Source organism: Poecilia formosa, unplaced genomic scaffold (assembly GCF_000485575.1).
Source record: "Poecilia formosa unplaced genomic scaffold, Poecilia_formosa-5.1.2 Scaffold16, whole genome shotgun sequence".
NCBI lineage: Eukaryota > Metazoa > Chordata > Actinopteri > Cyprinodontiformes > Poeciliidae > Poecilia > Poecilia formosa.
The window spans coordinates 1-63,805 of record NW_006799955.1 but is presented as its reverse complement, the minus strand read 5'-3'; the positions used below and the strand labels follow the sequence as shown (position 1 = coordinate 63,805).

General features: G+C 38.2%; 3 protein-coding genes and 4 long non-coding RNA genes across 11 annotated transcripts in view; 4 read left to right on the top strand and 3 right to left on the bottom strand.

The window, feature by feature from the left end:
* acp6 (acid phosphatase 6, lysophosphatidic) overlaps positions 1-2,369 on the bottom strand; it is an 11,936-nt gene extending 9,567 nt beyond the window's left edge. The window contains exons 1-4 of one of the 2 annotated variants that reach the window (XM_016668558.1): positions 2,248-2,369; positions 1,843-1,881; positions 547-778; positions 334-462 (exon numbers count right to left, since the gene is read on the bottom strand). In XM_016668558.1, coding sequence (XP_016524044.1) covers positions 334-462; positions 547-771 — 354 coding nt within the window. In that variant the 5' untranslated portion in view covers positions 772-778; positions 1,843-1,881; positions 2,248-2,369. The remainder of the gene's footprint in view (positions 1-333; positions 463-546; positions 779-1,842; positions 1,882-2,247) is intronic. The other variant, XM_007546345.2, reaches the window with a different exon arrangement.
* Positions 2,370-5,336: 2,967 nt separating this feature from the next.
* On the bottom strand, positions 5,337-33,910 carry gja5a (gap junction protein, alpha 5a). Of its 2 annotated transcripts, none has more exons than XM_016668557.1 (2): positions 33,827-33,910; positions 5,337-6,634 (listed from the first exon to the last, which is right to left on the bottom strand). In XM_016668557.1, the coding sequence occupies exon 2, from the start codon at positions 6,607-6,609 to the stop codon at positions 5,470-5,472; it is 1,140 nt and encodes a 379-aa protein (XP_016524043.1). In that variant the 5' UTR covers positions 6,610-6,634; positions 33,827-33,910; the 3' UTR covers positions 5,337-5,469. The 2 variants fall into 2 exon arrangements, with proteins under 2 accessions (XP_016524043.1, XP_007546406.1); XM_007546344.2 differs by lacking the exon at positions 33,827-33,910 and adding an exon at positions 15,810-16,051.
* Positions 31,896-36,227, top strand: gja8a (gap junction protein alpha 8 paralog a). The gene has a single exon (XM_007546340.2). It carries the CDS (start codon positions 32,945-32,947, stop codon positions 34,214-34,216), a length of 1,272 nt encoding a protein of 423 aa, XP_007546402.1. The 5' UTR covers positions 31,896-32,944; the 3' UTR covers positions 34,217-36,227.
* An 8,396-nt stretch (positions 36,228-44,623) lies between these two features.
* LOC103134196 (uncharacterized) lies at positions 44,624-53,923 on the top strand. Of its 3 annotated transcripts, none has more exons than XR_001661419.1 (5): positions 44,624-46,319; positions 46,589-46,673; positions 49,322-50,146; positions 50,226-50,250; positions 51,681-53,923. It is a non-coding gene; the product is annotated as an uncharacterized LOC103134196 (long non-coding RNA). The 3 variants fall into 3 exon arrangements; XR_001661420.1 differs by having other exon boundaries at positions 44,624-46,673; positions 49,322-49,624; positions 50,038-50,146; XR_001661418.1 differs by having other exon boundaries at positions 44,624-46,673.
* Positions 53,924-55,355: 1,432 nt separating this feature from the next.
* On the top strand, positions 55,356-56,807 carry LOC107835616 (uncharacterized). Its single transcript, XR_001661417.1, has 2 exons — positions 55,356-55,929; positions 56,032-56,807. It is a non-coding gene; the product is annotated as an uncharacterized LOC107835616 (long non-coding RNA).
* Positions 56,808-57,371: 564 nt separating this feature from the next.
* LOC107835615 (uncharacterized) lies at positions 57,372-59,434 on the top strand. The gene is made up of 2 exons (XR_001661416.1): positions 57,372-59,066; positions 59,279-59,434. It is a non-coding gene; the product is annotated as an uncharacterized LOC107835615 (long non-coding RNA).
* Positions 59,435-59,526: 92 nt separating this feature from the next.
* On the bottom strand, positions 59,527-63,575 carry LOC103134195 (uncharacterized). Its single transcript, XR_475809.2, has 4 exons — positions 63,394-63,575; positions 60,067-60,175; positions 59,846-59,979; positions 59,527-59,605 (listed from the first exon to the last, which is right to left on the bottom strand). It is a non-coding gene; the product is annotated as an uncharacterized LOC103134195 (long non-coding RNA).
* Between the last annotated feature and the right edge of the window lie 230 nt (positions 63,576-63,805).

Genomic DNA, 63,805 nt, shown 5'->3' with positions numbered 1-63,805 from the left:
TCCAGCTAACAAATGATTTCGTCAAACATCTAGATAACTATTCTTAGTTACTTGGTAAACTGAGGAACCCGCAGTGCAGACTGTTAGCATACCAGCACAAAGAGTGAGCATGTAGCAATCTTTCTGCTTTGTTAGGGCAGTTTCTTTATCACCAGCTGATGGTTTAATCCTCAGCCCAAACGTGAATATGTGTCCTTAGAGAAAACACTGAGTTTACATGTTGTGACTAGGGTGAGATGAGCCTGTAGTCTGGATCAACCACAACTACTGTTTCTGTGTGAGTTAACACACCGAAACAAGCTTTGTAGCAAAATGTAAAGAGCGCTTACTCACACTCAGTATGTTTTTCCGATAGTTGTCCTCTAAAGGAGACCGAGGCTGTGGCCCTCCCTTAAGATCCGTCACCACGTAGTTGATGTGTGTGTATGGTGGGGCCTCTAGGAGCGATGGGGTCCACTGAGCCTTTTAAAACCAGACATGAAAACACAAATAACAAGTTGTAACTTTATGACCAGAAGGAATCCAGAGAAACCTGCAGAGTGTTACCTCCATCACATCCGGTATAGACTTGAGCGGCGTCCGAGCGCCATGACGGAACAAGACCTGGACCTGCTGGAGTTCATACAGAGAAGCAGGGCACGCGTCATTTGGGTTTGGGGCTGCGCTTGAAGTGACCGGGTTAGATTCGGTTTTCTGCTGCGACCACCAAATCGAGCCGAAGGCCGCTGATACCGAGCCAAACAGGCCTGCTTTGGTCAAAAGGTTCCTCATGGCTGAGCTGCAAACAAAGAACAAAAAACAGCAAATAGTCATGAACTCCAAAAATCCTTATGTAGCCTTGATGGAAAGTGGAAGCCATTGAAAGAAAGCCACGTCAAAGAAGCTGCTCTGGTCAGACGAGACCAAAGCTGAACTTTGTGGCCTACATGAAAGCGAATATTGCACATCACCATGGAAAGACGGACAGAGCTAAACTAGGGTCAAAACTAGAGACAAAAAACAACAAATTAAAATAACCAATACTAACTACTTTGCTTTGTTTTCCTATATTATCAGAAATTAAACACAAAATTCCCTAAAACACTGGCGGACATTATGGAAAAAAGTACGTCTTCTGAATACTTATTTATACTATAAATAATTCAAAACAAGTTTAAATTTCATCTTGTGGAATGCTTAAGAAACTGTGGCCCCGTATACTGCCTAGTAGGCAACAAGCATTGTCTGACATTGAATTTTAAAACCTACATTTGTTATCCTTTGATTTTCATCAAAAAATATTTCTATTGTTTTATTGCCTGGCACTAACTTGAACTTGGTAAGAAATCTGTTAAAGTTTCCAACTGCATCACTTTTCAGCAGGATGACAAACCTTAATGCACAGCCAGAACAATCCATGTGTTACAATGGCATAGTCAAAGTCCAGATGTAAATTCTGATCAGAATCTGTGAACTTGAACATTTATATTTTCAAGTTATAAATTGAAAATATTTATATATTTTACAAATATATAAATATTCTAAAAATATTCATACCTTGAAAACACCTTGAAAAAAGTTCAAGGTGTATGAATACCAAGACAACAGATTGACCCATAATCGTAAAAATCAATGTTTAATCCTGAAGTGACATTTCCTCTGGAGCACTGTGGTGGCTCATGTCTTAAAAAAAAAGATCTCTACATTGCAGTAACTAATCATAAGACACTTCTAAATATATAATTTATAATTCAAAGCATACACCGTTACCAGTTTTACTTATTTGCAAATAAACATTCATTTTTACACAATATACAAAACTATTATATGTTAATTTTCTTAAATTGATTAAGAGTAACCTACCTTGTTTTTAATTTCCTGTCAAATTCAATGAAGGCGAGTCTGAAGTAACAATACTTCAGTGAATTTCCAAAGCTGTGTTACTTTTATGGTGTTGGAAAGTTTTATGCATGAAACGTGTAATAAGTCAACGGTAGGGGGCGTAACTTTCTCTCATCAAATATTTATACCCTGTCTGGGTGAATACAGTAAGATTATAACTATTTACACAGCAGTTAGCCAACACACACTATTTCAACACAAAGTCACACCAAAATTAATCCTGTAGTTACGAAAACTGAGCTCAAACACACAATAAGCATTTCAAACCATTGCATCACATAATGACAGAGGAAGTTTAGCACTAGTAGAGTAAAGCATAGTGGTAGTACGAGGCATCCCACAGCTGGCTCTTCTCATATTACTTACTTTTTGAAAGCTGGGGTGAACTGATGGGCTGCCTTCGATACAAAATCCGGCTTTACTTCACATTCGCTCAGGAACTCTGGAGAGGATACCGGCGGACACAGGTAGACATGTCGCCGGGAAATGTAGGCAAGTATGCGGCAGTCTACAGTGACCGTAATCGTAACTCAAAGGCTCTATAAACTACATTTCCCGAGGTGGACCAGCATGCGTCATCTTTTTCTTTAAAGATGTCAAGAGCGCGTACAGATGCAAGAAGGTGCGCCGGCGCCCTCTACAGGATATAACTATGTGTACATGTAAATGAAATAATTTGGTGGGATTTTTGTGTTACTTTTCTTTGCTTTTTTAATCTTCCTATAGGATTTTTTCTGTGTTTTTGTTCACATAAAAGTAAAAATTGTAATTGTTCATTCTCAAACTTACTTAAGTAAGTTTATACCGAAACGTATTAGGTATAAGGGTTATTCAAGTACTGATAACTTATAACATCTGATTTATTTTGTAAAAAAAAAAAGTAGTCAGACACACTAAAATATAAGCTTGAAATAAAAAAAAATAATAATAATAAAATGAAAAATGAGTAAAACATAACTTTTGTTTAAAAAAAAACAAACAAATCCACACAGAATAAACACATTTTCAAATCCTTTTTTTTTCTTTTTACAAATTATTTTATACAAAACTTTTGAATCTAACACTTACAGCAGTTTGTGTACATATGTTAAAACAGTGTGAAGTATTTCCCATGAGCTGTGGGCGTGTCTGATGCTTTGTCTACAGCAAGAACAGAAATTTTAGATTGAAAAATGCTGGCAGGAGCATCTTCTTAATATGCTTACAATCACTCTGACATAAATTTGAACACTTAGATTTCTTTCTTTGTTTCAAAGCAACAGCACAGAGAGAGAAAAGGAAACAGTTAATTTGCTACACAAATTATATAAATATCACAAGTAAAATAGCCTTTTTATGTTCAGCTTTTAAGCTTAATTTGAAGTTGTAGACTCTTGCTCCAAGCAGATAGAGAGAAAGAGAGAATGAGAGATTCTTTCTATGTAAATATCACTGATGATCCTCCGTCTGGCACCTTCAAGCCCTGAGCTGTGACAGCAGAACATCTACAGCTGGTGTTTGCATCTCCTGGTTCTTATTTCCTGCTGACTTCACTATGTTTGTGAATTTACCACATAGCTGCTGCAACTCAGGAATCTAAGAATTATTTTTTTTTTTACTCAAAGAACCAGACAACAAAAATTGGACACACTGTATGGACGATGGTTTATTAGTTTGTTGTGGACTACAGAATATGTGAAAGAACAAAAGAAAATGTACTGAATTCTTTTGCATCATCTTCAAATGTCTGATTGTAAATATATATATTTGCACAATTATTCTCTATATGGTACAAAACTAGACTGTGAAGAACAAAAAAAATTGAACACATATTGCATTGGAATGACTATTTACAACAATAAATCCAGGACACCATCTGAAAGAAACAAGTGCATTGTCGCCACCTAGTGGCTAAACCTGCTCATTACGCTTCACATCAGCAGGAAGACATCTTTCAAAATTAAATCTGAATAACTTTAAATAGACAAAACAAGAAGCTACATTCTTACATCAAATTCGCTAATATAGAAGAAATATGTCACGGTTTTATTCACACATTAAAAGTTAGTATTTTTTGTGACTTTTTTTAAATCTCAAAGTGTAGTGCAATTGATTTAGTAGAGGACACATAAAAAAATCTATTTGCAGTGAAGACATACAGATTCTCCTTAGCTTTTCAAGGCACTTTTAATTTTGTTTTGCAAATATAAAAAAAAAAAATGTTCACAGTTAATGCCATAACTCTTTCTCAATTTATTAATTACATTACCCAATTCAGGAGTTGTTAAAATGATGTACTTAAGTCAAAGGTATAAATGTAATTCAGAAAATAACTGAGATGCATTTGATTATTGAATTAGAAAAAAACTGAAAAAACACACCCCACATCCTTCACAAACATAAAATTTTGCATCCTGCCCCCCTTCCACTAGTTTTAAATAAAGGAAAGCATGTGCAATGGTCAGGTACCACACCTGTTACCCTGGTCGTGTTAATCTCTTTTTGCAGTTTAATTACCATTTTCATATTCAAGCACAGAAACACGCCTGCTTATCCGTTCAGACAGCATTCGTATATAATGTTTATGTAGTCATTTCACAGATTTCAGTGTATCTTCAAATGAGGATTCCTTTAATCAGCTGTCCTCTGTTAAAGTTCCCAATCAGGACCAGATTGTCTTTTAGAAATAACTGCCAGGCTTTCACTGTGTTCTGCCAAGGTATTATTACTCCTGGATGTTTTTCACACGTTGCTACATAACAGTCACAAACTTCAACAGGTTTTATAGGGACTTCATGAGCTTAACCAACACAAAGAAGCACAGAGTCGTGTCGTCGTAGGAAAATGATTCATAATCTTTTACAATTAAAAATCTGTTTTATTTTTCACCAGCATTTTACTCCTGCACTCCCAAACAAAATCCTGGAAATTCACATAATTAGTACCCAGAGATCATATGTAGAATATATCATCAGGTACATGAGAGAATGCCGCAGACTCCCAGCTCACAGTCTGATGAGAGGACGATTATTAATGAAGTGCTGCACTGAACTGCCCTTTATGAAAAAAATCAGGATGATGCTGCCGTTAAATATCTAAATGATGGAGGTACCTGAAACCTGTTAGAGGCAGAAAAACAAACTTGAAACTGAGTTAGAAGTTCATCTTCCAGCAGGGCAAAAACCTTAAACCTACAGCCTGTTCAGGTGTTAGAATTGCATACATCTTAATATGATTAAGATATTTAGAAAAATATTTGAATTTGAAGATTACAGACACCGTCGGTCTAATGCAATTGATGTTTTGCAAAGGTGAATGAACAATATGTTAGTCTATATGGAAAGCTGGTAGATGCCAGATGCATGCAGCTGGCGTGGAGATGTACACCAACACGTAAGATTTCATGAATCATTTTCCTTTCCCTCACACTCACACATCACTTTGTGTTGGTTCACCACAAAAAAATAAAAGAAAAAAGGCAAAAAGTTACGGGTCGAAAGGAACAAAAAGGAAAAAAATGATGTCTAATTTGTGTTAATACTTTTGCAAATTGTTAGAGTTGTGTTTGTAAGTGATAGTTCTATCCTCACTCTTTGGCCCATAGTGGACCTACACTGCCAGGTCGTCTTGCCGCGCCCGGCTGCTGGTGCCGCTGGTCCTGCTCAGGCGCCGTTTGTCCTTCAGGAAGCCTGAATGCAGCAGCGGCAGTGGCGAGCAGCCGTTGGGAAGCTCTGCAGGCAGCTGTTCGTATCGGATCCTCAGGAAGTCCTCCTCGTCCTCCAGGTTGTCACAGCTGTGGTGCTGCTCGGTCGCCAGGTTGGCCGAGTTCTGCTGCAGTGCCATCCTGGTGTTGAACGGGTGGGAGGCGATGGAGGTCATGGGGTTCATGGATCTCGGCGCGGTCAGGCATTGATCGAAATCCGGGGGTGGGGTGCAGGAGGCGGAAGGTTGTTGGTGTTTGCTGGATTCCAGCCCCGTGGACACGGCCACTGTCACGGCTTTGTGGTTGTTCTTCTGCAGCGTCTTGTTGCGTACGCACTTCTTGATGCTCTTCCAGCCGAGGTGGTAGAGTTCCAACACGGACAGCAGAAGAGACACGCCGGACACCACCAGCATGAAGACGATGAAGATGTTCTTCTCTGTGGGCCGGGACATGTAGCAGTTCACGGCGTTGGGACAAGGCCAGGTCGTGCAGAGGTACATCGCCTTGAGGAATATCCCGTATATGAGATACTGCACCACTATGAAGGTGACCTCCATCACTGTTCGGATCAAGATGCTCAGGATGTAAGTGTGGAGCAGGGCTCCCTTTAGGCGGACACGACCTATCCCCTCAGCTGCAGTCTTCTTCTGCTGGAAGAACTCCTTCTCCTTCTGCAGGTCTTCTCCATCGTCCCCTCTAGCCTCCCTCTCCTCCTGCTCGATCCTCTTCCTCTTCTCCTCCCTGCGCACCGTGTGCATGGCGTGGCCCATGTAGATGAGTGAGGGCGTGGAGACAAACACAATCTGCAACACCCAGTAGCGGATGTGGGCAATTGGGAAGGCGCTGTCGTAGCAGACGTTGGTGCAACCGGGCTGCTGGGTGTCGCACATGAAGTCGCTCTGCTCGTCGCCCCAGGAGGACTCCGCCGCCGTGCCCAGCACCAGGATGCGGAAGATGAACAGGATGGTGAGCCAAACCTTCCCGACCGAAGTGGAGTGCTCCTGGGCCTCTTCAAGGAAATTCCCAAGAAGACTCCAGTCTCCCATCTCTGCTCAAAGTCCAAGGACACACCTGGAATGAGGAAGTGGAAAAAAAAAAGAAAAAAGAAAAATAAAGTTTGCATTCCTGTTGAATGAAATGCCCTGTGTGTCAGATCAGGTGTTCAAAAATAGCTTCTCGGGCTGTGAAAAGCTTGAGTACTGGTCACGCTGGAATGAAAGCAACCAATTTCCCATGAGAGTGGCGTTGAGGAAGGCTAGGAGTCATTTAAAATAACACACGGTGGCTATTAAAAGCCTGCTCACCATTACTAAAGCAACAAGTTTTTATGACGTAAGAAATGAGAGCATGGTGAAACATTTTCCGTCTTTAATCAAGATCAAGATCACAAATGTCTTCAGAGGCTGGTTGTGGTAGAATGTGTTGATAAAACGACCTATTAGCAAACTGTTAAAATAGGAATAAATAGTTGTCTCTTGATTTGATGAGCAGTTCTTGAAATTAATATTTAACTATGTAATTTGGCAACATACTGCCAAATGCTTTGATTTGATTTATAAAATAATATTTAAACACAACTATTATCTTGAAAGTTATTTTTATGTTTCCTCCTAGAGTCTAGAGGGCCACATGACAACTTATGGTGGGCCATATTTGGCCCCAGCACCTTGAGTTTGACACATATGCATTAGACAGCATCATGATTTGGCTTTGTTTCTTCTCAGATTGAATTGTGTTTTTTTTTGTCAACATGGAGTTAATGCTCCGATGTGTTTACTTCCTGCTATGGAGACCAGACTCTTTTATGGGATGAGCACTTAAGCTAGCCGGTGACTTCTTCATTTGCTTTGGCTAAAGAGTCGTGAGCACTACTTTTAACCACATTAAATGTGAAATTCAAACAAATTAAATTTTTGTTTTTGTGGATATTTGCATCATGGGAACAGCTGTTTCTAATAGAGAAACAAGAACCACCACTGCTGAGGTGTGTAGACTTTTTTTTATATCCACTCTAATACTTTTAGTTTAAGAGGAATAATTCAATTTCATTTGTGCACAAGAGACAGGCAGGCAGAGAGAGAGAGAGAGAGGCAAAGTCAAGGCTAGAGCGAAGACTCTGTCCTTTGCAGTTGTGACCTGGCCTGAGCTGCAGGCAGGCAGATCACCATTAGTGCCAGCTTTTAATGTCCTCTGTGTGTCGCGCCTCCCGCAGATCCTCATCTCGACGCGTCAGTCGGTTTTCTACATCTAACCTCCTAAGCGGTATGTGAGAACATGCCGTCGCTGAAGCACGAGACCCAAACATGGCAGTGACGAGCTCTCAGCTGAGAATGACCCTATAAGGCAGCTCAACAGACGGCTTTATTGGTGCCACCGGTAACCTCCGGCCCCCCACATCATTAAAAGGTTGAGAGGTGACCCCTGACGCCTGCGTGCATGCTGCATGTACGTGTGGCCGCTTGTGGCTTTTACGGTGATGGATGAGCTGCAAGAAAGTAAAAGCTGAGAGGAAGAGTGAAAACACGACTCCCACTTTCAATCACTGCCTTACTTGGTGGGGTTATACAAAATGTGTACATTATTGAAAAGCTTTAATGGCGTCTGAAGTGGGAAAACGGTACACAATTTAACATGTAGCAGAGAGTTAATGTTCTCTTTTATTAACTCTTGGATGTGATCCATTAATGGTGATTTCTTTTGGAAGCAACACTTTGGTCCAGGGTTGTTCCTTGAACGAACACAATCGACTTCCCATCTCTCTTTCACCATCAGCAATTCCATCATCATAAATTCAGCTTTTATTGCAGCTGTATTATCTCCTAAAGATTCTTAACAGCAATCCGACATTTAAAACGAGGCTGATTTACTCGCCAGGAAAATAAAACCCATGGTTGCAGATTTTTGTTCCAAAATGAAAGCTACCACATTTACTCCATTGTTATTCCCATTTTGAAGAATGTGAAAGACAATATAAGGTATATTTATCAGCTGCGTAAGGACCTGTAACAGTTTGAGTCTAAGTGTACATTTAAATTTGTTTGGATCAGAGGACTGCTCTCTCACTGGCTTGAGGGTTTTTGGATGAAGGATTCTGGATATTGATTGGACTAATTGAAAATGCAAAGGGATATTTGGGTTTGGATTAGTGATTAGTGAGCTGGATCTTATCTCAAGGACTCCTCTTCCCTGGTTGCTGCTCTCTCCTAAACCTTGGGCGATCCGCATTTATGAGTAAGAAGAGTAACTGAGGAAAACAAAATCTCCTAATCTCACAGTGTGGCAAAGAGCAGCAGCATATAGTCACCAAACCATTAGATGCTCTCTACTTGGTAAATGGTTGGAGTGCCTGGTATTTTGAACAAATCTATTAAATACCAGATTATCTTATAGAAATCCTAGTGTGGCCGGTGTGGATAAAGTCTTTCAGCAAAGTTAAATGTTTAAATGTTTGGCCAAATCAACACAGAAACGGTTCATTTTGAGGATTTTCTCTCACATCAGCCAATAAAGGGTGTCAGTACATTTAGAGGTTGCTGTTTACAAAGTAACCTGAGAAAATCAGGAGGAAATAGATCACAGTTATGAAAACATTTGCATAGACTTCTAAACTTCAGGCCCGGCCAGGTTTGCCGAACCGGTGCGTAACGTAGGACAGTTTGTTTGGTCTGCTGCTTTGTTTCCTGAACACACCCACTACCTGCGACAAGCTGTGGGGAACTGGCTCCCAGCCTCGCTCGGATGAGGTTGATGATCTTTACTGGAAGTAAATCACAAACAGGCTCGGAGCTGAAGGAAGGGAATGAGATTCCAGCCAGCACAATGGCAGGAGGTTGCACATTAAAACAGCCAACGCTCTTATCAGCTGATACTGACAACAGGCTTCCCTCACCTGGGTGAAGCAACAAAAACAAAACATCGCAGCATAAATTCAGTTTTGAGATAAACTTCTTGTCCTCTGGGTCAGAAACAAAGGCGTTTGAGGAAAGTAACTTTGTTTTTAAAGAAAAATCTTGACCTACGTTGTAACAAAGTGAGACAAAAAGAAACAAGATACTGGTGGAAAAATTGGATTAGAAATGGTTGTTTCTTTCAAATAATTAATTCCTCTTCACCTTTGAAAGGTCTCTAGCTGTGGGTGTTTACTTGAGAAAACACAGAGTTACTACTGTATCTGTTGAGGATAAGACACAGTAGTAATTTAAATAATTACACAAAATAAAAGTTTTCCAGGCACAGAACTTTCTGGATGCATGGGGTAATAACATGCTTTGCTACTTTGGGGTAGCAGAGTAACAGTGGACTGCCACTCCCTCGCCTGCTGCTGCTGGTGGTCAGATGGTTGTAAGATAGTTATATGTCTTTTCCTTTACATACAAAACAGAAACATTTGAGTGTTTTGGGGAAAAAAAACACACCCAAAAATCAGCTCATCTGTTAAGCAAACTAACTGCTGGCTGGTTACCAGAGCAGACAGCCTGACTAATTAACCACCCAAACAATAACCTGTGTGATGTTTGTGCAGATCTGTAAAACAAATTCAGCTCTAGAAAATGTAAACATTTAGCATGCAAATACATTCTTTAAACATCATCATTATATAAGTAGCAGTCAATATGTCAGAATATTCTAGCAGTAGTGACAATAATAACTGCTTTGCTGTTAAATCCAGTTGTCAACTTATGTTTTACTTTTTTGTACGTAGCATACAACGGAAAATGCTTTTTTTTTCTTACACGAGAACATCTAACTTTATTTGCACTGTTCTAATATTAAATTTAGTCAACATAGTTATCGCATGACAGTCAAATACTAGAATGCACTAAGTACCCAATGCACAATGGTAAAAAAAAAATGTACCTGGAATAAGCAGACGATTTACTAGGGAGACCTGTCAGTGTCTTCCTGCCTTGACTGAGCTGTTCTCACTCTCAAAGGAAGCAATCTCAAACAATATGATTTCCGCCCAACAGAAGCGTCAGGGTTCAAAACTACAACTGACTGGACGTGAGAAGGGGCAGAGGTTACAGTCAGTCTCTTTCAGTAATTATTTTTGTAGTGCTAAAAGCGCTTTCTAATTGTCCGTCATACCTGTGCTGCTGGTAATAACCAGGGATTTACTGTGATCCGTCGTGCCCTTTGCCAAGCAGCCTGGTTGGCCTGCATATAATCATCCTTGTCAGGTTTGCTTAGAATCACAGTGAGGGTAATAGAGAAGCAATGAGCTATTTGGTGAGGGGGTGTGCAGAGTGGTACATTTCTCATATAAAATGGTATTATGCACCTGTGACGTATTTCTAAATTAAACTGAAAAATAAAGTCAAGGTTGACTGCGAGTTTAAAGAGCCAAATGAACAATAAAAATGAGAAAGCACATGGAATTTCACCTCTTAATTAGTTGGAGGTCAATTGAAACTCAACTGCGTGTGTCTGAAACTTGTCTGCACCGACACTGAGCTGCTCAGAGAGGTGACGAGAGAAAAAAACAGCTACTTCACTCGATCACTAAAGATGCTGCTCATGTAGCTCGATGCGATCATAACTGGAGAAACGCCACGTGCCTTTTCCTCCTCGCAAAACAATGATAAATCCTGCAGACTGCTGGACTCTCCTCGCTGTTGCCTTAGAGGGCAGTGGCTCGGATTCAGGAATCTGGTAAGCTAGGCAGCTAACAAGGCAGGAGAAACCCTGCAGACAATTTTGTACCACCTTCAAGTTATGTTTAGATGACTACCCAGCAAAGCTCTGAGCAATGGTTTAAAGTTCTTTCTGACAGGCCGTAACTCTTAATTGGTTTCCAGCACAACTAAGAATAAACTCACCCGATAACTTATAAGTTTGGGCACAAGTGCAAAACAGTAACGAGGCTGACTTTAATGTTTCTGCACCTTTCAGCGCTGACCCGCCATGTAGGATCCTGTTAGCGGACTGGGATACATTACTTGCTTTGTGCCATCCTTTTAAACACGCAGGCGTTTAGGTGGCATTGTTTACATTTCCTCGGGTTGTCTCAAATTGTCCGGGCTTGTTTAGACTGCAATCAGAGGAGGAAAAGGTGTTTACAATGGATGGTAAATTTAGGTTGTTTTGTTTCAAGCTAACCTCAGAAAATTGCTCTGATCGAGGCAAAATGCAAGACGACTCAAACTTGTAGACTGACAGTAACCGATAAATGAATGTTAGATTCAAATCTGATATAGTTTATATTCATTTTGACTTTATTTTAAGTCCTTTTCATGGAAGTAGTTTTCTGCCAAACAGATTAAACATGCTGCACACACAAAAAAGCACACTTTACAAGCTCTTGTTGATTACAGAAGAATCTCTTCTCACACATTCTCCTTATTACATTTAAATATAAATGTATAAACTCATCTCGCTTTAACTCCACACCACACCTCAAACCTGTTTATTTTTTTGTTACTGTTATTATTATTATTATTATTATTTATTAAAAATAAGTGTTTTTAATAATAATAACACATTTTCAACAAAACACTTTTGTGTAATTTTGTGGAAGTAGTGTGGCATTATGTGCTACGTAGCTTAAGGAGAATTAACTAATTTGTAAGGCATAATAATGCTAAAATCAACATTTTGTTTTATAAGAGGCTGCTGTTTGTGTCTGAATATGATGCTTTTTCTCCTAGCAGATTGTAAATACAGTGGATCAGCCTCCATTTGCTGTTCAGCATTCACCTGCCCACTGATTCTTTTTATGGAGCATATTTAGAATATTTGAAACAAGATGCAGTTTGGGAAAGTGAAGCATGAGCGCAGTGCTTCTTGACATGCATGATTTTAGCAGCTAACAGCAATCCAGGAAAATCCAGGAGCGTCATTTATATTCCTTCGCGCTGATTGGCTGTAGCTCAAAGAAATAAGAACAACCGTAGGTATCAGGTTCTGCTGTTGTGCTAAGGCAGTTTCCACTCTGCGTACTTACGCATATGAAGGTGGGTGCTTCAACTGTTAAAATAGGCCATTGTACGACTTTGAAGAGGTAGTTTAAAGTATTTTATCTATCTGTTAGGGTCTGTGCTCCCTAACCTCTGCAAATACTGGGCATCCACCATCGATCCTTTTATATTTCTTCTCTTAGCAGTACAAAGCTTAATTTGGAGCTTCAGTGTTGCATGGGATCCTGATTTTTTATTTATTTTTTTTATTTTTATCTCAGCCACAGCTCCCTGAACTTAAAAGGTTTCATTAATCTCACTTGAAACAGACATCAACAGCTCTGTAGAGGATGTGAAATATCCAGACTGTCATTTTCAGGCTAAGACGTTGGTTTTGTTTTATTTCTCAGTTTTGAGGGACTGACATCATCCTTTTTTAGCTTTGTTTGCAAGACGCGTCGAAGGATTGTTTTTCGGTCCAAGTTGCATGTAGCACATACGTTAAAGTCCCGCAGTTCTATATTTGAAGCGCGGCTTTAACACTTGCTCAGTTTTAAAAGTACAGCAGCTGTCTGGATGCTGGGCTGCAGGGTGGCGTGTATATCCTTCCCTGGAGGATTACAGTCAACAACGAGCGTGTTTAAGTTTAGCTTGTATTGACTCGGTGAAGCAGTGAGTTGGGGATTGTGTGACCTAGAAAGCTGATCTAACGCAGAATGAGAATGAGGGGGAGACCAAGGTTCCCTGTAATGTGAGTCACCTGTTGCTACCCTGCACACATCCAGGAAGCATCTAGGCTGCCATACATCAGTCAGGCCAGCAGAAGCTAGCGGGCCAACATGCTGCCTGCTACCTTACATGGCTCTACGGCTGTTCATCTGCCCACTGCTTTACACAAAGCCACGGCCTCGTTATGATCTATTGTTTGGCTGTTTATGGCAATACACTGGAACATTTAGAGCAGACAGCTGAGAGGTGTTTAATGTGCGGGACGTTTGGATGAACTCGCTCCCAAAAGAAATTTCTTTGTAGCTGCTATTTGTGGAGGGGGGACCAAATTAAATGTTTGGCACAATTTCATCCGTTTTTATCTGTTTCACCGTAGTCGGATGTAAAACATTCGTCCCTGGCAATGAACACAATTTGTGTTAGTCTACCAGCCATAAGGTACATTTACACAAATCTTTCCTTTTTGTTTATATTCTTCATCTCCGTACTGCACTGGCAGAGGAGGGGCGGGGGGCGGGGGAGGAGGGTTTACACTGGTGTTTTAGTCTTAGCGGTTCCAGTGTAAGTTTTTTAAAAAAAAGTACAGACATTTCTGAGTCTCATCAAGATTAAAATCGAGCACGGATCTGTTGCTCTCATGATTACTGAATGTGTTTTAACCAGAGTGATGATGCATAAACATCTTCTGCTGCACTGCAGGTAGACAGTCTGATACACATTCAGTATAAATGCGAATCACCAGGCCATTACATCGATAAAGTTAAAGTATCCAAGTCTGAGCCCTTATGCTTTATACGTTGCTTAAGTATTTAGCCTGTATTCATCTGTGAGGTTACATGTTAGGTTTATTGTAGCAAAATTATTCATTGTATACTTTTGTATTTCAATTTGATTTTTAAATTAAAATATTAAATACCTTTCCAGCTCAGTGACCCACACCTCTAAATGACTGTAATGCTGCAACTCTCTATGATGAAATTCAGTAATAATTATCATGACTTTTATTCTGTTAAATGTCTGCTTTTTAAGCTGATGCGTTTCATAGATACTCTTGGATTATTTCCAATCTTCACCGGGAAATGGCGCTACAAACAACGCAACATATAAACAAGTTCAAAATATTTAATGTAAAAAGGGGAAAAAATATTGACATGTGAACCACAGCAAAAAAAAAAACAACAAAAAAAAAACTGCTTGTGGTACATAAAATCTTAAAAAACACATTTTGTTCACAATACCTGAAAATTTCAAATGAAGCAAGTTGTTGTTTGAAGGTTTCCCTGAATAAAGTGATGCATTTTAGAGTAAAACATTTTATTTTGTCATGTTTATACTTTTGCTAAACTGCAGAATTTCCTTCACTTCCTTCATTAAAGTTCTTCTCTCTGTTTCACTACAGAAATTTGTGGAGGAAATAAAATAACAGATTTATAAAATATTGACTGAAGGTCATTTTGATAATTAATCCCTTTAATTTGTAGCTTGAACTCAATAAATCCTTTACGTTGATTTAATGAAGAATGTAAATAATTTTTAGTTTATCGTCTTCTATAAATCAACGCTTACGCTGATGATCTTATTATGTTTGTTCATGTAATAAGAATAAAATCAAAAGATTTTTTTTTATTGTCTAGAGATACAAAGATGTTTTTTTTTTATAAATCAATCAATTTATGTATATATGTTGATCACGTCATCACAAAGTGCAATAACAAAAAAAAAAACAAAAAAAAAAAAACAAACAGAAACAAGAAATCCCAAAAACAAAATGAAATAAATAAAACAAACCCAGGGGAACAATAAAATGTAAAGAAATGTGTAATTAATTGAGGTAACATTGGGAGGTTAATGATGATATGGAGACATTACAGGTAAATTTAACAACTTTAAAGAACAAGGAAATGTTCTATAATTGTGATAAAATTGTTAAAACTAATGTCACAAATAATAAAAATAGGAATAAAACAAATAAATGTTCATTAGTCACAACAATAAAACAAGACAAACAGAAGCAGCAAATAAACAATTTCAAGTCAAACAAAAAAAAGGCAAAAAAAACAAAAGTTGAAAAAATTCAAAAAAAAATAAAATAAAAACAAAAAAAAGCAAAAAATAAAAAGTTAAAAAAAACTGAGTTAGAATCCCAAAGCAAAAGTATTAAGTTAGAAATGTCAATTCACTCATATGTAGTAGAGATAATCTTTTACTGTTATTTGCCATGTCATGGATTAAAAGCGATGAGAAACGTGAAAGCACTAAATTACATTTTCAGCTGTCAGATCATGAGACAATCCTGACGAAATGTTTCCCCAAGTCTATCATTTGCTAAGTAAACGTCGCTGGTGGCGCTTGGTTTAAACGTCCCCATTGCTGCTTTTTGTTTGACTCTTTGAGTCTTTTGTTGAGAGTTATAAAGACAGAAGAGAGCGATCGGGTCGAAGACTGTACCTGCCAGGGAGGACAGCGACTCTAACAAACCCCAGGCCTCCATCAACAAATCATCCCCGACCTCACAAACTCCACCGCAATCTGGCAGCAACGTCTGAGAGTCCCCCCCCCCCTTCCCCGTTCTCTACAGGCTTCACAAAATGGAGATGCATCACGTTTATAAACAAACTTACCTTCGGTTCTGCTTGTCTTGACTTCTGCTCAGGTAGAAGGTCTTTATCCGTCTGCTGATATGAGAGGAGATCAAGTCCTTCTTAACTTCTCGGTGAAGATGAAGAGCGCAGAGCTGTGAGTGAGGTTACCTTCTTCTAAGGAACATCAGGAGGAACTGGTTTTAGCGGTGGCATCTGAGTGTTGACTTATTTGTCCACACCAGAAGAGTAGCTGGGGCATCACAAGGGAGAGTGTGTGTCTCCCCCCCATCCCGCCTCCGTACCCCCCCCACTCGGACCTCCCCTCTCCCTCTCTTCCTCCTCCTCCATCTCCTCCTCTTCCTCTCCCACCTACCCCTTTTTACATCTCACATCCCTGGTGCTCTATTTTTTGCTGGGAAGCATTCTCCAGCAGACGGGGAGGAAGTGGAATTGTTTTCGGAGATCAATGGCAATTCCGCCTCGGAGTAAATGTCCAGAGCGCTTCAAGTGACTGTGTGTTCTTTGAGTTTTACACTTCTGCTTTGTCTTCATCCACTTAGAAGTTGTCCTTGTACAAATGAGACGTGTTTCAGCACAGCAAAGCCATGTGATGCAACCGACATTTGTGTTACCACAAGCGGCAGAGAAAAGCCGTGTAGAGAAGCAGTCATGAGGTTTTGGTGGAAGCACTATACCTGCTTTGTTCGTCTGCTCGTCCCTGGAAAATCCTGATCTGAAACCACCGCTTCAAGTTGGGAAACCTTACGACTCTTTAAGTGAAAGCACTATTCCTCGTTATCTGTCCTGCTTTTTCCATAGTGATCCATTTGACATAACCACTGTGAATCTCAGCCTCGGATCAGTTTCCACGGTCTGCTGACACAGAGATGTTGCAATGAATATTCTGGGTATTTTTTTTTTAGCTTTAATTCCTCCTTGCTGAAGGCTGATGTTCATTCAAATGAATGTAATTTTGTTGTTAGGGCACACATGCAGTCTAGGTCAAAGTTCATGGCTTTGGCTCTGGATTTAGAGGGCCTTTGACAATTGTTACTTGGGCGAATTAATGCTTATCTTCTCCTCTTGTTTAGGTAATTTTGCAAAACCCCACAGTTGTCTCTGATGTATTGGACTGATCACAGAAAGAACTGATGCAAGGAATGAATCTGGTTTTCTACTTGCTTCACAGCTTCATATTTGAAAGCTGAGGAAAGGGCTAATTTAATAGCTTTCTGAGCCTCAAAAGACCAAACACAAGTGGTTTTGGTCACCAGCTTTCATGCAGTCACTATTAACATGCACATCATGTTATTTTGCGGCTTTTCATGAATCATGTGAATCATTCTTTTTGCATGGTAGATTGAAAGAACAATCCACCATCTTTTTCAGACTCAAACTGGGCACTGAAGTTTGAAATGGGTCCCTTCAAAAGGACACACACACACACACACACACATCTATTCTTCCCAGCTACGCAGATTAACCAAATGCCTTCAAGTCAAGAAGTTTTCTGGTCATAGGACCACAAGTACGTTTGGAGGAATGAACAAAAGCCAGGCTTTCAACACCATTCAAAGTGGTGGAGATGTCTTCCTGCTGAGCTCCTGCTTAGCTGCTGGTGGTATTGGTGCATTGCACTCAGGTAGTTTACTCTCCCTGCAATGCCGCTGTAGGAATCAGGACTAAATCAAACGAAAGCAGAAACCTACCATGGAAACATCAGTATTTGAGGTGGGGATAGTGCAAATAGTTCTCCATAAATGTGTAATTTTATTCTTGTGCAATTACTACAATAAATTAAAATACATTAAATATTTTTTTTTAAATGAATCATTAATAGCCAACAAGTAATTTGACATTAATCCTGGAGAAGAGCACGTATACTGCCTTGAACTGTACAGAGTGCGTTCTCCTACACTAGACGCAAATCATTTAAGACATACTTGTAAGAATTTAATTTTGCTTTATTACAATTGAATAAAAAAAACAAATTTATAGTTGGCTTTGATTTTGTAATCTTGATGAGATGAATTATAAAAAGGATAATTAGATTTAGGAAATTGGTTTACAATGATCCTAGACGCAATACAGTATTACAAACACAGTTTTGATTTGTAAACCTTGGATGCTTTTGTGGAAATGTAAGAAAGGTTGATCCTGTTGGGGATTCCTCCAGACTGAAAAGCACAAACTGGACCTGATTTAAGGAGATACGCGTGCCAAAAAAAGCAAATCACTCTTCCCCTTTGTAAGATTCACAGACATAATAAAGGTTTCACAAATAAAACTGAGTTTTAAACAACTTCTATATATAGTGTGGATGATCTTGTCGAGGGGTTTGCACTTTCTTTGCATGCTTGTGTTTTTTCTGGATTCTTTCACAATCCAAGACATTCATGAAAGGCTTAATTTATTTATACCTACAGCAGATACCAACTTAAGAATCACTATTAAAATCAGCTTAGAAACTTATAGCTAGATTATGTTGTCTTTTTCCATATGATCAGATTAGCAGACTGACCCTGTGTGACAAAGTAATCAAAGACTTGGAGCGTTGATTATCTTTCTGGGTGACTCATTTTGTTGCTTGCTGCCAGTGTCGTGGCCTAATCAGGGGTCTGAAAGTCCAAATTCACACACACAACAACTGCGCCTTTAAACATGAATCACAGAAATGTTTTGTGAGGTAAAAATAGCCGAGGAAAAGAGTGGTAAGGATCTCATGACAAAACCCTCTTAGTCTTCTGATCAAGAGCTTGGACTCTTAACTTCTGCCAGTTATTAAGCATGTGCTGTGTAGTGTTTATATGGATTTATAATGTATATAATTTGCATGTGAATCCACTTTCTTCTAGCATTTTGTCCTCTAAGATTGAGTTCTTCTGGATCAGGTTTTGTAAGGATGTAGCAGCTGCTGCTAGCTGCAGATAAATCTAATGTTTCTCAGTTTGAAGGCCATTTCTGTCGTGCTGATCATCAGAATTGAATTTGGAAGTAGATTGTCATTCAGTGATGTGTGACACAATCTGATGTTCCTTCACACATCGTTTCAGTGCATTGTTTATAGTTTTTCTGCAGCAGAAGAGTGAAGAGTGGTTTCTTAATGGTGGTTCATATATCAGTAGCTTAGTGCCAGCTCGGACTACAAGAGAAGCCAAATTAATAAAAAGCACCAAAGTTCTCACCATTATATCATATTACACTTCAAACTTATTTTCAAGTATCTAACTATAAGTGCATAACTGTCTAAATCTTGGGGGGAGTTTTAAATTACATTTAACCTGTGTATACAACTTTAGTGAAAAAGTTGCAGGCACTAATACTAGTAATCTGCAGTATTATTTGCTCAGTATGAGGTAAAAAAAAAAAAAAACTTTAATAGCAAGCAAATGATAACAAAGAGTCAACATAGCAGACACTGACAGTATTTCAGGCAAGTCATGATGTCCTCAGGGCCATGACAGCTTAGCAACAGAGCTCTGACTAGATTCGCTATTACAGATTGTGAGAAAACACAGCAAGTATTCATGTTTCGCTACGGCAGAGAATTCAACAAAAAGTGATACATCTGCTGTGTCACAGTCAGAATCCCTGCAACAGTAAACCAGTCAAAGTGTTTTAAATGAGAAAAAAGCACAAATAACATTACAAAAAAAAGGTACTGCCGAGTTGACACTGAAGAAAGTAAAACATAAAAGGGAAAATATTACTACTTCTACTTCTATGGTATTAGTATGGAAATTGAAACTTTCATTCCAAACGATCAATACAAAAAGTATCAACTTTCTTTGCCTTAACTTTATGGTTTGTAAAGGATTGAATGCCCAGTTTTATTTCTACTTCCCTAATTAGTAAAGATTGATGGAACTGTTTATGTTTTTATTATTTTGAAAGCAACGTTCCTATATTTTTGCTTCTTTATCATCAAAAACAAAACGGGAAGGTGGTTGTCTGGAAAATTTGTTCCTCTAAAGGGATCGGCCTGGAAATGGTGGGAAACAAAGTCGAAGGAATGTGGAATCATGAGTGTTGTAAAAGATTTAACCACTTCATTTAGCTTCAATATTCCCCAGTGCATATGGAGAAAAAAGTGAATTGCCTTAATAGTAAAATGAAAAATATGGATTCACCTTGTAATGTGCTATTTAAAAACACTTATTTTTTTACAAGTATAACTATTAACATAAGTGTGCAAAACAGTGCTTACTTTAATGTTGAAATAGGTAACGTTTATAAGTGAAACCTGTAAACTTTTAAGTTGAAATTTGTGGTTTAACTAATTCAAAAATATTATGGAGATAAAGTGACAAGCAACGACCAACAGCGAAAAAAGAAAAAACACAAAACACCAAGGACCCAGCATGGAACACCGAAGGCCCAAGACTCCTATAGATACTTTTATTTAGGTAACATTACAAAACATCATAAAATACATATTCATTATTATACAGATAATACTCAGCTATACATTCCTAATCCTGGAAAACTATTTGATGTTTAGGATTAACTTCAGGATAGGATCAAAAGACAAAAATACAAAACAAAGATAAAATACATTCAAAATTTTACATTTACAAAATTACTTCTCAGCAGTGTTTTTTTTTTTTTATTATTAAACCAAAGTAACTGGGAATGCAATGAGTGCAACATTTTACTCTCACACACTTATAAACAAGAATCTTTAGATAAGATTCGTCTGAATGCAGAGAACAGAGAAGGATTAAATAAACACACATGCACTGCAACATCATACATGGAAACCATCTGAAACCTATGATATCCATGGCAACATCAGCAGCTGAATTTAGTTTGTGTTTTTGACCTAAACTGTGACAGTGAAGACAAAAAACAGCTTTCCTTACAGGCGCCTTTCGGCTCCAGAGAGTGTCAGAGAGTCTTACATTTGTTTTATTCCAGAAGTTTTCATTAGATTATTGAAAGCTGAATGAAAGCAAACAAAATTCAAGTTGTGGACCTTGTCAGTTCCTCCTCCACCCTGCCCAGAACAAGGTTATCAAGATATGGAGAGAGTTAAGGGTAAGCATGTATTCTTAATGGCACCAACCAATGCCACGGAGCCACAAGCTGCTCAGTGTGCAGTCGTGGAGGTCAAGTAGTCTGACAAATGCAGGAAGACAGATATCTACCAGAGCCCTCATCCAGGGCAGCCTCGAACTGAGGACAGACGGACTGCGTGTGCACACCAGTGTGAACAGATTGACTTTGTTCTGACTATATGGTTTACATTTGCATGTATGGATGCATGCTCATAATATAGTTTTAAAAACAAGCTGTGAATGAAAGGACTGTGCAGCAGAAGTGATAAGGATGAAAGGCAGGTCAGACATACAGCAATGTTTGTTAGTCCTGCTGGGCTAAATTTATTTTTAGTTCAATAAATGGAATAAGCTGTTTTTCAACAAAATGTTTTTATATATAATCACATAACCCTTCTCGTGTGAATAAAGGATTTTCTTTTGCAGTAACACAATCTTTCTTTAATAAATTTTTTAGTAAAAATCAAGATTTGAAGAGGGGGAAAAACAACTAATATTTGATCACTGTGAAATGTGAATTTTTTAGCTTTTAGTGAAAAAAACAAATGAAATTTCAATGTAAAAATAAAAACAATGACTTTGTTTTAGCTTAAAAACATATTCTGAATATATTTTACCATTGAAAGAGTGAGTACAAACATGCAACATTAAAATTTAAGCGGCATTCTTTTATTCAAATCCTGGTTTTTATTCAAATCCTTTCTGTGGAAGTATAGTATAGTATAGGAATTACTTCCACAGGAAAAAAATGTTAAAACAGAACTGTTTTAATAAAAGCACCAGTCGCACAAATACAGACACCGGCATGACTCCTAAAAAGTGAACTGCATTTTATGTTTAAATTTTAATATGAATGTTAGTAAACTTTTTCTTTGTAATCGATGACTTCCTCTGTCCCTGAACCCTTCATATGATGGTTTTAGACACTTTTCACAATGGGACATTAAAAAGGCTCATAGTCAGAGAAAAATTAATACAGTTCTTAAAAGATTTTTTGCCTCTACTGACTTTTATCACAGCAATCAGACAGAAAAGGGACCAGAAAGACGAAGGGCTAGAGATTATTTAAACCCTGGATGGCACTGAGCAGAAATAACCTTTTTTATGTTCATGGTGTTTCACCTGATTCAGGCAAAACTGGGCTTGAAGCAAATATTTTATGTGATTTCTCATTCCTTTTCTAATGTCTCTATTCTGGTTGCTCCATAAAAGTTGAATTGTGAATTGAAAGTCTAATAGTTGTGCTATGAACAGATTCACTCACCTGAGCTGTGGATTTTTGCAGCTCCTTCAGAGTTCAGAGCTCTGATTACCATGTTCTTTTCTGTTGGTACACATGATAAAAAAAAAAAAAAGATCAGTTTTATTTCTAAAGCACCAAATAAAGATACGCTGCTTTAGCAACCTGGTTGTGAACCGATACTAGTGTTAATCATATTTGGATGTCTGATTATGGTTAAGAAAAGGCAACTTTTTAAAAAATTCACCATTAAAATATGTCTATCACTGAGTTAATGTTCAATCTCTGCCTCTTTTTCCACGTCTTGTGTTTACACTTTACTATATCAGTGTTTTATGACTTCCTAAATGCGCTGGTTATTGTCTGAGGACTCAGTGTTAAGTAACTAAGTGGATATATGTGAGAAACTTACGGGTGTTTTCTGGAGGATGCTTGGCCGTGTGCACCGGCCCTCCTATCCGTAGATTACATTGTATTCAACAGCAGGTTGACTGAACAGACCTGAGGGTATGAAATCATCCTTTGTCTAGCCGTGCTGCCCCTGATAAAGCCAGAGGGTGTTACCCTCCTTTGAAAATGGCCTCCAGGCCTTCAGGCAGTGCTTCCTGACCTCCGTGATACGCACACCCACAGTTTTCCTGATGCATTGCGCTTATCAGAAACCCAGTCACCCATCAAGTAATTTGATCCAAAATCTCCATTGTTTTTGTCCTCATTTGACTCCGTTTCTTAAAACTGAAATATGCAACTTCCCACTGAATCTTAGACAGAATATCGTAAATTCAGGGTTCAATGGTAAAGATTTCCTCAGTTTGACAGACATTTTCCTCTACAGCAGTTTTACCTTGTTGCAGGTTTAAGAAACTTAGATTTTAGTTGTTTTTTTTTAAATTCTCAGCTGTTTTACCTGGCCAGAACATTATTAACATGTGACATTAAACAAATAGATCAGCCCATCAGGAACTAATGGAAACATGAGAACAAGCTCCACAGTATTAGCTATTTCTGATTCAGTTTTTGTTCTGATCAGTCCTTGTTGATACGACCGTCAGTCTGTCTTTGGATCAATCGACACAATTTTATTGGATAAAGGATAAAATATATATTTTTTATCTTGAAGTTAAATAGGTATTAAAACAAAATGTTAAAAATGCAGTTAAGATGTGTTTTTAAAATCTTAATTGAAATTGATTGGTATTTGCGTAGCCTACTCAGAGTAAAAAAATCTAAGAACAGCGTAAGAAATAGGAGTTACTGACTGTTCTTGTATAGGTGGAGAGTTTTATTTGCTCAAAACCTTTTGATTGTTAAATTAAAGGCAAAAACTTTTCTTGTTTGGTGTCATCCACTAAACATCTGCTATTTTTCAGGACTGATGTTTTTCTTTTTACAGTCCTGCTGTTTGCCCAAACGTTTTGCTGTTGCTGTTTTTTAGAAAAGTGTTGTGTATTTTTGTTATGTTCTTCCCCTAGACATGTCTGAAAATTTGGAGATGCTTTGTATGTAAAAATGTGGAAATCTAAAAATTTTTTAGAAGAAATCAAGATCTTGAGGACATATTGCATTTTAAGTTGGTGTAATCTTTTCAAAGACAACGTTTTTATCATTAATTTCCTCAAATGAGAGGTGAAATAGAACATTCAAAAATATAAAAATATTTATTCCAATGAAAATTGCACATATTAAAATGGTGTAACAATATGTAAAGCATTTTCATAGCTTGTGATCTGACATATTTGTCATTAGACTGGGTCATTGTTTGGCTGTGAGGGTCATTTGAGGAATCTCACATCGCTGAGAGGTTGTGGGTCAGGCTGTGGGAAAGTTATGATCCTAATAAGACCTGCAGAAAAAAAACAAAAAACATCAAAATACAAAAACAAAGTTTAGCGTTTTAAGATTGTCCTGTGTCATGTGAACTCCAAAACACTCATCCTACACTACAATATCTGTCTTCCAGGTCTTTAAATCCAGTCACACATGGCACTTATATCCTTCCTCTGTTAATGCCTCCTGTCCACCCTCCTCCCACCGCTCCTCCATTGTGTGAGCATCGACTCTCCTTACCCTCCTCTCCCTCCCAGCGAACTGAGAGGAAGCTGCCTTTCCACTTCCTTTTTCACTGGTGAGAACAATTCCTGCCTCGTCTCTCACACCGTCTCTCTTTTTCTCATAGGGACGGACTTGCCAAAGTGCACAGAGCTGCTGGCTTTGTGACGCATATGACCCACTGATTTAAAAACTGGCTACTGGTTTGTCCAAAGCATGATCCTCTACAATGACTCAACGTGAAAGAAAATAATTCTGAGAAAGTGGAAGCGGTTAAAGAGAAAACTCCTTGGTGACACCTTAGCACATACAACGTGACTAATATTTTATCAGTAATGACAATAAACTCTGGCATAAATACTTTGGATATTAGAGCAACCTATGCAGCACTTTAGGACATAAACTTGGGTATAAAATTAATATTATTTTTCTCTTTTATGGTACCCTGGTATATTGTCCTAGTTCTATCTTCTTTGAGGCCTTTTTAAAAATAATTACTGTACATTGTGACCATAAATTAGATAATATTACCTTAATGCAGCTCAAAAGGCTAACCAATATTTTTAAAGAATTAGATCTCCCAAATTTCTATGTTACTGTTTGTAACCAGAGCTGTTCTGGTTGTTTTATTGGTAAATACTGATTTTCTGCAGGTATGCACAATAGAAATAATACATTTTGTGACTATTATTCAATGCATATATGTGTTCTTGTCTATTAATGTCTTAATTGTAGATTTTTTATGCTGCTCAGCAGGTTAAATGCACAAATCCAGCCTGAGAGATAAACTTTCAATAGATGGCAGCATAATTGTCAAAATTGATGCGTGAACATTTGATTAGGTGAAATAATGAACGTTGACGGATTCAAAACCACAGAAAATGGCAAATCACAAACAATTTAAATTATGTTTTTGTCTCTGTTCTTTGTCCATAATGTTGTAATTTTTGAGGGGAATTTTTTTCTTTTGCACTTGAAGCCAAAAACATCACAATAAATCAGACTGTTTGAACATCTGCGAGTTTTAAAAGGACATAAAAGTGGTTGTATGAGTTTTGCAAAAGGCAAAAAATGAATTAATTTATCTTAGCAGTTGCAGTATAGTTAAATACAGATCTTGAACTAAAATATACAACATAATTTCATTTAATTTCCAGTCTAATTTTGCTATAATAAAAAAAACCCAGTATAACCACAATTATTATTTTCGAATATAGATGTATCTTTAGAGGTGTAAGGGGATGCTTTAGTTTCCACATCACTGCTCATGTTCTTGTGACTAAATCTATTTTCCAAATATTCAGAATTGTCTTGTAAGAGTTTGATACAGGTGGATAAAACTTATGTCACTTTCTAACATCACTTTAAATCACTTTGATATACTGAGAAACTGTTGAGGAAATCTTTTGTTCACTTTAAAAACTGTGACTTTCAAAATGCTTGCTACACTTTGAAACAGATAATATACTCATATCTACTTTACACCACACTGTGTCTTTGAAGGCAAAGAAAAATCTAAAGGTATTGTGAATCTTAAAAAAATAAAAATTTCTCAGAATCTCTCAGTAAAAAAAAAAAAAAAGTCAGAGTATAAGACAGCAGCAAGTCCCCTTACAGACACAGGGGGGTGGTATGAGCTGGTGTTATAACCGGACATGGGAGGGGAAACCTTAAGCATAAATTCAGGTAGTGAGTCAAAGCAGCTCAACCTTCTCACCATTTAAATACACAACTCCCTCTTGTAATCTTGACAACAATCAATCTGTATTTTACTCTCCAGTAAACATTCAAACAATAACCGGCAAAAATATTTACCAGAGGAAAAACGTAGAATTTTTGAGCAGCACTTTTTCTTTCAAATGACGTATTTTATTGCTGCAGATACCCAATTTTTTTTTTTTCACAAGGAGTTGTGTTTCTGTTTGACAGTTCCTGTAGTAAAATATGTTCGAAAGGCCTGGTTATGCACTTGCAGGGTCTTAATGACCCTTTCCCAAGAGGCTGTTGTCTTTGTGTGCAGCTAAGCACATGAAGGACAGCGGCCTGGTCCAAATTCAACAAATCTGACCTCACAAACACAATGGTGTCAAGAACTCAGCCCACAGAAAAACAATGCTGTGGTTTGGGACCAGATGTGACAGATGTTGAAGGGCAAATAAGAGAGCGTATGTGTTTATGCTTCACACTGCACAAACATGATTTGACAATTGCGATTGATTGATGTAAAGTTAATCTTTTTGACTGCTTGATCTTCTGACACTTTAAATAGACTAATGAAGTAAGAACCAAGAACGCACAATCAGGTAGCCTCATTAAAAACATATTTGTTTAATACAACCAAAAAGTTTGATTTCCTCAAAGTGAACAAAAATCTATATGCTGTACATTTACCAGTTCTATACATCCTGTATAAATACACATTTTAACAATTGTGGACAAAAAATGTATGTAAAAACTATTTTACAGCTGGATTATTCCCAGTTGAATTTTGTGTGTGTGTGTGTGTGTGTGTGTGTGTTTTATGTGAGAATTTTTTATTGCTAAAATTAATATTTGAGTATTGTGGAATAACATAAGTATTTTTTTTGTGTGTGCAGTAAAAACCAAAATTAAAAATGCTAAAAAATATGTTGACTCAGATTGTTCCTATGTTGATTTTTATGAGAGCATTTCCTTGCTCATATATTTTTCTTATCACCTTTTTTTACAGTATATTTTTTTGCGACCTAGGGACACAGGTAGAGCATAAAATTAAGAGATCGAGATTCTGTGCCAGAAAGTCAAAAGGAAGTTTGATTTTCTACATAAAAAAGCTGAGAACTGGTCGACCCTCCATGATGATAAAAAGGCACCCGTCCATTGAACTCCAGTTGTTTAGAGGGATTGGTTCCTTGAGGTCTAAAGCCTCCATTGAAATGAAAAGACGGGATATTCAGAGTGTCGACTCATGAAAAAAAAAGATCACAAAGAGAAAAACTGAGTTGCTGAGTTAGAGGGTTGCTACAACACAAAGAGAAATGGTGAAACTCACACCCACTAACTCAAATATAAATGTATGTATGTTTGCACACTGAACAAACAAGTGTTTGGAAACGAGAACCTGTCTGGAGCCCTAAGCCTTACGCCATTCAGGTCTTATTGTTCTGCCATGTCATGGGATGCAGCGCTGTCCCCCGAGGTCAGGTTGTATCTCTAAGGGTCATCGCTGATACCATCTCTGTAAAACTGCAGTGAACGCTTCTCCTCTGTCTGCAAGTCCAGAAACCAGACGATTCGTGAGAGAAGTTCATGTGACTGACAAAGAGAGGTAATAAAAGATATAATGTGTTTTTCTTGGAAAGTATCTTTTGTTGCTTAAAAACTGGATTTACTTGTCAAACTGACCATTTATAATCTTCATATCTACTAAAATGACCATGTGCATTTTTTTTTTAAATCACATGAACCGAAATTAATGTAGATGTGGAAGTACGATACAAATGATACACAAACCTTTTGTTCTCAAAATACAACCTTGTTTACAAAACTGACATTTTTAAAAAGAATCTACAAATCATTTACTTCTTCCAAAACAAGATAACCTACTATACAAATAGAGAAATATGTGAACTGACTTGGACCTACAACATAAGTAAGTCCAAGAAAAACTTCAAATAAAGTGAGTTTCTCTACTTATCTTGACTATATGAAATGTTTTACTTGTAGTTAATGTGCTCATGCTCATAAACAGCCAGTCTGAGCATACAGATATGCAGATTTGTGATTTCAAAAGCAACTCTCAGCATCTCAGCAGTAGAGAAGCTTTCTTAAGCAGTGCCTTCTGTTGAGATTAAATAAAATCAATAGTGATATGATATCACTGAACTTGTATTACGTTAGTGGAAATGCAGCACCAGCCTAACTTTCCTTCAGTACAGTAGTCAGAGAAAGATTTTAGCTGTTTTTCTAAAGGCCTTTGAGTGATGACAAAACTGTGCCACTTCTGATTCAGTTCTGAGGTCAACCAGAAACACAAAGGCCCAATGAAAAACTACATTGTTGTCTCAGGGTGATATAGGTAAATGGCATGAACAGAATGACTTTTCCCAATCTTGTTAGAATTTAAGAAAAATATTTTTTGAGCCCAAGTAAGAATGGTTAAGAAAGTGTTTTTCCTCAGGGAGTGGTGGGAGATGTTCATTGTGTGAGAGCTAACAAGAAGGCCAAATCAAACCAAGCTGGTGCCAACGTATGTTCGACCACATAATGCATATTGTTAGATCAAACAAATGTCTTAAACTGCGTCATATTGATAAGCTCAGTGCAGAAATACGATTTAAGTTACTTCCAGACACTCTAAGGCCCTTCAAGCAGCGTCACATGGCACCACAGCGCCATAGGCAGATGATCACCACACTATATGTTTGTTAGCGTGTTAGCATCCTGATTAAGGCCCAGTTGGTACCCTGCGAAGGTCTAATCTGGCCTCACGCCTCAATGCACGTGCTCAATAAAGCCCGCACCCTGCATCATGACATCATGTCTTTGTGTGAAATCCCAGCGCCATTCACTGGGCCAGTGTGGGGCTTAGCATGCAAGCATCCACTATACCAACACACTGCTCTTTAAAGGGACTCCCCTGGTCCCCCAGCTATGTGGATACACCCTGAACATGCCTGTGAGCCCATGCGCCATGCCAGACCTTCAGGGGAGTGAACATTTGAGCTTTTGTAAGAGGAAATCTTTATATAAGAAAATGTGACTTCTCCAGGATATGTAATGACTGCTTCCATGTATCCAGTTGGGGTTATATTGTAACAAGAAGGTTCTTGTTTTTGCATTAGGAAATACATTTTGAAAAGCTAAGTTTAAAGCCTTAGTGTGAAACCAAGGCTTTAAACTTAGTAGGGTCTAATGTCTACTTTTAGACATTAGACCCTCAATGTCTAAAAGTAGACATTGAGAGATGAACTCTGAATTTCAGCACACCAGTGATACCACCACAGATTGAGAAGAGCATTACAAGTTAAATAAACGATGAGCAAAGTGAAGAAAACATTTAATAATCCAGACAAACAGCTGTGACATTTGATGTTCCAGCATGCAGAGTGAGAGCTGATGACGCCAAATGCATTTTTAAACCATCTGATTTAAAAGCTGGGCATAGAAATTCATGGAAAAAGATTAAACAGCAAACATGCTATTTGCAAATAGCAACTCTATTACTTAATGTTTTATGTTTCAGCAGCGATAAAGTTCTTGTGAAGCCTCCATGTTTGATTGAGCAAAAGGAAATGAATAGTTTAAATATAAATAAACTCTATATGCCGCTCACTGCCAAACAATTGTTCTGTTGATTCCTTTAAATTGGTGCACCAGTGATTTGGCATGAGTGCAGGTTTGCAACAGTTTACATTACTTATAAACACTAACTTTGTTTAAATGAACCTTAGGATTTAATAAAATGTGTGAACATTTGGCACAGATAAAAATGCTGTTGTTTTACCGACGGGATTTCATACTAATCAGGATTTTTTTTTTTGCCACATTTTGTAATGTGAGGATAAGATCTTGCTTATATTATAGTCATGTAAACATGGTTCTGGATTTCCACTGTGGGAAAAAAAACTGAACTACAAAGAGAACACAAAGTTCAAAGAGTTAAAATGTAAATAATGTAAACCACCGAGCCAAGATCCTGTGGGCCGTCCAGATCCAGACAGACAAAATGGTAATGGCGAACCAACCGGTCATTGTGGTGGTGGATAAACAACAGAGGAAAACCCTTGTGGTGGATGTAGCAATACCAAGTGACCACAACATCAGGAAAAAGGAGCATGAGAAACTGGAGAAATACCAGGGCCACAGAGAGGAACTGGAGAAGGCCTGGAAGGTGAAGACCACAGTGGTGCCTGTGGTCATCGGGGCCCTCGGGGCAGTCACCCCCAAACTGGAGCAGTGGCTCAAACAGATCCCAGGAACAACATCAGACATCTCAGTCCAGAAATGTGCAGCTCTAGGCACAGCCAAGATACTGCGCAGAACCCTCAAGCTCCCAGGCCTCTGGTAGAGGACCCGAGCTCAGAGAAGAAGAGACCACCCACGGAGGGTGAGAGGGGAATTTCTTATTTATATGTATATATATAAATAAGAAATATCTAAAGGTAGATAGTTTTATCTACCTTTAGATAGAACCAACTAGCCACTGTGTGTTAAAGTTGGCAACTGGCACACCATGTCTTTTAAATGGACTCACTGTGCTAGAAGATTAATTGTTCCACAACTTTTTAATTAAAATATTTAACAACAAGAACAAAACGTCTGGGCAATTGTTCTTATTTTCTATTTCAAAAATAGTTTCATACCATAGACAATTTGCCAGGCTTCATCTGGTTTATTTATAGCAGTTTCATCTGGTATTACAGCACAGCTGATATAAAACCAGACAATAACAGTAAATCTGAATTATTAAACAATTAATGATTCAGATTTTTATATGATAGAGTTGCTAAAATGTCATATGTTACATTTACGTTACAAGTTGTAACGTAAATGTTTCATATTAAGCTTATTTAAGTAGAATAATCAAACTTTCCCATTGAATAGTAAATCTCAGAGACCGTTTTTTTTTTGTATTTGTGTAAATTTATTAATTTTCTTTTTAGCGTCTTAGCCAGTTGCACATTTTGTTGGTGTAATGTATGGTGTTTATATTTTAAAATTTTCCATTTCATTTTTAGCAGATTGTTTCTAAGATTGTGTGTTTATGCTGTTTATAATTGCTAGTTGGGAATAAAAGAATGTGAATCACAGTGACACACCACATTGACATGCTTCCTTGAGGGAATAGAAATAATTTTCCCAGCTCAGTAGGAAGAAATAGTCACCAGGAACGTTATCGCCCAGAATCTTGTGGATGCTTGAACAGAAGAACACTGAACCCAAAGGGATTTAAAGTTTTGCGAGAAGGAAGTAAAAACTAAATCTGGACAGCATTGCTATGTATTATAAAGATTAAAGTTATTTCATTCTGTTCTTTTGAAATAATATAACATAAATTTATTGAGTAAAATACAATAAGTAGCATAAAAATGTCTAATGATCTTCAAGCTTATTGCAGCATTTTATACATATTTGTCTCTATTAATAATTAAAATTTGTGTGTTACAGTTTAGAGATATACCAAAAAGCACATCTGAAATTGAAATTCTGTTCAGAGGTAATTCATTCCCAAAAAAAGTGATTCTTGAGAATAGGGACAAAACAGGTCCTATGGATAAAGCACAAAATTTGAATAATTTGTCAAATCTCACTTAAATGTGCAATTAATTCATTTTAATGTATTTTACATGAATTGCATTACTTCGCATGTACCAAGTTTTTCATTTTATTCACTAGTTTGTCACCACCCTCCGTCAGATGGCCTTTTTGTTGTTTTTGGTTTTAAATAATATTTCTTTTGTTTCTTGAGAAGCATTTGTCTGTAAAATGAGTAAAAATGTCACTAATAGGGTCATTAAAAATTATTTTTTATTTATTTTTGTCAGATGGTGATGACAACGTTCTAGGTCAGGTCGATTAAAAATTTAAATTTTTTAAAAAATGTTGCAACTGGGAGTTTGCACCTTAGCATCTTTACATTTCCTAAACATTATTTGTCATATTTGCATACATAAGGTTGAGAAATAACAAAAAAAAATTATGGGAAAATTAAAACCCATTTTGTCCCTATTCTCAAGAATCAATATATATATATATATATTGGCAGAGACTCCTGTATTCTGATATTTTCACAACACTACATTAATCTAGACTAATGTTTTGTGTTATGGGGAGTCTAAATGACCTGCTGCACATCCACAAAGTTCTTCTTCATCCTTGCCTGAGCTGATAGTTTGTTTCTGACCTGCCTCTAATGTTGGCTCTATTGCTGGAGGCACAGTTTCAAATTGTGTCTGCTGTGTCCACGTTTCCATACACAGAACATCGGACGGTTAAGAAAGTAGGAGTGTGACTGAGCTGCTGTGGACTCTGTGCCCCGACAGTGTCCATGTTGGTGCGGGAGCTTGAGGCCTGCTTCCATACATCCCTGCTCTGGCTTTGTTGATCCTATTGTTTTTTGCGTCACCCGCACGTCGCCCGGAAAATAAAGGCCGTCTGGCTCCAAGCTTAAATATTGCGGCAAACTAAAAACCAACCATCACAGCCGATTCATTCACATCTGCTCAGTGGGGCGACAAGGACAGGGCTTTAGGTGGGAAAGAGGGCAGAAAAAGGTTCACTCTCCCCTGCCGGGTGCCAAGAGAACGGGACAGGACTCAACTTTGCCGGAGCCGCAGCTGTGGCAAGTTGCCCATTTGATTGCCTTTTATTCTTTAGTAGGGGACTTTATGTTACCTACTGATCTCTCAATCTACCATTGCTTTTACTAGAATGTTGCCTTTGAGAGCTACTGACAGCAATGTATATTCATGTGTTCATTTTAGTGAAATTTAATGGCCTACAGAGAGATTTTGTAAGAACTTTAGATTTACTTCAAATCATTCTGTTTTATTGAAATTTCTTATCATTATTTATAATAGGAACTGAACGTTCTCAGTTGACCGTTCAGACTTTTGTGAAGTTTCAGTATGTTAAGTGTTTAAACTGAAATGCATGCAATTATTAGCAGCTAATGTTTGATGAACAAGAATTTCAAAGTTTGATTTGTCCTCTAATGCATTGCTTACCTTTGGCCCTTTCTTTCCCACTCCCACTGTGGGTCCTCCCTACCCCACCCTCCCCGTGCGACTGCACCCTCTGTGTTCATCCCTACCCCACCCTTCATTCCGCAGTGCTACGGACCGACCATGGGTGACTGGAGCTTTCTGGGTAATATTTTAGAGGAAGTCAACGAGCACTCCACGGTGATCGGCCGGGTGTGGCTCACAGTGCTGTTCATCTTCCGCATCCTCATACTGGGCACGGCGGCAGAGTTCGTGTGGGGCGACGAGCAGTCCGACTATGTTTGCAACACGCAACAGCCTGGATGCGAGAACGTGTGCTATGACGAGGCCTTCCCCATCTCCCACATCCGCCTGTGGGTGCTCCAGATCATCTTTGTGTCCACGCCGTCTCTGGTGTACGTCGGCCATGCTGTGCACCATGTGCACATGGAGGAGAAACGTAAAGAGCGAGAGGAGGCAGAGCTTAGCCGGCAACAGGAACTGAGCGAGGAGCGTCTGCCTCTGGCACCCGACCAGGGAAGTGTCCGCACAACCAAGGAGACCAGCACCAAAGGCAGCAAGAAGTTTCGCCTGGAGGGCACCCTGCTGAGGACCTACATTTGCCACATTATCTTCAAGACACTATTTGAAGTTGGTTTTGTGGTAGGGCAGTACTTTCTTTATGGCTTCCGCATCCTGCCACTGTACAAATGCAGCCGATGGCCCTGCCCCAACACGGTGGACTGCTTTGTGTCTCGCCCAACGGAGAAGACCGTCTTCATCATCTTCATGTTGGCTGTGGCCTGTGTCTCGCTCTTCCTCAACTTCGTGGAGATCAGCCACTTGGGTCTGAAGAAAATCCGCTTTGTCTTCCGTAAGCCTGCCCCAGCTCCAGCCCAAGGCGAGGGCACAGCCCCGCCTCTGCCGCCACAAGGAAAAGGTCTGTCTCCGCTGGCTGTTCCTGCTTTGCAAAGAGCAAAAGGCTACAAGTTGCTAGAGGAGGAAAAGGTTCCACCTGTAACTCACCTCTACCCTCTGGCTGAGGTCGGCATGGAGGCTGGCAGAGGGACTCCACCCTTCCAGACACTGGAGGAGAAGGTGGAGGAGGTGCTGCCCATGGAGGACATCTCTAAGGTGTACGACGAGACTCTGCCTTCCTACAGTCAAACAACGGGGACAGGGGAAGTGACGTTACATGAAGAAGAGGTTGAGGAGGTGCCGCCACCGGAGGTGGAAGCAGAGAGAATAGAGGAAGGTCTAGATGAGGATGCGGAGGGAGAGGAAGCAGAGAACGAGGAGATGGAAACCCCTGCTGAGGCAGAGGTGGAGGCGACGGATACGATAGAAGACACCAGACCACTGAGTCGACTGAGCAAAGCAAGCAGCAGGGCCAGGTCAGATGATCTCACCGTATGAACCCGTGAGACAAAGCACATGCATGCCTTCACACATTCAACATCAGGGAGAGCATACACCACTAACTCAAAGCAGTGCATACTTTTACACAGGCAGGCCAAAAAGTGGATGAAAATGAAAAAAAAATCGACAGGGATAGAGAAAAACCTTTGAAGGTGGAATTCTGCAGAAAGCACCCTCAATAAACAAAATAAAAATAAAATAAACAAAAAAGTCAGAGTGTTTGAGATCAAATGGAACATAAAAGTAGGGTTTAAAGAGGAGATTCTTTTTTACTAAGTGTGTACTTATTTAAAAAGAAAAATGGGGAAATGTTTTTACTTGATGGAAATAATTTTCAGTTTTTAGACATCTTTTCTATTGAAAGAGTTATAGCTATTTATAATGGAGAAATAGGTTACTTGTATAAAAGGCTTGAGTTGATAGGGAAAGACTACTAGAATGTCTGCAAATCGATGCTTTTGCTGTAGATGGACGATGACTTTTCTATTTAGACAGTGACAAAGTGTAAAGGCAGCCACACTGCTGTTGCTGAGAAACATACTGCATAGAAACACACAACATCTGGTAAAGTTTGCAGATATTTAAAGGTAAAAAAGTCTGATTTAGGTTCAGAGGGCCGTACTTCTTTTGCACATTCAGAGATCTCAACTCTGCAAGGCCTTTAACCCTCGTAACACCTCATCTACGGATCCATTTATACAAGATTCTTTCAAGAGAAGAGGGATTTGCATCAGTTTCAGAGCATTTCTCTCCTTTTTTGTGTTCACATACTAGGTGGTAAAAGCTAGAGCAGAGTTAGTCAGAGTAAAATCAAGAGAAAAATTACCACATGTTGGATGTCTTTTTCAATGTGATTTGCATCTTTTATTTTAGATCTGCTTATGTTCTGTAGCCGTTCAAAAAAGAGGAAAACCTGTGTACTGTGATATCAGCTGTCCATCAGAGAGAGGACTATAGTAGTGACCTCAAGCCAAATCCTCTCTGCGTGCTGTACAAATAGGCGTCCGGGCGATAAAGATCATGCAGCATCAGCACAAGCTATTGTTGGGGGCACGACAATAAAAGAAACCACGCTCATCAATGAAAACAGGCATCCTTGACCCAGGAAATCAATCCTTTGACTCGTTTTCATTTACACATTGGTATTCATCATTACACAACAAGGGCAAACTACAAAACGCATGAAGTTTTAGAGGATTAGTGTGCTACTTTAAATTAAATTAAATACAGCATTACTAAAACAGCTGATTTCAGATAATTGAATGGCTAGAGGAAATGAAGTTTTATAAGATAAGACTCATCTATTCTCACAAACCTAACAAAGCTAATACAAATAGAAATTTTGAGGAGCAATCTTTTCAACGTAATTACTTTGCTAATAATAAATAAGGGTTTTAAAACAGAGTGAACACAAGTTTTGGCCCCAGATTTACCACAAATCTTTAAATTCTCCATTTTTTTTTTTTTTTTCATGCTGTACCACTATGGGTGTCTTATCTGTAACTGTGCATTCCCAATTGTAAAATTGTAGAAACTGGATGTATTGTTTTTGAGTCTTCTGTGAAGTTCATGTTTTTCTTTGCTTTCCTTTTTTTTATTTTTTTATTTTATTTTTTTTTTTAGATAATAAGAGGTCTTTCACTCTGAGTCACCTGTTACATCAACTCAAATAGCATATTCATAAAGCAGAATTTGGTCATATTTGCAGAACTCATAGTGTTGATACTGTCAAGGCTGGGATGAGAATAAATATTTCTCACATAGAAAGGCAACTGTTGTCCCCCATGTATACCCTACCCTCCTCCTGCTCACTATTTTCTGCACATCTTTGTGATCCAATGCTGAAACAAGTCAAAAGTGCTCAACACTGTTATGCTAGAAAGGATGACACTGGGTCTTTTTTACATTAATATGGCTGGTAATGTATGATTTTTTTTTTTTTTGTACTTTGAAACTGTTGCATTACCTATATGTTTGTAAGAAGACACAATGATTAATATTTGGGGGGTGGGAGGGGAATCATTTTTACTAACTTGTAGTCTTCTCTGATGATAGATTCTTTTGAAATGTGAATAAATACAATAAAAAGCCCCGCATGGTCAAGATGAGTTGTTCTGCACAAACACACTATGTCACATGGTAACAATGTGCATTTTTCTGTAATAATGATCGACGTATATGACAGAAGGTCCGAAATGGTTCTGTTTTTTCTCTCCGTGTCCCACAATGAACATATTCTGTGCAAAATGGGGACATCGACTCCAGAAAACAAAGCAAAGTTTCTGTAAAGCTGCTAAAGTGGAAGCAGTCTGCTGGCTTAAACGCCTCTCAGGCACTCAGGGAGGAAGAAGTCTTTACTCCAAAGGCAAGATGACAAAATACATTTTGTCATATATATATATATATATATATATATATATATATATATATATATATATATATATATATATATATATATATATATATATATATATATATATATATATATATATATAAAGTAATGTATGTAATGTGAATTAAGTTATATTAAGACTTGTTTACTGCCGTTATTATCAGGCTTAAAAGCAACCAGACAAAAAGTAAAACCGTGATTAGAAAAACAATAAAACTGCAAGTAATATTATCACCACAAGAGGGCAGTGTTTTACAGCTAAAACACCCGTCACCCAACAGACCACCAGAGACCTTGTTACCTGTCATACACAGAAATAATCTTCCTCATGGTCACTTTGAGTGGATTTCATTTGCCATCATTTTTCCATTACTGTAGACAAAACATGGAAATAGAAACGCAAAAGCCATAATATCATTTAACTTGTCTGATTTTTGTTGGTGTAATCATGTAAAAATCAGCTGCTGACATCCACACTGACACCAGTGTATTGCTACTACAAGTGCTACTATTAAGATTAGTATTTTACATAATTTTACATTAGAGTGACTCCAATTTATTATCATTTTTTCTGTTTCTTTGCCATAACTCAGCACAGTGAAGGAGAGAATGTTGATGTCAACCAAATACATATTTCTGCAGTGATATTTTGAATATGAATGTTCGTGACCAGATTCAAAATATGCATTTTGAATATGGTTCACATAAACTGGCTCACATACTAGTAGATGGTATGTGAGCCTTCCACTGGGAAGGGGGACATAAAAACTACTATTCAGACCATATCATAATTCATTTCCTACAGAAATACAGCAAGACTCCATGATTTAAAAACAGAACCTTGACAAGTCGCAAAATCTGAAGTTTCATGTTAATTCTGGAGATAGATGTGTTCACAGTATGTTTTTTAAAGAATACAACACTGTTTGAAATGTATTTATTTTTTCAAAGGCAAAAAAGTCAGAGCTTGCTAAGAATGAGTTACTGCTCAAAAAACAGGGTTGATAAATTAATGCCAGGCTGAACTGCTTGAAGATAAGATGCTCAGAATTGAAATTAAAATATGTTTGTGTTTATGTTGACTTCATTATGTTCTTATTCTGTCACGTTGATAATACACTTGATTTGTTACAGCTAACAAATCTGAGAGGAAGTGAAGATAAAACATTAAGTTGGAAGTTGAGTCAACAGGTTTTCTTTAGCTAAGCAGTTTGAGATTTCCAGGAATGGGAAACTAGTTGAGAAGATATTTTCTAATTGATGCATATGGTGGAATCCATGTTGAAAAAAAAAATCCCCATGTGTATTTACAAATAATCATTTCTAAATACCACTCCATGAAACAAACTGCTGGATCCTTCTGCTGTGTATATTCGGAAACTGTTGTTTTTAGAAGAGCAGACTCAAAAATGTCCAATCAAAGAAGAGTATCACAAGTACAGGTGGGATCAATCTGCTGCAGCTTCTGTGTTGCGCTCATGAAACAGGCAGGACTTCTATTTTGGCACCCTGCACAATGCTGGCTTCTATTATGAGCCCCCGCTATTGTTTGAGCTCCACTTCCAATCCCCCCTGATTGGGAGTGACATAAGGTCACTTGTATTGCTAAAAGCAGTTAGCCTGCTTCCTAATCTTTGTCCATGATCAAGTCCTGACCAAGGTTTTTAAATTTGCAAATGTAATATGGTTAAATACTATTCCTAGATCTAACTTCCAATCTAAGAGATACAGGGATACAGCAAAGGTAAGAAATAACTAAAACCACAAAGGACCGACTTATTTGTACCAAAGATTTGAGAACTGTGCCATTGACATTATTCCTGATTATTGCTAATAATCATAAATTTTCTGCGTTTTTACAGTAAAAACACTGCAGATGTAAAAAAAAAAATTAAGTTCAAAATCTAAAATTGTGGTGGACTGGGACTTAAATAACTGCCCTGGGCTTTTTTCCATAACAGGCCCATAGCCTGGACCATCAGTCACCAAGAAGATATCCTGATGTTTGAGTGGTATGTTGGTGCAGGTTCACCTTTAAGGTGAGTGGTGAGCAGCACCAACGCAGTCTTTAAAGCCAGGTGTGTATTGTATTGAGCTGTGGAAACGGCGTGGTGCGGACTTCTATAATCCTGTTGTTCCTCAAGCGTCGAGTAATTGTTTTCAGGATTCCGGTTGGGTTGGTGGTCTCGTTCTGCTCTCTAGGAGTGCGTGTGGTCAGTCACTCGTCGTGGGAGTGGGGTTCTTAATCTAGATCCTGAGTTGTTTGGGACTTGGCGGTGGATTGTTGATGGCTTCCCCCCCCTCCTCTTCCTGCCGCTTCCTGAATGTTCGTGGTGCCTGGGGAGCGCAGCCAGGTCAACGCCGTTGTTGTGTCCTTGTTTTGTTTCATGCCCTTTTCAGCTGGGTGTCATTACCCAATTAATAATTTATTTTTATTCAGGTCAGGTTTCAACTGTTCATGGTGAGTCCTTATAATTTTTCAGGATGTTTATGTACAGTTTGTAGTTTTCTTTTGTATGTAGGTTTAATTTGTCAGCTGTTCCTTTATCAACCATCACCAAACATGGAGAGGCCAGCAATCCAGCTGGCAGCCCAGATTCCGCAGGCTCAAAGAGAACAACTTGACCAGCAAACTGCCAGGGGGAGGGCTAGCAATGAACTTCATAGTGCCACTCGATACCCGCACAACTCCGGATCTCGCATTTTTACCATCCCCGTTAATGCTTCTGGCTGGTGAGCAACTGCTTGATGGCATCTCCATAAGGCCTCAATAACTGGGCCTGGTGTCTGCACCACCACAGGATGCTCAAAAAGGGAGTGGCCATGGGCACCAAACAGCTCTCGGTAATAGCGGCAAATTACATTCATCCCTAGAATACCAAGAATTGAAGGCTCCACAGAAGGGGGATCCCTTACAAGTATTCCAAGGTGTGTCATGGTGTCAATTATGTTCTGGGGTTTTTCTGTTTTTACTGTGTTTTCCTGGTTATGTTCAGGGTTTATTTGTGTTCCATGTAGTTCCCCGTGTCCCCTGTTTACTTTATCTTCATGCTCCCGCCTGCCTGTGAATTCGTCCAATGCCACCAGACCACATTTCATGACACGGTGATCTAGTACTTTATGACATAGAGCCAGCTAGCTTCAAATATTCAATATATGGAATTTGCAGCCCATTGGCTGCCCGTAGTTGCAACCAATGGCAGGATAGGATCCTATTGGCACCGAATGGTTCAAAGTGCTTCCTAAAACAACTTTCTGTGATGGTGGAGACCACTGACACAGTATCTAGCAATCAAGGGACCATTGCTCCACCCATGTTAATCTTTATGGAGGGACAAGAGGCCATCAAAACAAAGAATCCGCCTATCCATGAGCCCAAAAACTCTCCTCCTGAACTTTGGCTCCCCAGTTCAGGGGGTTCTAGTTTCCCTGTGAAGCTGCAGCATGAGAGGGCCCAGAGACAGAGTAGGTATGGCCAGAAAATGGGTCTTGCTCCCCATCACACTCACTGGCATAATGGCCAAACTGATTACACCTTTGACATGTAATACTACTACGAGGGGGCCTAGCAGTTTGGCGTGGAGCTTGAATGGGAGCCACTGTCTTAGTCATCTGATTAAGTTGTTCTTGTTGCCATCACTTCACTAAACTCTGGAATTGACAAAGCAGGGGTGCAAGCACTACTTCGAACCTCATATTGGAGGCCATGAATAGATGGAAGGGAGAAACTACATTCCTGATAAGCAGTTGGCAGCCCCTCCCGCTCCCATGTAAGGGCCTCAGCAGGCATCTGCAATGATGTAGCAGCTGGACTGTCACAAATAAATTGCTCCCAGGGCGTTACCCATAGTGAGACATGAAAAGAATGCTATAAAAGAGAACGCTTCAACTCCCTAGGTAGAGCGCTGTCTCTGCGTAGACAGCGTTCTATAAACTGGTCACAGAGAAGGACTGCAGCATTAGACATTCATTCCGCCAGGCATACTCTGTTCAACCTGTTCCATAAGAGAAGTGAAAACTCCTGTAAGGTTTATACTTCTTGTTGTTAAAAGAAAGCTTGCTGTAAAGCAGAGGTTCCCAAACTCTGGGGCGCACCCCCTGCTGTAAAGTTACATATGGCTGCATGCAGCCATTCAGTTCCCAAAGGATGTCCAAAATCCGAGTTGGATCTTGTCAATCCAAGCAGAGTTTAACATAATTTAATAGTTATAAACTTTGTAAAGTTCTTAAAATTTTCTGTGTACAGTAAAGAAAAAAATGCAATTAATGCTGAGGAACTACACACATTAAATTCCACTTAACGCAGCAAAAATCACACACTAGTGCACGCATCATGCTGAGATCAAAGGACCAAAAAGGATTTGTAATTTCCCAACATTTATCACATGATCATATAAGAGCAGATCACAGGTGCCTAATTGCTACTGTAGTGAGTGCATTCCTGGATAATTTGAAAAAGGCTTTACAAGGTTAACCTTCAAGGGAGAACAGTAACAAGGAAACCTTTACTCTGAAGCAAAAACACAAAATTTACCATAGAAAATGCAGGAAAGGTCTAGGTAGGACTTGTTTATAACGGGGCCATTTTATTTGGATACCAGAACAGAGGAGACGTTTGGCTTAAACCAGTCCATTCAGAAAAGAAACCTTATAAAAGCCGTGAAGAACTGCGCTAAAGGTTTTATGATTTGGGGATGTTTTGTTGCAGCAGGACATGCCCTGATTGTCTTCATCTGTGTCCAACATTAATCTTAGATTAAAAAAAGAAACTGAAGCAATAAACAATGAACCAAACAAGCAAAAGTCCTGGCTAGTCAGAGCATTTAGAGCTTAATTTCAAAGACATTCTGCAACTGCAATGAAGGAAACCAGACAATCCCTCACAGTGTTCCTCAAACTGAAATCTCTACAACAGGGGTCCCCAAACTACGGCCCGCGGACCGGATCCAGCCCGCCTCCACATTTGGTCCGGCCCCCTGAACAATACCAGAGAACATTCAGATTTTTTTTTTCATTTATTGTATTTTCCGGTTTATATGTGGATTTTTCTTCAACCACCAGGGGGCTCTTTAGTGTGTCCTGTAAACTGTGGGTGTTTTGTTTTGCATGGTGCATTGCTGCCATCTGTTGGACTTTTAGGGAACTGCTTGACTTTTATGTTATTTAATCAGTACGGTTGTTTGCTAGCAGTAGAGCTGATGAACACACGTGTCTGTTATGAACGCCGCATTCCAGGTTGAATTCTTCGAAGCAATGCCTGTAGCAACTTATACTTCAAAACGAGCCTTTATGTTAACATATGAGAAATTAATATATTATAGATACATTCCCTCAATGGAATATATACTAGTTAGTCCCAGTGACCGTTTCACTCATGACTTTTGTCCATGTGCTTTCTGGGTAAAAATCAATCGAGAAACGCACCCCCCACCCCGTCAACAATTTCCGGTCCCCCACCAGAGAAGGGAAAAGTTATGTGGCCCTCACAGGAAAAAGTTTGGGGACCACTGCTCTACAAGAAGCCTCTCAGTCTTTTTTCAGCCTTCCGAGACAACACCATCTGTAACCTGACTTTACAATGCATTCTTAAGCTTTATTGTTAGTAAGTGAGCTTCATGTCAAAGATCAGGACATGCATGTATTCCTATTTGTTTACAGTAACTACAATAGGCATATGCATTAACCATGATTCTTTATTGGTGGGAAAATGAAGCAAGCTCATTATATATCTGAAATAAAGCAGGTGCTGGGTGTCCTGTTCTCGGAAGACACTATCTCTCCAGGATGCTTCAGGCGTGAGCAGCCAGCACCTGTTTCAACAGAGCTGATAACAGACTGGGGAAAATCTACATAAAGCTGAGAGAAAGCTGAAAGAGGAAACCAAATGCACAAAGCAACACTGTCTTTGAGATTAACAAAAGATTACATAATAAAATGTGAAAAACAAAACAAAAACAAGCAAACATTAAAAAAAACAGCGTGGTCTTAACATGGAGTCATGAAGGCCACCTTTTGTAACATTCAGGTGACAGGAAGAAACACCGCCAAGTTACACATTTACAGCCAAGAAGATAATTGACATCCACCTGCCTATCACTCTAGGGGGATTCTCAGCAACTGACTCAACAGTTGAAATTTGTCCTCAGTCATATGGCCCTTATCTGGACCTCTGTGAACATTGCTAACGCACCGCAGTCATAGAGATCTCATGGAAAATAATTGGAAGTCATGGTCCAATGTTGTTTTTGGGAAACATGCAATCCCGACAGCCGTTACCCAGAGCATGTAGAGGCCAAAACATAACTTATTACAGTTCCAAAACCCAAACTGACACTGGAATAACATGTAATTACAAGAGTTGGATTAAGGCCTGCAGCCGACCTCATGTCCAAGTGTGATTGACGTCAACTACCACACTCATCCGTACCAAGGTAACTGGTAGTAAACATCCCATTTTTTTTACAACACTTATTGATAGTCAAATAAGTGAACACAGTTATCCCTGATTTTATGTGTGCATAAAAACGTTGCAATAACTGCGCTATTTAAAGTTAAGCACATTTTTATACTGTTTATTTTTAAACATTCTTCTGAAGGCAGATTTTCACAAACTGGCATCATTTAAGACATCACTCGCCTATTTTGTATGTGCAAAATGCATCCAACACAGCTTTCACACTCACACCCAATGAGACTTTGTGCCCCTCCTCCTCTGGCTGCGAAAGACTTGAGCTTTAACGTTGATTTCTCCATTGTTTCCCACAAATAACCTTACAGAACTGATGTAGAACTTGCTGGAGAATATTTCTGCTTGTCGTCTTTGCATCAGTTTTGGCTGATAAGGTAAAAATCACTCAGATGTCTCGGGTAACGCATTGAGTTTCACTATTGTAACACTTGTTTGTCGGAGGTTTGCTCTATTTCCACATGAGGGCAGGGTTGGTGTAATATCAATTACAAATCCAGCCCACAGTTTAGTTTGAAAATTCTATATCATTGGATGTCATGATCTATGGTCTCAGATAGTTTTAGCAAGGCTTAGAGCTGCAGTGTGAATAAACAGTGCAGCGGTCTTTGTATGATTCTGCACGTGGGTTAAATGACTTCTCAACGTGAACCCTGATCTCTCTCTGACTATTTCGGGATGTGGTGTTTAGACAAAGTTTTTTGCCCTGATATTTACAGAGTTCTTCAGAGCACTTAAAAAAGAAAAAGCCTCACTTTCTCTTCGAGTGACCAGCAAATTACTCATGTAATTATTGTGGACGGCTGCCATGTGGCATTGCTCTCTCTTTCTTTTTCTTCTTTAAGTCAACCTTCCTTGGCTTACACCATTTGGTTTCATTCAAACAGATATGCTGTTTGGCTAGTTATAAGTCTGACTAAAACAATCCTCAGACAAGCATGGCTGTGCTGTGCTGTGACCTTTTCACTAGGCACACAGGTCACATGCTGCTCTACTGATAATCCTATGCTAACGCTCTCAACCTCATACAGATGTTTTCTTCCACTGTGTGGTATTTCTTGGTGTAATTAAAGTTTTACGCCTCCACAATCGATTTCAGCCTTACAAGTGAAGGAGAAAACACTGTTGTATAAGTGATATTTCACAGTAATCAAACATGAAATGGGATGAGGAAGATGTGCAACAAAGGTCCTGCAGTCGGCAATCAAATGCCTGGATTGGCAGCATTCACTTTATGGGAGCAGTGAATTAACCATGGGAACCACAGGATGAGCATTTTTCAATTAGGTAGAATGGCTTATTTCACAAAACAATAGGCAGAGCTGGGGAAGTATGCTTTATTGTCAATGTAAAGGATTCAATGCATTTTAAAGTGTACAAACATACATACACACACATTACTGTGACACCCAGGCCCAAATACCAAAGGTTATTTCTTTTCATTGGAAAGAATGTGGTACTTTGTTTGCCAATTCAAAAACTCGCTCCATCTGTCTTAGTTGTTGACCCTTGGGAATGACCCTTCACCCACCTTGCCTGCTGGAGGAGGTCAGAAGGTAAAAACTGTCCGATGGCAGAAACAGTGCATGGAAGCTTTCACTCTGTCAGGCTCTCTCAGGGCTTGCCACCATGTGTGAGCGTGTGTGCGTGAACGTCTGGATGTAGTGTGACGTACTTTGAGGTCCCCTGGACTTGAAAAAGTGGAACAACAGGTCAGTTACCACTTACCACCACTGAGATGATTACAGCAAGGTTCTGAAGCTGTTTGTTTGTGCTGTGAATGTTGTAAAACTGAATGCACATTTCAACGGCCTCCTGAAAAAAAACCACAAACCACACTGAGTTTCTCAGTAATCCTACAGTGAGCGCAGCGCATTACTGCTCACAAAGGGCAAAGAACATAAGTTTCTGTAACCACACATCTTGACCAGTGCAGACAGGTGTGGCTTCCAGGCTTCACTAACATCACAGACAGGAGACAGAAATGCAGGTGTGCACTTCCTTGTTGATGGACTACAGAAGACCACCCGTACTGTGGCTCACTTTCTTTCTGTAAAGTAATCTTAGATGTGAAGAGGGGTCTTTGGTAGCATTTTTTAATGTTCAGAAACTCCTAAAACACCTGTGCAGTGTTTTAGGTTACTTTTCACAACAGGTTTTTATTTCCTAAAGCTTATTTTACAGTACTGTAGAAACATTGAGTTTGTGCAAGAGATCAGTTAAAGCTGAGGTGGCTCAGCCTCCAACAACAGGCATGCAAAAGCAGAAGAGCTGTACTGTTTCTGTCTTTCCTGAGAAGCTAAGAATAGACAGATCATTTGAATCAATTTTCTGTTGAAACGCTAAGTTGAGCAATCGTTTCCTGCCGAGTATACTTGAGCTAAAGCTTTATGAAAAAACTCCAAGCAAACTTCTGGCCCCTTTGACAAACAGAAGCAGCTTGGCAGAACATAATAAGACAATGTCTTATTGTGAAATGCAAACCAGTTGTATTTGTTCAGTCGTCTGCGTTTGACTGGCTTCCCACACTTTTTGAATGAAACCTTCCTGAACCTGAACGGGAAAATACTAACCTTGCACTGAAACATGCATCGCTGAAAATCAGTCGACTTTTGTCATCTGAAGGGAGAGTTCATGACACAAGCTTGCATTTTCATTGCCAGATCAAAATAACAATAAGCATAGGAATGTTCCCACAGATCAGCTTGTATCATTTCCATTTTAACCGTGTCAGGAGGTCATTTGATGTTGACTTATTTCAGAACGCATCTTTTCAGAATGCATGCAAAGAGGAAGAAGAAAATAAAAGTGAACTTTGTCCTTAATTCTTATGAAGGTTGCATATGAAATGAGTTGTACTGCACAGAGCTTGGAAAAACAACAACAACAACAAAAAAACATAGATGAAAGGTGGAAAGAGATGGCCCCCGGAGGGCTAAAACCTTCACCATTCCCCTGACAGACTAACCTGAAAACTAAAAAAGCTGATTACTCACACCCTCCTACAACGACAGACATCACGGCTCTCACTTCCTGTGTGGAAAGCAATTTTTCTTTTTTTGAATGTGTGTGGGGTTCCAATCAAGTGTGAGCTGAAGAAGTGGCAGTTATACCAGATGTTGGTGGTGCAAGAAAAAGCTGTTAATATACGATACTAAAAATATAGAGGAATTTGTTGCATTTCTAATTTAGCAGAGCGAACAGATAAAGAAGAAATCAGAGAGCTGCTGGACCCTAGACAGGTAAGAAAAAGAATGATGCAGCTTGTTGTTTTATGGTTAGACTGTAAGATCATTTTTGAGTTTAAACATACTTGCTTACTTTAATTACATGCAACGATTTGAGTGTGTAAACTCTTGTATGCTTTAAATGTAAATAAAAAAGTGTTTTAAGTGATCTAGGAAGATCACTACTGCTCATCTAAACTCAGATTTTTCATTTAAAAAAAGACTCTTTAGAAATAAGCTCTAGTGTGAATACCTTGATGCAGTTAAATGTGCTTTGCTTTTAGGTGATTGTGATGGCGAATTTCTTAAGATATTGCAGCATCAACTATTTGTTGATATGTTGCATCTTCTGGATTTTCTGGCCAGCAGGTACAACTTCCTTATGAATAGATCACGAAAGACGATTATATGTGCAACGCTGTTTAAAACTTTTAAACCATTATTATTTGTTTCATGTTGCATTAACAAGAAGCCTGACTTTCTTGTAATTCTGTAAATTGGTCTTTTAGTCGATAGTTTTCAGATGTCCATCAAGTTTTTCTTTAGACTCTAGTTTATTTTGAGAACCGAAGAGATTCATCGTCCCTCGGTTGTTTGACTCTATGTCAACATAAGTTTAGCTCTTTAAGAGTGAAGTTGTTGGTGCCAAACCTTTGTTTAATGGTTTCAGATGTGTTTCGTTTGATCTGTTGGCTTTGGTTAAGAGATAAACAACACATTTTGACATGAAGGCAGATTGGCCGGTAACAAAATGGCTGAGGGATCCAATTGAAAATCTGTTTCCTGTTAAAATTGATAGAAACTGGCAAAGTGCTGGATCATCCCTTGACGTTAGGAGCTGTATTATGCCGCGATCAGTTATACTTAAGAGTATAACTACTTAAACGATAACCTAAAATTAAAAAAAAAAAAAAGCACAAATAAAATGTTTTCTAAACACATCTAAAGCAAATACTAATCAAGATGACTTTAAATGGTTGAAAGAGAGTCAGGCTCCTTGGAAACTAAATATTTAAATGGCTGCTTTTTGTGTAAAACGTTTGATCATAATATCTTTGGTTTTACTTATCTAATAGTTGTTTTGTTTGAACCGATTTGTTTTAGTTTTACTTTTGCTTCTTTTTCCTACTTCTGTGATTGACTATCGTTTCCATATTTTTGTTCTTTTGCGGTTTTGGTTTCTCCTGCCTTCTTCGCACATCATTCTCCTCTTGTGATTTAAGTTCTGTCAGGAAATGTCTGTTTCATTTTTCATTCATCAAGAAGTAGGTGATACGTTGACACGCTGTTTTGTTGTCTGACATGATGGGGAAGTAAAAGAAAGTCAACCAAGATATCAGGAAGACAAATGAGGAGTTTGAAAAGTCTGGTTAATCTTTGAGGAAAACTTTCCAGATTCTTGAATGTGCCGTGTTCATGTTTTCAGACATGATGGGAATGCCCAACTTCATACCCCTCATCAAGGAGGCTCTGTGTCCCAGAGATGAACATGTCATGACAGAGTCATTATCCAGAAAAATGGACAAAGAGATATGTCATTATAAGAGATATGTCCTCCGGTCAGATGTAATAATAATAATAATAATAATAATAATAATAATAATAATAATCGATTTAATTTGTACTGCACTTTTCATTAGAAAAAATCTCAAAGTGCTACACAGTGCAACTAAAATCATAAAATCAACATCATAAAAATCATGTGGAGGCAGAATAGACTTGCTTAAATAAAAAAGTCTTTAAGCCTCTTTTGAAGTGAACCAGTGGTTGCGGAGCTCTCAAATAATCCGGGAGAGAGTTCCAGAGACGGGGGGCAGCCACAGCGAATGCCCGATCTCCCATGGTCCTTAATCTGGAGCGAGGAAGGTGTTGTGATATTGTGCAGGAGAAACTGGCACACTTCATGAAATAGATGGTATCATGAAGAAAGAACAATATGTGGAAATACTGAAGTAAGATCTACAGACACCAGCTAAGAAACTAAAGCTGAAGTGTAAGTGGCTCTTCCTAATGGACAATAACCAGGAGTAGAAGGCCAAAGTGGTTACAGAGGGATTTAAGGACAAAAGTGTTAATGTTTTGATTGAACTATCACAAATCCCTGGTCTCAAGCATATCAAGAACGAACATGCATCACATGAATTCCCAGGAATCTCATGTGATGCATGTTCATTCTTGATCAGTCGCAGTCTCTGCATGTCCAACCTGGTTATAAGGAGCAAACTAATGTCTGCACTGATGAACCAATGTTTGAGTTATTATTAATCAAAGGCAGCTCCAAACACATTCATTTTTAGGCTTCATTTACAGGAACTCATTGTTTCACAATTTTCTAGTTATAGTTAACTGCTACGCTATACTATAGATTAAACCATACTGCAGATACTTGAGCTTTACTGACACTCATGTATTTTTGTGCAATGTATTGTGTGTTGAAGAAGTGCTGACTGATAAAACAGTAAATTTTGAATCTTGAGATGGTTGTAGAGGGATAGCCAACATATATGACCCAAGTCATGCAGCTGGCAGTGCTAACTAGAAAATGTATGTAAATTTAGGATATTTAAGACATTCATAAATAAATATTTCACATATTCTTTCTCTCAAATATTTTTGTTAATTCTGACTGTCTTTAAACAACAGACGTTTGGTCTGACTTGAGAATGAGAAAAAAGGTGTCTGTATCTTGCACATAAACATTTAGTTACATTTAGAAAAGCCCATTGAAGTCCATTTTTAATTAAAAATTAAACTTTTAAATTTTTTTCACCCTGATGTTACTCTGATTGTCCTTATTGTTATTAACTGTGGTATGTTAACTATGGTTATGGTCAACCCTACGTAGTCTGAGTGATAATCTTTTTATACGTTTTCATCACTGTTTGTGGTTTGTTTGTTCAACACGGCTTCTCGTTTGTTTTTACATTTGTTTTCCTTTTTCAGTATCATTATTAATTCTGACTCAGTGCTCAGTGCTCGTCTAATGACGTCCTTTTCTTTCCTCTTCTTTCGCACAGAAGCAAAAACAGTCACACAGGCGGCAGGCAGCAGAGTGATCCTGAACTGCACTTACTCAGACAAAAATATAACCATGGCAAGTTGGAGTTTTAATGGAAAGCATCTTATCTCCTTCAGTAGTACAAGAAATAAAACTAAGTTCAATGAAAGTGACCGCCTTAATGTAGATATGTCTGAATTAGAAAGTAAGCGATATGCACTCATCATAAAAGACGCCCAGAAGTCACATGAAGGAAACTACACTTGCAAGATAACTACAAATTCAGGACTTTTTGATGAGATCCAGGAGCTTATAATTACAGGTCAGTAAAATCTGTTTTAATCAACCATTACAATCAGGAACAGGAAAGAACAGGGATTAAAGTGCATAACTAATTAAAGTTGTTAAACAGTTAAACTATTTTTAAGGGTGTTTTTTTTTCATTCTGGTATTTGGTTCTTTCCTCACCAAAACCTTACGGGAGATTTTTTTTTTTTTTCAATATGGATGATAAGTGTAACACTGTCTCACCAAAGCATAATTAGAAATGTTTTAGTTTTTTTTAAGAAACCACAGGGCGTGAATACAACTTCTAAAAATATTTAAGAAAAAACAAACAAACAAAAAAAAAATACATCCCACACAAACACGCAACAAACATTTTATAATTACACAAGAACCAGAAGGAAACTAAACTGAATTGCTGCCTCCCCCCCCTCTGTTTTTCATTCACAGAAGAAAAAAGAAGCACCAACATACTGAATATTATCGTCATAGCTGCTGTCCCTTCTGTATGTTTCCTAATATTAATATGTGCTTTGGTCATTCTGAAACAAAGAAAAAAGTAAGTGCTTACTGTTGGAGTTTTGATCATGACAACAACGTCTTCCTGGATCGAAACTGAATTTCTATCTCTTTCACAGGAACAGATCTCCTTCAGAAATACGGGTAAATATAACCTTACAACTTATTAGTCATGTTTTACTCACTTTTAGGAACCAAAGTGTCCGGCACATTGTTTGCTCAATACTTCAGGAGAAACGGTGATTAAAGGAAGATGGTGTCACTTTGTACAATTCTTGTGCAACCTCCAAATAATTTATTTGTAAGTTTGCAAAAGGAAAACAATACTTGTATTATAAAAGGATAATATATGTTTTCCAGTCAATAAGCAAATCTTTACTTTGAGAAAAAGAGGGAAATATGAAGCTGAGAATACATTACAATTTAAGGTGGGACATGGATTTCATAGCAGATAGTGAGAGATTTTACGAGCAGATTTTTTTCGTTCTTAATCATTTTAGGTCATCAAACCAGTCCCATCAGACAAGGTTAACTGGAGTAAATGCAAAATGTAAATTTCAAATGATGATTTTATCTATAAGTGCAAAGATGCGCTCCTCGCCAACCTGGCCTTGTTAAAATACTACGGACCTTGTTAAATTATGAAGTTACTATTGAGCATATTTCGCTTTCCACACCCATACCTACAGCCAGAGCTGCAGAATCAAGAAGTCCTTTGTCTGACAAAAGGAAGTAGGCTAAAAGATTTTAAATAGATTTTAAAGATTTTAAATAGCATGGCATCCTGCCCCATCAAAAGAGTTTTAAGAACAGATGAGAAGCAAACAAAGTCTTTGACGTTAATTAATCTGCATTGGGTTTGTGTTAGCATGGAACCTTTGAACCTTCTTAGGAATGGGGAGTCTGCAATAATTACTTAAACACCGACTCATTCTGGAGATTAAGCAAGCATCTATAACGCTGCTGGCCTCCCTGGCAAGCTAAAACCACTGTTGGCAAGAAAAGTTCAAAGAGTGCAAAGATTCATCTCAGATTAGCCTGAAAGCATCTTGATGACGACTAAAATTTTGGGGAAATTATTCGGTTGAGTGACTAGAGCTACGAAGAACATTTTGGAAGATGTGCAACCTGCTATATCTGGTGTAATACCAGCAAACGTTTCAAAAACAGAACAGCATGCTGACTTTTATAGTGGTTTAAATGTGGTGATCTGAACCCTTTTGCTGCTTTATCATTCATAATTGATGAAAACAAGGATTCTGACTTCAAGCTAAAACTCCCAAAATTCTCAGTAAGTGAGAATATCCAGCTGACTTACTGGCTGAACTGAAACAGCTCTGTTATTAGGTCTGGATGCTTCCTTGTATAGAAAACCAAGTTGTTGTAGATTGCTTTTTTTTTTTTTTTACCAAAATAAATGTTATCTGAAATAGGTTACAAATTCCATTTAATCTGTAATTTGAACTACTTAGGTTACCATTGTCTGATTAAAGCATTTGTAAAGGAGACATTACGTTTTTCTTGACCACCTAAAGCTGAATCATCTGACATCTGTCTTGTTCCTCTTTTTACAGCAGCAAAAGCAAGTGGAAGATATTTATGAAAACCATTTGGAAATTCAGCGCCGCCAAGCTTACCTTAACAAACCCTGATGTTGCTGCTGTTTACACTGCTGTCAGTAGAACGGCCCGAGGGACACGTGTTCTGAAGCCACCATCTGCTCTTAAATGCCCTCTTTATGGTGAAAGCTATGAGTCTCTGGTGAGGAAATGTGACAGAGGCAATATTTGGTTTTTCCCAGGTTGAACAGAACAGGCTTCAGTATACCACGCTGTTTGCTCTGCGGCTTATACCAGTCATTGCTTTCCACAAGTATTTAAATTCATCACACTTTTTGGACTTTACATTACACAGGTTCTCTTTTCTTCCTAGTCAAAAGGGGTTTGTTATAAACCATGACCACTGAGTATTTTTGGATTTCACTAAAACCAGTGTTACCACTTCTCATCATCCTTTAAGCTTGGACTGAAACGCAGCACACTCTGTAACCTTGGTGCAATAACTCTTGACACACTGGAAAATAGAAGATGTCAATGTCCTGCAGCAACATTCCCTCCTAAATGCCAGTCAAATATATAATTTTATCATTGACTGGGCAGATGTTACATCCAGTCAAACGATGCACAGTAATGCAGAGTAAGCCACACAGTGTGGGTGTTAAAGACAAAAACACCCACACTGTTAAGGTGCAAACCAGGACTAGAGGTGGTTTTAAGATTTTCATTTATAACCAAACAATGCAGCATTTTCTTCCTGCTTCACATTTGTGCACTACTTTGTGTTGGTCTGTCACATAAATTCCCCCCCCCCAAAAAACATTAAAGGCTGTGACCTAAACTGTTCAAAGGTGGTGAATGCTTTCACAAATCAATGTGGAGTATAAAACAAGGAACCATTTCAACAGCACAAAAATCCAGCTTATGAAACATAATTCATACGTGTGCAGGTGAGGCCTCCTTTAACTCCATACAGCTGTCATAACAAGGAAACGAGTGGGCATTTCTGCTGAAGGACGTAATGCGTCACTGTAGCAGATATTAAGAGAGTTCAATGGAAATTTTTGAAATAAAAAGTAACCGCCCTTCAAACTGTACCAGTCAAATTATTTTTAGTTATTTCCTTTTTTACAGGTATGAGATTGAACAAAGCAGAGGTATTAGAGTACAAAGAGTTGATGAAAGTTCTGTTTAATCAACAAAGACAGTGGGTTTATTTTTTAGGTTGTTGGTTGAAATGACGTTCCAGACAAAGACACATGGAATTAAAAAGAAGCTGAAAGAAAACATTTATTTTGAAAAGCGGTACAAATAAAGTTAAAAGGCTCAATCACTGTCAGAACTGAAGCATTCTTTCATAACCTAACCTTGTTACAATCCCTATTTTTCCTTTTTCTGTCAACACACACCCCATACCAGACATATCTGGAAAACATTAAAAGGAAAAACTCAAAACTTGTCCTGTGAGCATGATAGCAAAGCTTGTGATGGCTTCCTCCCATGACTGTCAGTTGCTCAGTTGTGCGACTGATAGTTGCACAACTGAGCGCCTTCAATATTTAGACAGTTCGCCTACTTCACACTCGGTCAGCTGAAGCTCTCTCGTTATATACGTCTGTTCTCAAAGGGGTTGGGTGTTAAAAACAACAAAACGGAGGCAAGGGTCTGTTTTTAGGTCTGCCATTAATAAAGAAGGAAGCTACAAATACCAACACCTACAACAGAAAATAAGACAAGCCAAAGAACAAGTAAATGCAAACTCATGAAACGGAATAAAAATCAAAAAGCTGGAGCAGAATGAAAATTGTACAGCAAGATATGAGGGACAAAAAAATGATTACAAATGTTTTTTTTTTTTTCTTCTCGCAGCTAATAAATAGAAAAACAAATATGAACAATGATATCATGTGTTTCTTAAGAATATTTCTTGCCTTGCTTACTAAAGATTGCAAAAGAAAAAACAACATGTCTACACATATATTTAGACATGATTTGAAACAGCAAAATGTCAGAACAAAACAGAAAGAAAGCAGAGAAAGTAGATTTTGCATGTTCCCATTTTTGCCCGAGGCTGAACAAAATCTATAAACTTAGAATGTAGGTTTATAACTTGGTGTTTAAAGAACACCAAGTTTTAAACACTGTAAGTGTAAATGGTTTTTCTACACACAGATCACACATTTATAAAACAAAAAATGAAGATCATACAACTTTGTCTCTTTGAAGTGGAACCAGATTTAGTTATAAGGCACTTGAATAAATTTTAAAAAAAAACTGAGTGATGTTTGCACTCCAAGAAAAAACTAATCGTCTTTTATCAGAAATGACATCATTGTGACAGATTTATAAGCAGCAGCCACCTCGTTTCAGGAAATCTACATGTAATGCCATTGTAACACAGGGACTAGGTGCCGTTTTCAGTGTTGTTAGGTCGGCAAGCCATGAAAAATGTCTCCTGTTAAGCGCAACAGTGTGTCCTTTCTCTCCGTGTCCTTTACTGACCTGCAAATAACTAAGAATTTGGGAGTTTTACATGTGGTTTTGAGGTAGCAGGTTTGCTGTTTCACTTCCAGTGGGTAGTGTCAGCCCATTGTTTTCAAAACTCCTTCTTCTTTATGGTTTTAGTTTGGAGGAAAAATGGGAATATTTCATGTAAGTTCAGCAGTTTATAATAACAAGAACAAGGAATGTGCATATCAAGCTGTTGAATCAACTATGAACAACAGAGACGGTACATTCTGCAGTTGTTTCAGCATAGAAATAACTCCAGTGTAACTATGGAGACCTCTAATACCTCAGCTTATGAGATGAAAGGCAGAGTCATTATGAAAAAAGTAATAACAATGAATAACTTTAAGCATAAACAAATGTTTTAAACAAATATATTTCTAAAGCAGTGGTTTTTAACCTTTTCTGAGGTACCGAACCCACCAGTTTCATATGCGCATTCACTGAATGCGCATATGAAACTGATGAATAAAATATGATTTTTTTTTCCAAAATAAGAGATAGGTATATGATTTTTTAAAACAATTTTTTTTACTGGTACACAAAATGAGCCGTGCATGAACATCACCTTGGTCAATGAACCAAACCAACACGGTGCATGAACTCACAACAAATTACGGTACCACTTTATTCTGGCCCCTAAAAAATATTTCAGCCCCATAAAAGAATTTCAGCTCCAAAAAATATTGTACTATGTTACTAATTCAAAATAAATTTGGATTTTTGGAAGAATTTAAATTTTTTTTTTAATAACTTATTATTATTTTTTTATTATTTTAAATTTAATTTGTTTTTTGTCATTTTGAATCCACAAAATAAGTTTTTGGGGTCAGAATAAAGCATTGCACAAATTACATACCTGCAAATCAGTGTGACTTCTGCTGTTGTTTTTGGGAGACCAGCTCAGACGTGTGTGGCTTCACCTTGGCAAGTGCTACTCTCATGTCATCTTCACAGCAAAGTCTGTTCCTTTTCTTCTATTTTTACTCGACATATTTAGTATGGATTAAAATATTAAGAAATAAACCACACGACAGACAACTATGACAGCCCTTAACTACTGCGAGCACTAAATTCCCCGCAGCACTCACTGGCCAAGCAATGAAATGTGGTTCTCTGCAGCAAGTGATGACCAAGATGTCATCACTACTTTACACAAGTGTGTCTTTACTTCCGCGGCAGAGGCTCCGCCGAACCCCTGAGACCGACTCATCGAACCCCTGGGGTTCGATAGGAACCAGGTTAAGAACCACTGATCTAAAACTACTTCTATGAACACCACGTTACACAAAAATAAATAGCTTTAACACCAGGTATTGTTCACTTGTTAAAAAGAAACTCCTGTCAAAGTTTGCTTCATTTGCCATGTTGAAGGAATGTTTCTCGCTTCCGGATGCAGAATTTTTCAGATATTTTCAAATTAGAAATTTTGTTCGAATTAACATCTTGAATTTCTTCTGGAAGAAAAAAAACAAAAAAGATATGCAAGCTGCTGTTGGGCTTTCCAGAATAAAAAGTATCAAGTTCAAGCTTTGCTGACATCTTTGCAGAGCAAATTAACTTTGCCACAAACTCCATGAGGGCTGCGTGGGAGGAGGAGCTGGGTTTGCAGATTAGGAGTGAGATCTGGGAGATCTTGGGAGGATTTGGTCATGCTCTATTGATGTAAAGCACCAGTTAATTCTGTTCAAAGTGTTTCATAGACTCCACTATTCTAAGATGAAACTGTACAGAATGTTCCCCTCAATATCTTCTAAATGTGATAAATGCAAGTCGGCTGATGGCTCCCTGTCACGTCTGTTCTGGTCATGAACCGAACTCTTCCAGTATTGGTGTGACATTTCCAACTTGTTCTCTGAAGTGTATAGGTGCACGTTGGTTCCGTGTCTTTATAGAAAGGTAGTACCGTCCTAAAATGTAAATGGTAATCAGTGCAGTTTAACCAGTTATAATTGCACTGACTTGTTTTTATTTTATTTGTAGTTATTGTACGTTTTTATTTGCGTTGTCGTATTGCTAAGAGTATATTTTTCCTTATACAGTAATTTGCTAAATACAGATATGCTTTATACTCTTGTGTATAATTCATGTATGCTGTATTTTGAAAACTTAATAAATATGTAAAAGAGAAAAACTTCTGTCCATTACATCGAGTTTTTCTCTTATACAGCAACGGTATTAATGTATGCTAGGTCTATCACGTAGCTATACTGGGGAATTGGAGACAGGCACTATATTAGTGTCTCTATCAATTTTTCATTGCAGGTGTAAAAGCACACACCCACTCACTAAAGCTATGTGAGTATATATAGCATCTAATGTTTTATTTATTAGAGGACAAGTCCAAACACTTTGCACTGCTCATTTCTGTGCAGAGTGTAAAAGGTGTCATGGTTAACCAGCATGCTGATTGACCTGGATGCCATAGTCGACATCAGCAACATTTATGAAAACCGAAACATCTATTGTGCATTTTCACGCTGGTGCAGTGTCATGTGCTTATGCTTGTGTGCTTAGAACAGAGCAGAAGTTTGACTTGGTGTCACTAAATACTATTTTTAGTTTCTGTAGATTCACACTTTATGAGAATAAAGAGCGAGTTCGACGCTGTTAAGAGCCACGCTCACTTTGTGTCACAAATAATGTTTACAAAAAAAAAAACAAAAAAAACAAGAAGAAATGCAGCATCAGATAAAAAGGAGAGAAACAGATAACATGTCACGGTTTGGATTTTCAAAAGTTCATAAGGGTGAACACACCAAAGGAGAAATCATTCTTATAAACTTGCTGTGGTACAAATACAAGTTTTAAATCCCAGTTCACTTTAAAATCAAAATGGATGAACCAGCATAATGCTGTGTTGTTGTGTCTGGAGGTAGATAGTCTCATCAGAAATAAAACTTAATTTGTTAATTTTCTAGGTGTAACCTTTTCACTTTGGCTCTTGATCAAAAATTTTTGGATTCTTTTTTTTTTAATCTATTGTTTTCTACTAGGAAGCGTTTGAGCAAAGCGAGGGCAAGTTAGGGGAAAGGAAGCTTCAGGCCTAAAAAGCAACCAGATAAATTTGAGTGTCTTCAGATCAAACTGTGGTTCATCATTTAACACCATCTTTAAATAGCAACAACAACAACAACAAAAAAACAATTAAAGAACAGAACAAAAAAAAAAGATTTCTTCTGAAAATGGTCAGATGATTAAGTAAAACAATAAAGGCAGCCAAATTCTGAAAAACTGATAAAAACACTTTGAAAGACTTCAAGTACAGGTTCTTGGAAGCTTCATTTAAACAAATGAGCGATAACTCAACACTTTTCCAATAACCCAACGGAATTAATAATAGTTAACTCAAATTCTATAAATTAACACAATAACACTCATTTTACCTTCAGAATATAAATAATGCTGAACCAGTGACATTCTGGGAAGAAGAAAAAAAAACATACAACTTAAAGATTAAACATAAAAAAACCCATTTAAAATATGGAACTCAACATACTTCCTCAGTGTAACTAACCCGAACAAAGCCTGCAGGAGGTGATGTTGACTAAGTATGAAACTTCCTAACACGCAGTCTCAAACTAAACTATTAATACAGCAAACACTTGTTTTCGAAAACATCTGTACAAGGGAGCGTAGGTTGGTCATTGTTTGTGTTTTTCAGTCACTGAAATAGATGAGTCCACCACAACTTTCAAAAACACAATAAAGCCTTAAAGATGTAAAAAAATAAAAGAGAAAAAGGCTTTTCAGGCGATTGGGTGAGTGACACACGTCTTCCACACATTTCAACTCAAGTAAAAACCAACAACTAAAACCTAAAATGCTGAATTTTAGATTTTTAAAGGTTGGACTAGTTAAGGCTTTATATTTAACTAACATTAAGGGGCTTTAATTGCCCCTACTTACTGCTTTAATTGCATAGCATACATGCTCACTGCATGTTATGCATACGGTGCTCCTCAAAAGTTTACATACCTCTTCTAAAATGTCAGGGATTTTTTTAACAAAGTGGTGCCTTGGTCATGCTGGATTTGTTTTCCTCATATGGAACTGAGGATTTTTTGGATAAGGTCGTAAATACTTCAAAACAAAGTTTGGGTTCAAAAACCCTTCAGTCGTCCACTAGATGCTAATTGATGGTTTCATTTTCCTGCATCATAGTGACTCCAAGTATGCATCTAAAAATCAACAAAATAACGACATAGGAAAATTCAGCTGTGAAATGGATATTTCTCAAAGCAAAGAAATATCCAAAAATGTCGTAAAAATAGATTTTACTGGTGTAGCGAAAAAGTTATTCCACTGCATTTCTCTACAAAAAACTTACATCGGCTCTAAAGACGAGACATGGGGTTTTCTATATAATTGTTTTCAAATATAAAAATGGCACATGAAATGCTTTGCTCACTGGAATCTGAATCAGACCTAAACGTAGAGCTGCTTATGATGCACAACAGCAGTGGGAAGAAAAGTAACCAAAAGGGAACCCTAATGTTGGCGGCTGAAGTACTAAAATAAATGTGTAGTGTTGGAAAACTAAGTCAAATTATTCACTGCAAATTCTCATGTTTTCACTAAAAACAATGAAGTTCAGCTTAACTAGTAAAAATAGTGTCCATCAGTATGGTAGCGGAAAACTGTTTACATAATGCAGTTCTGGTTCACTGACTTCCTTCTTAAATAAACAACATCCTTCAGTTATTAATGTGGAGTTGGAGGCCAAACCAATCACAGGCTACATTAGCACTTTAAGGCACAAGGTCAGGATTCTCAGGTGACAGCCGTGATGTCACAGTCATAAAGAGGATGTTTGACCCAGAGGGGATGGAAATCCTTTTTCTTTTTGGCGTGGGATAGAGAGTGTTAGGAGGAAACATACATCAATAAGGTTTAGTTCAGGGGTCACCAACTCCAGTCCTCGAGGGCTACCATCCTGCAACTTTTAGAATCACCTCTGCTCCAAAATGTCTGAATTCCCTCACCAGCATTCATTCCTCTCTGCAATAGGCTGGAAACGAGCAGTTTATTTGATCCAGGTATTTGACGCATCTAAAAGTTACAGGGTGGTAGCCCTCGAGGACTGGAGTTGGTAACCCCTGGTTTAGTTGAACTTAAATATCGGGCTTTTCTGTTCCTTGACAATCAGGGTTACTTTGGCAACAATATCCTTGGCTTTGATTTGATGTTTGGAGGGCTAGTTCTGGTTAGTTCCCATTTAAATGCCAAGTGTCGAGCAGCTTATCTGTTGAAGAAGCAGGAAGTGGTGAGACACAAAATATTCCATGAAGCCTCAGAGAGCAGCACAGTTGCCATGCACCCTCTGACCAGCGGGCAAGGTGGGTGGAGTGTTTTGCTAAAGGACACAACGACAGAGGCAGGAATCGAGTCAGCAAGCCAGCATCTTGTTGTTTCAATCTCTGCCAAAGATGGTCCTAAAACAGACAATTCACACATCTGGTTAGCCTAAAATTAAATCTCCAAAAGATTTGTGAGAAATGGGGGAGAAGGTGGGCTATTGTTAAAAACAAAGTTGTTGCATTACACAAAATAAAAGAAAGAACAACTCAATAAATTATACATAGAATACACACATTAAAACGTATTTTAAAACACACACATTTACATGTAAAAACTACAAAAAGAAGAAAATGCATTGCAGTGGCATGACTTACAAGCTTAAGTTTCAGTATCTGCTTGGACGTATTAGGACCCATCTCTTTCCCTCTGGTGTTATAGTGCAGCATTTTCATTTGCTGCTTCGTCTGGTGAGGATGTTCGCACTGCGTCTCTGTCAGGCCTTAGAAACCTGACAAGTAAAAACAAGACATAACTTGAGCAGGATGAATTTAAAATGGCATCAGAGTTAATGGTTAAAGGCTGTTGTAGCTTTTACCTCGGAAGTTTAAAACATCCATGTTTGTGCAGAAATGCAGCAAAGCCAGCTGCCACAATGATCAGAAGAAGAATACTAAAAAAAATCCAGCCAGTTATGGAGCTTGTTACTGTTAAACAAGACACAAACGCAAAACGTTAATTAAAAACTTGATTTTGTTTGACAAACTGGTAAAATGTCGTATATGATTTACATAACTCTCACAGAGCTCAACATGTAGCTTCTACTAGAACTTAAAAACAAGAACTGCAGCAAACCAGAATATGTCTGGTGCCCAAAGAGCCAAAGACTACAGTGCAAGAGAGGGGATAGAAGCCGATAGCCTATATTTTTACCTGACTAAAATATGCAGTGGCTTGGCAAGTACATGCAGGTGAGGTAGCGTCTCCTCTGACATATTATTCAACTTGCACAAAAATTGTGTTCAAGAAACTGATGTCATTGTTTGAGAAGTTTCCTCCCCTCTGAACTCAACATGCCTTCAATTAACCACATAAAACCTGTTGGAATGGGATGTTGATGACAACTTGCATGTTTCCTGAAGCACTGCAGTCCGTTGAAAATGTGTGTCGTTCTCCAATTTCTACTCTTTAAAAAAAGTAAGAAAGAAAACCTGTGCTGTTTAGTTGAAATATTTAATGAAAGTAAATCAGATTAAATGACTGGTTGCCATCCAACCGCTTAACATCAGGCTGCTGACAGAAATGTTTGATCTGATAAACTATTTCCATGTCTTCAAATGAATATTTTGGTATGTTTGTTAAAGCTTATTCATCTGTATGTTTTGGTTTTGTTTTTCACCACTTTTGGATTTACTGGTTGATTATGAGTCCCTGGGTGGTGCTCATAACATGCCATGAAAGGCCACACAGATGGAAATCCAGACCCAGGCTGATTACATAACAGGGCTCCTGACAAAGTTTACTAGAGTGCACACTTTGTTTTACTAAAACCTAAATTATATTGTGATTTTACAAGATAGACCAACACAAATTAGAGCACAATTGCAAAGGAAAGGGGGGAAAAAAACAACAAATGTTTTTACATAAAAAGTTTATTTCAACAAACTACCTTCAGAAGCAACCCAATTAGTTAATAATATTTAGCCTCCTGTATCTAAAACAGAAAAATAATTTGGATGTTTCTCTGAGCTTTTTAAAGTACTGCCAAAGATAAGTCTGAGCCGTCATTCCAGCACAAGAATCACATAAACTGTTTCATTCAACATCTGGTTGTGTAGCTTCTCTTCTAGCATAATGCTATATTTAACTTCAGGGCCGTTTCACAGTCTAAACTTCCGCACAAACTCATCAAAACAAAACTTAAAACAGGAATGGCCGTGCTGACCCCATCCTTCTGCCTTGCATAGTAGCCATTTATATAAGCAGAATTTTTCATCCTGTAACAAGACCAAATCCTTTCAACTACAAATATCTCACAGTTGGAATGGACACAGTCCCCCGCACCATTAAGCACCAAAAACATGTCAGCCTCTCGCACACAGAATTGGGTAATTATTGGGGTTTTTTCTCAGAAGTTAAGCTCCCGGTCAAAGAGTCCACAGGTCCAAAAACATACTGATAATAGCTTCAGGCTTCAAAGAGAAACACACAAATTTTGGAGTTTGTGTAATAAAATGCTTTCCCGTGTTGATGGTAGTCTACAGAATAGAAAGCTTGGCAGTGCACAGCACTCTGCACATAAACCTTTTCAGCTTAAACCCCGTCAAGCTGTGGATGAAATGATAGTTTTGTTTTCTGTCAGAAGGGCAAAAACCTCCAAATGCAACAATCTGCAGCAGTGAAGGAAGGACAGAAACTCAGCAGATAGGAAAAAACAACCCCATTGATTTTTGTCCTGATGAAGGACTTTCAGCCTGCAGGTGCAGCAGAATTTCCTGTCCCATAGTAACACCCTTTTTCTGTAGAAAACAAGTTAGCAAGTTTGCTGTGACCTAAACTGTATTTTTTTTTTCTTTTTTTTTTTTTTTTTCCAGTTGGAACTGCAACCAGTCAATGTTGTTGACTGAAATAGGTTTGATAATAAAATATACTGCCTGGAATATGTGAGTCTGTGGCTTGCATAAGTACTTTCAGACTTCTTTAGTTTGTTGTATTCCATAATAACATTTAAATGGTTTCATTTGGATCTTATGCAAGACGTGTTTTACAAGGTTATTATGCAGTAAATAGCGGTAGAGAATGTCTCCTCGTTACTCTCATTTATTATTGCTTTGTTATTGGAGAACCATCTTCTCTATATTGAAAAAAACATTGCAGTCAAGTTTGAGCACTTATGTGCTCGGGGTACGCTCGAAATTACAAAATAAAGACTGAGGATCCTGAAGGATTTAGTCATCTCAACAGCAAAAGAAAAGAATGGAAGATTTTAAGACATTTTGTCTGCAATGAGTGAAAGACATTTGAAATAGCGTTTGGTTGTCAATGCGTAAGTGCAGTTGATGGTAGAAAACTGTGCGGCTAGCATGAACGGAGACGCAGTCAGTAAATTACATACAGCATTCCCTTCACTACTAATTACATGCAATCAAGTTTCTTCAACGTCGACTGAAGGGTTTTACTGCACACAAGTGAAACTCAAAGCTCAAGTTACCGAGCGATCAAGTATTGGCGTAAAAGTGGGCTGAATACAGATTCACAAGACATGATTCGGATTTTAATTTGTAGGGAAAAATATGGTTGTAACTTTCTCAAAATCAAAAATGGTTTCAGTAGTATCAGTAGATTTTTTTTTTATGCACACTCACAGTTTGTTGGAACCTTTGCAATAAAATACGGAAGTTCAACAAACTTATCATGACAGCTGATTAAAGCCATAATGTTAAACCGTCTACTGGGAGTGAAGGGGATTAGTTACATAACGGCCTTTTGTTCCTCCAGAAGCTGGTTTATCACGTGTCTTTACACAGGGGCATAAAGGGGAAATATACTGGGTTATGTCCATTAAATGTGTCATAACCTGGAGCACACGATGTATTCCAGGTGATGGATTTATTATTTCCTTTATTTTTACTTCTCCCCTACCAGAAGATATGCTGGTGTACAAAGCGACCTTTGTTTCGAGTACTATTTGCAGACACAGATAAGCTGTCTGCGAGTGAAACCAAAATACACCGACCACTGAAACAACCCCAGTTCAAACAAGCCACTGCACAAAATACTACAAATTTAGAGAAGTTGAGGAGAACATTGATTATTAAAGAACAAAATATTCACATCCCCAAATACTTGCTTGAAAATGTACAGAAAATACTTCCCCAGAAAGCATAAATAGCTTATTTAAAACAGGTCAAAGACAAATTATCACCTGAGAAATCCACGTAGAGGAAACTCTGGTAACTTCCGTATTTGTTATTTGCGTCACACTGGTAGACACCAGCCAGGTCTTGAGATTCCTTCACAAATGTCAGCGAGGCCCCCTGAGCCAAGACTGATGGAGACAGAACGTCGCCTGCCCTACGAGAAAAAGTCAAGATAACGTTTTAGCACACAGTGGAGTTACACACATAATACCGCGTCATGGTAAATGACAGGTCACAAAGGAATGACGGTTCAGGATAATAAATTAAATTAAATTACTTACATTAACCTAGGAAAACGCCCACTGTGGGCGTTTACTCTAGGAAACTGTAACTGTCTTGATCACACAGAAAACTTAACTACGCCCATGTTTACCACCAGGCATGGGTGGGTTTGTTATACCCACATTTATTCTGTGT

What these genes read in the sequence shown, in the direction of transcription:
- gja5a (XM_016668557.1), bottom strand. Translation starts at nt 6,609, where the DNA reads ATGGGAGACTGGAGTCTTCTTGGGAATTTCCTTGAAGAGGCCCAGGAG.
- gja8a (XM_007546340.2), top strand. Translation starts at nt 32,945, where the DNA reads ATGGGTGACTGGAGCTTTCTGGGTAATATTTTAGAGGAAGTCAACGAG.